The following is a 65,558-nucleotide window of genomic DNA, read 5'->3' on the forward strand; positions in this document are numbered from 1 at the left end:
TGAGCTTAATTTTCCAAGAGAACGTAGAGAATTACATTTTGCACAATTCTCCAATCTTAAAACAACCATGTTGGATAAAGATGAATCTCTAATCCAAGATGGAAATCTCTTCCCACAGTAGCCTTTGATGGTCAACTCTTTTATATTTTTATGTGGTCGAAGCATGTTAAGTACATTTTCCTCTTCAATCTCATTTCGTGAGTTATCAATTTGAGAGCTCCATTCTAATGACAATACTTCTAAGCCTTTTTGACCACTTAATAAAGCCTTTCTGATGTCTCTTAAATTAGCCACATTCTCTAATCCTGAAATGCTGAGCTTTCCGCGAAGAAACTTTAAATCTTTCAAATCTTTCAAACTAGATCCAACATTCTTGTCTATAATAAAATTTGATAAAGTTTGCAGACATCTCAATTCTCTCATTCCCTGTGGCATATTTTTTATTTGATTCGCACCTCCAATATAAAGAGGTGTAGATTGATCAGATACTTCTTGAGACGAGGACAATCTCTTAACATCAAACATTGCAAGTTGAACAGAGAACTTGTTGATTCAGGCAAAGTTTTGATCATTGTGCGGGAAAGATTGAGGTACCTCAAGTGTTTCATATCTCCAATTGAATTAGGAATCTCCACGATATAATATCTTCTTAGAGATAACACCCTTAATTTTTTGAGCTTTAACAGCAAATCAGAGAGCACCAGATTTGTTATATAATAATGATAGAAAAACTGATCATCATCGTATAACCGTATAGGTAGGAATGTTCTTAAGTGCCCAAGTCCGTGGAAAACCTCAAATTTGTTTTTACCATCAAGTCCTGTAGAAGTATAATTAAGAAGAATGACGTACACTTTCAAAGCTTTTCAGTTGCTTATTTGTCCTCGTTCCGGCTTCCAACGTTAAACTTGTTTCTCCGGAAACCCATTGAGCCAGATGGCTCACAAGGTCATGCATTTTAAATTTAGAATTATCACTATCTGATTGTTGGAAAAGTGATCTCGCAACTAGATCACGAAAATACTCCCTTCCTATGCTTCCAATTGTTTGTTATCTTTTGATTCTTGAACAAGACTTTCTGCCATCCACAAAAAGACAAGTTCTTCCTCTTCAAATTCATAATCTTCCGGTAGAACAGAGCAGTATGCAAAACATCTCTTTACATGTGAAGAAAGGTGGTGGTAGCTTAATTTCAACACCGGCGGGATCTCGCTGTTATTTGGTAAATCCCAAATTTTGCTGTTCAACACATTCTCCCACTCATCTTCTCTCTTTTTCAATTGTAGAAGGCTACCAAGAGTCCTTGCTGCCAAAGGCAAGCCTCCACACTTATCAACAACTTTCTCACGAAACGATTCCAACTTTTGACATGCATTAATATCTCTCCCCATAAATGCAAGCTTCACAAACACAGACCAGCAGTCATTGTCTGATAAAAGTTTTAAGCTATAATAAGCACCAGGTGTTGTTCTTGCCGCAACATTTTCATCACGTGTAGTAACAATGATCTTACTTCCAGATGCTCCGGCCATAAAGGGAGATTTTAAGGTTTCCCAAAACTGATAATCACTGCTCCAGACATCATCTAATACAAGCAAGAACTTTTTATCAGCTATTTCCCTTTTTAGTTGGAGTTGCACTTGATTCAAATCCTTCAAATTGCAGGGTGAGAGAGTGATAGAGTCGATAATCGCTTTTGAGATTCTCAAAATATCAGTCATTGGAGACACAAACCCATGCTTTTGCGTCGAACTTAAAATCTTCCATTGCCTTGTCATTGTACACAAGTCGAGCAAGAGTTGTTTTGCCGGCTCTCCCATGCCAACAATGGGTATTACAAGAAAATTATTGTCACCCGATTCACAAGTAGACATCATTTGGATTATTTTGGCTTTATCAGAGTTTATCTTCATCTCTACCATAAACAGCAGGTTCAGTTGGCAAACATGTGGTGGGTGGAAGTCTTTGCCATTCAGAAGTTGATGACCCTCCAGCAATCTTCTCCAATCCAAGATCAATTCTTTGCTTACATAGATCGTCCATCCGGCGAGTGATTTCTTTCATCTTGGACCCCATGCTAACATTGAACTTAATAGCACTTGGGCTCCAAGTATGGAAGTAAGCAGAGATGAGGCTCCGAACCTTACTAGTGCTAGCCTGATCTTCAGCCACCAACTTGCGCCCTAAAGCATCAGTTGCAAATTCATCCAATATATCCTCCACATCATAGGCCAAATCTCGGAGATCATCCAGCCACATCTTCACAGCCTCGTCTGTCAGTTGCTTCTCCTCTGTATCTTGGAGCACTGCTTCAATCATCTTCAACGTTTTTTTTCCACTTTTTTAGCTTTGAATCGACCCCCTCCCGACGTGCAAAATTCAGCAACTCCCTGGATGCCAGTCTGTCGAACAGCACCTGAAGGAACGCAGACAGAAAGAGCTCTCCCACAGGCATGGTTTCGTCTTCGAAGAAGAACAATAACTAAAGATTATCACACAGAGATTACTATAGAACAAGCAAGAGATCGAGATTTTTTCTCTGATTCTATGGAAGGCCGTGTGAGTGGTTCAAAAGAGAATAATAAAAAAGCTACAAAACGATGATAATTCTAGTATGTGTGGACTCCACCACTCCACAATAATGGAGTAGATATTCATATTTTGTCCTGGACCCTCTGTTGATCAAAGCTGGAAACTGCATGTAGGATGTCAACTTTTGGAATCTGATGCTGCAAGGTTGGCGGCAAAGTTTAAATTTCTGCTGTAGTGTTTTGGTTCTGCTGTAACTCTTTGGAACTGAATCTTTTAATCAATGTAATGTTAATTTAGGTGAATTCAGCTGTAATTTAGGTGAACTGGTTAGGTGTTTTGTAATGTGATGTGTCTGTAGTAGTTAGCAAAGTATGGCTGATTTATTTTGATTGTAAACCTGCTGCAGAGTAGGTGTAACAGCAATGCAAACCATGTATATTATTTGCATTTTTTATCAATGGAGTAAGAGAATTTCCCGTATTCAGTTTTTTCTATTGTGTGCCAACTTCTTTGCAGTGTTTTTTCCTTAGGATTCTCCAGCCTCTAAAACCTACACCCTCTTGTTTTACTGTTCATTGTCTACAAATCTAGCCAGCCATTACTGACTAGTTTTGCTTTTCTTGGGTCAACAAATTTAGCCTGGCATTTCTTTATTCTTATTATTATTTTTTTCATATTTTAAATTTCTTCCAGGATTTGCTGAAATGAAGCCTTAAATAGTGGAGATTGAATTTGGAGTAGACTTGCTACAGTTGGTCGTGCGTGAATAGTAATTTTGTTTGGTGAGATTTCTTCATTATCTTGAAAACAATTGTTAGTGTCAAATTCGTCAAAAAAAATTGTTCCTCAAATATATGCAAACTTTCTAAGTTAAGATAGACGAGATAAATACTAAAATTAAAAGTATTTCTCAGTTGATGAAGAGGTCAACAAGTATCAGCTCTAGTTTATGTATGGATGTCTCATTTGTAAGAGGATTTTCTAGGTTGCGGATAGATTAGCGCATGAAACAACTGGGTGGCCGTGGATTGACTGTTATTCTTCAGTTTCTCTGGCAAATGAGTTTTCATTCAAATAGTGGGATTCCAGGAAGACCACTTCAGTTAGAAAGAAAGTAATAAGTTGCATTAATGGCAGATTAGCAGTAAACGCAGATACCTGTTGTGCATATCAAATGAACTATTTCTATGCTGTATCTGCTTTATATTTATACTTGTTTCGTCTGTCTATATATTTGTTTTATTGGCGAAACGCATAGTTTTCAGTTTTCACACAGAAGTGCGTTGTGACCGTGAAACCAAGCCTAACTCCGAATATTTTGTAGACAAAATATATAGAGGAAGACACGGTGCCACCGACAAAAATCGTAGAGCAAGGGAAATATGAAGTAAATTTAGCCAAAAATATGAAGGCAAAAGAATATAACATAACTATATATATAGATTTAAGTTTTGTGAAGATTGAAGTGAATATATCCCCAGCAAGATACACAAGTAATTTATTGATAGAGTTGGAAGTGTCCAAAAGGGAAGGTGCAGAGTGAAAAGTGGGATTGTAAATGGTAGTAATAAATAGGAAGAAAATGCTGCATTTAATGGTGGGAATCTTTGTCTGAGTCGTAAAGTAATGGCAGCAGGGAGGTATCCCTTGTCTGCGGTTGATTCTCTTCTCTTAAATCACCTATCTACTTTGATCTTATTATTTAAGATTCGCCCAACGCTCCTATTTACTCTCTCAACCAACTCTTCTTTCTTCGCATCTCTCTATAAACAGAAACCAAATAAAACTCATTTAAAGAAGTCTCTACATATACACCAGATCAATATCTGCACCAGTCGTATCTACTAAAATTAATGCATAATAAATGTTTTAAAAAGAAAACTTATGATGTTTACCAATAGGGTTTTGCTCTAGGGCTTTCAGGTATTATATAGAAGCCAGCTTAAAGTAATTGATTGAATATTAATGTACGTATGTATTGAAGATTTTTCCCCTTGAATATTAATGGGTGGTAGCTATGAATTGATTATGATAACTCTCGCTTCTTGTTTGTACTGTACAGTGGACGGTTTTCGATATTCGTTCTTGCTGGCGAAGATAGTTCATACTTCAGCTTATATTTTGAAAAATCACTTCCCATTGAAGTATTCATTTTTGAACCTTTACGCCAATTATAAATTAACACAAGGCAAGGAAACAATTGATTTTATTAATATTCCTCAACTTGTTAAATTTGTCTGTCTGAACTATATATTATAACCTTATACAAATACAAACCTGGTTCAGTTTAAAGCATTTATTTCAGAGCGATTAATCCGCTAATCGATCTATAATTTAATGATGAATATCTACTGATATTAATTTCACCAAACTATATATATATATATAGATATACACATTAAAAGGATATATTAATGCGCTCAACCATATGTAAAGTGGAAAGGGTTGGTAAGAAAATAAGAAATTACTCACCTTGAGATGGATTTGTTTAATAATTAGAAGTAAGCACTGAGATATTGGCACGGCTCAATCAAAGTAAGAAACTGTGAAGATTTGCTTAATCTCTTTTGTTTGAGAACACACAGAGAGTTTCATCTGAGTGAACCGGGCCAATATCATAGTGACTATTTCTTATCTCCGTTTTGCAGCTCTAGCTTGAGCTGATGCAAGATGTACGTAAAAACATACCATGTAGTTATAGGAGTAAAGAAAGAGATGAAGATCGACCAAGAAGAAGAAGAAGAAGAGGAGAGAAACGTAAAAGAAACGAGTGAAGAGAATGGGAATGTCTTGGTAAATTTAAGGAGGTAAAAGAGAGAGAAAGAGGTAGGGATGCATTTAAAACTCTGGCCTGAAAAAACCCACACCAAGGACCAGAGGCCAGAGCATTCAATGGCAATCCAACACCCGTCTCTATAACATAAATATTCTCTCCATCTCTCCATCTCTCTCTCTCTCTCTCTCTCTATAAAAAAAACAAACTACTGTATTGATACAGGCCCTCTCATTAATATTGGAAGCGCGCTCTCTCTTTGCCTGACTAGCAAATCAGAGCACAGACTGCTATATTTAATAAGAGAATTACCCCATTAAGAACATAACGCTTTATAAATCTACCTTGCATTAATGTCAACTACGATATATTTATTTCTGCTGGAGTCTCTTCAGATTAACCACACCCTTTTGTCCCTTGGTTATTGACCTTTAATTTAGGTATCAGCATAAATGAACTTCACAGTTAAACATCTTCATTATTATAGCATCTGAGCTTGAGAAAGAGACATATACAGTATCTGACTATCTTCTCCACGGAGCTTAATTTGAGAGCAAATCCATTATTTGATTTCCCAGCTCTGAACTTCATGATCTTTTTACTCCTTATGAAAGACTGGTTAAGGATTTTCATCTACATAATTATTGATTTTCTGCTTTGACTTGTTTTCAAATTTTAATATGTGGCTATATATTTTCATTAATTACGTTATGCAGAGTTTTATGAACGAAGTTGGATGTGATTCACCGCATGCGCTGCAATATAGAAATCAAAATTTGTAAAAAAATATTGAACTTAACCTAATTTCTGACGGAAACCAAAAATATATGACAGGTTTTTCTATTATATAATATATAAAAGTAATACTACACATATATTTTTCATACAATATATTATGGCAATATATGATTGGCTAATTTAAAATTAAAATTAAACTTTCATCCAATCATATTTTGCCACAAAATGTTGTATAGAAAATGTTGTATGAAAATAATGTATAGTAGTATTATTATATATATATATATATATATATGCAATGTTAGACCATCTCTAATCACAAAAACCAAATTGCTGTGACTTTTACAACATTTCACTATTGTATCTTTAACCCATTCCATCAAATATTGCACCAAAGTATATTCTTAATGATATATTAATTTTCTCTTTCTTTTTTGTTCTATTAATTCTCGATAATTAATTTATTTCACTAATTAGTTTTGTATTTATTAATAAATATTAAGAATAATATATTTTATTAATTAGTAATAACTTTACAAATTATACTAATTTAATAAAGAAGAAAATAGTTGAAATTTTCAATCAGGGCAGCATAGATAGGGCACAAAATTACGAAATCCAAATGAAAAAATTGGTTTTGGCCAAATATCAGGAAGATAATGAAATTTTATTTAAGGATTTGAATTTCATAACCAATCTAAGCATACGTGAGTTTTTTTTAAAATCAGCAATCAAGAAATATGCAAAAAAGAGCTCAACAACAAGGTTGAAGAACTCAAAATAGCTCTAGTTCTTTCCAATATTTTAATGATCTTAGAGGATTCGAAACAAATCTATCATAACACTAAATTATTATTCTAGTTTACGTTATATTTTCTTTTAATTTTAGTATTTTTAAATTAGTGTTAATTTATTTTGAGTTATTGAATTTAATATTTGCATTGAATGAAGTTTTGTTTTTAATTTTTCATCATTTTTTTAATTATATAATTATTATAAATATTAATATAAATAATAATCAAATTAATATAAACAAAAATTAAATAACAAAAATAAGGAAATAAAATATGTTTTGTGGTGAATAAATAGTGTCACACCAAATTGGTGTGGCTTTTGGTATATGGTTGGAGCAAAATTTGGACACCATTTTGGTGTCTCATTGGATATGCCCTAAGACATGTTGGAAATTTTCTTGATTGGGGCTAACATGAATTATATTTGGATTTAATTAAACCGAGTAAATAGATAGTTTAATGAGATATATATTATGATAAGTTTGATGTGATTATTTCATGATTATCCAATACACTTTATTATTGAATAATATAAATTGACGACAAGTGTGAGTTTAGGTTCGTAGTGGGTTTTAGAGTTTGTTAGACTTTCAATAGAAAAACCTAATAGATTGATATAAATTGATTAGATACCTTTTTCAAAACGCAATGTCATAACTTATTCATTATGTCCCGATACTGTGATACTATCAATATCCAAAATTTACATGTAAATTTGATATCTATTTTTGGGTATTTAATTTAATGAGCTCTAGTTCATGTCATGCTTCTTGTATTTAAATATGTACATCATATTGTCCAAAAGTCCAATGAATGCATCAAAGTGCCAACGGCAACAGTTACTCACACCTCTCTTCCCTTATATTTTGAAGTATTCATTTTTGAACCTTTACGCCAATTATAAATTAACACAGGCAAGGACGCAATTGATTTTATTAATATTCCTCAACTTGTTAAATTTGTCTGTCTGAACTATATATTATAACCTTATACAAATACAAACCTGTTTAGTTTAAAGCATTTGTTATCAGAGCGATTAATCCGTAATCGATCTATAATTTAATGATGATATCTACTGATATTAATTTCACCAAACTGTATATATTATACACAAATTAAAAGGATATATTAATGCGCTCAACCATAGGTAAATGGAAAGGGTTGGTAAGAAATAAGATATTACTCACCTTGATGGATTTGTTTAATAATTAGAAGTAAGCACTGAGATATTGGCACGGCTCAATCAAAGTAAGAACTGTGAAGATTTGCTTAATCTCTTTTGTTTGGAAATTATGCTATAAATCTTTTATTATAAACTAAAAAGTATTACCTAACTACCCAGCGAGCCAGGATTATTTTGTTGACAAAAGACAAAAGAAGATTGTATTGGCATTGCCAAATAAGACTTCCCTTCCTTGAACGTCACTTTGAACCATGTGTTTAATGGTAAAAAAAGGTTCATTATGAACTTGCCCTATGTTTGAAATTGGCCAACAAGTAATTCAAACATAGAGCAATCTAAACGATGGGCGTATTGGATTTCTTTACGTAAGAAATGTATTGAAAATAAAAATAAGAGAAGGGAGTTGAACGCTGTATTCTTCGTAGTCCAAAATGGTGGCGTCGACGGCTGGGAAGGCTTTTATTGGGCCAATACCATATAGGCCTTGCTGTTGTAGACTAAATCCTTGTTTCAACAATTTTGACAAAATGGCCTGCAATGCGTTACATGTTTCAACTTTCAAGAATTGGTCTAAACCTGCTTTCTCTCATTCAATATTCAGAAATTTTAATTTGATGGTTGTCCAAGACGTTGAAAAAGTACAGAAAGTTAGAAAATTCCCTAGTTGCGGGCTAACATTAATTATTTTTTGGTTTGATAAAATTGGATAAATACATAGTCTAATGAGATATTCTGATGTGTTTATGTGATTATTTCAAAATTTTTACAAAATATTTCATTTTGAATAATATGAGTTGAGACAAGTGTGGGTTTGGACTTGTAATGATCTTTTAGAATTTATTAGACCTTAATGGGAGGGCCCAATACATTGACATAAATTGGTTAAATCTCTTTTCCAAAACACAATTGAATGCTGAACCCTATTTGAAAGTCATCATTCTGGAGCATTCCTGGAAAGAAAGATTGACCACTACTTGCAAGGAATTCAAGGAATTTGAAGTCATGACAGAATTAGGTTTTTCTAATCTTTAGTCTTTAAATACAATATTCTATATCAATATGTAGATATTGGGTTGATTGTTAGAATTGTATTAGAATTCCTATAGAGAATTGAACATGCAAATTTTTTCGTGGAACATGAAGTTTGCATACTCACACATATTTAGGTACCTCACTTATAATAAATGAAACTTTTAGTGTATATAGTATTGACTACTTAGTGAAGCACGGCGTTGTGACAATCCTACGGATCTGCACTTCCAAGTCCCATCATCTGCGTCAAATTCGTCAAAAAAATTTGTTCCTCAAATATATGCAAACTTTCTAAGTTAAGATAGAGGAGATAAATACTAAAATTAAAAGTATTTCTCAGTTGATGAAGAGGTCAACAAGTATCAGCTCTAGTTTATGTATGAATGTCTCATTTGTAGAAGGATTTTCTAGGTCGCGGATAGATTAGCGCATGAAACAACTGGGTGGCCGTGGATTGACTGTTGTTCTTCAATTTCTCTCGCAAATGAATTTTCATTCAAGTAGTGGGATTCCAGGAAGACCACTTCAGTTAGAAAGAAAGTAATAAGTTGCCTTAATGGCAGATTAGCAGTAAACGCAGATACCTGTTGTGCATATCAAATGAACTATTTCTATGCTGTATCTGCTTTATATTTATACTTGTTTCGTCTGTCTATATATTTGTTTTATTGGCGAAACGCATAGTTTTCAGTTTTCACACAGAAGTGCGTTGTGACCGTGAAACCAAGCCTAACTCCGAATATTTTGTAGACAAAATATATAGAGGAAGACACGGTGCCACCGACAAAAATCGTAGAGCGAGTGTAGCAAGGGAAATATGAAGTAAATTTAGCAAAAAATATGAAGGCAAAAGAATATAACATAACTATATACTGTATATAGATTTAAGTTTTGTGAAGATTGAAGTGAATATATCCCCAGCAAGATACACAAGTAATTTATTGATAGAGTTGGAAGTGTCCAAAAGGGCAGGTGCAGAGTGAAAAGTGGGATTGTAAATGGTAGTAATAAATAGGAAGAAAATGCTGCATTAAATGGTGGGAATCTTTGTCTGAGTGGTAAAGTGATGGCAGCAGGGAGGTATCCCTTGTCTGCAGTTGATTCTCTTCTCTTAAATCAATCACCTATCTACTTTGATCTTCTTATTTAAGATTCGCCCAACGCTCCTATTCACTCTCTCAACTAACTCTTCTTTCTTCGCATCTCTCTATAAACAGAAACCAAATAAAACTCATTTAAAGAAGAAGTCTCTACATATACACCAGATCAATATGTGCACCAGTCGTATCTACTAAAATTAATGCATAATAAATGTTTTAAAAAGAAAACTTATGATGTTTACCAACAGGGTTTTGCTGTAGGGCTTTCAGGTATTATATAGAAGCCAGCTTAAAGTAATTGATTGAATATTAATGTACGTCTGTATTGAAGACTTTTTCCCTTGAATATTAATGGGTGGTAGCTATGAATTGATTATGATAACTCTTGCTTCTTGTTTGTACTGTACAGTGGACGGTTTTCGATATTCATTCTTGCTGGCGAAGATAGTTCATACTTCAGCTTATATTTTGAAAAATCACTTCCCATTGAAGTATTCATTTTTGAACCTTTACGCCAATTATAAATTAACACAGGCAAGGACGCAATTGATTTTATTAATATTCCTCAACTTGTTAAATTTGTCTGTCTGAACTATATATTATAACCTTATACAAATACAAACCTGGTTCAGTTTAAAGCATTTGTTTCAGAGCGATTAATCCGGTAATCGATCTATAATTTAATGATGAGTATCTACTGATATTAATTTCACCAAACTATATATATATATATAGATATACACATTAAAAGGATATATTAATGCGCTCAACCATATGTAAAATGGAAAGGGTTGGTAAGAAAATAAGATATTACTCACCTTGAGATGGATTTGTTTAATAATTAGAAGTAAGCACTGAGATATTGGCACGGCTCAATCAAAGTAAGAAACTGTGAAGATTTGCTTAATCTCTTTTGTTTGAGAACACACAGAGAGTTTCATCTGAGTGAACCGGGCCAATATCATAGTGACTATTTCTTATCTCCGTTTTGCAGCTCTAGCTTGAGCTGATGCAAGATGTACGTAAAAACATACCATGCAGTTATAGGAGTAAAGAAAGAGATGAAGATCGATCAAGAAGAAGAAGAAGAAGAGGAGAGAAAAGTAAAAGAAACGAGTGAAGAGAATGGGAATGTCTTGGTAAATTTAAGGAGGTAAAAGAGAGAGAAAGAGGTAGGGATGCATTTAAAACTCTGGCCTGAAAAAACCCACACCAAGGACCAGAGGCCAGAGCATTCAATGGCAATCCAACACCCGTCTCTATAACATAAATATTCTCTCCATCTCTCCATCTCTCTCTCTCTCTCTCTCTCTATAAAAAAAACAAACTACTGTATTGATACAGGCCCTCTCATTAATATTGGAAGCGCGCTCTCTCTTTGCCTGACTAGCAAATCAGAGCACAGACTGCTATATTTAATAAGAGAATTACCCCATTAAGAACATAACGCTTTATAAATCTACCTTGCATTAATGTCAACTACGATATATTTATTTCTGCTGGAGTCTCTTCAGATTAACCACACCCTTTTGTCCCTTGGTTATTGACCTTTAATTTAGGTATCAGCATAAATGAACTTCACTGTTAAACATCTTCATTATTATAGCATTTGAGCTTGAGAAAGAGACATATACAGTATCTGACTATCTTCTCCACGGAGCTTAATTTGAGAGCAAATCCATTATTTGATTTCCCAGCTCTGAACTTCATGATCTTTTTACTCCTTATGAAAGACTGGTTAAGGATTTTCATCTATATAATTATTGATTTTCTGCTTTGACTTGTTTTCAAATTTTAATATGTGACTATATATTTTCATTAATTACGTTATGCAGAGTTTTATGAACGAAGTTGGATGTGATTCACCGCATGCGCTGCAATATAGAAATCAAAATTTGTAAAAAAATATTGAACTTAACCTAATTTCTGACGGAAACCAAAAATATATGACAGGTTTTAATTGTATATATGCAAGGTAAGACAATCTCCAATCACAAAAGCCAAATTGGTATAACTTTCCCATCATTAATTACTTTTATATATATCAATAAATATTGGGAATAATATAGTTTATTAATTAGTAATAACTTTGCAAATTATACTAATTTAATAAAAAAGAAAATCGATAACTCGTTGAAATTTTCAATCAGGGCAGCTTAAATAGGGCACAAAATTACGAAATCTAAATAAAAAAATTGGCTTTGGCCAAATATCAGGAATAATGAAATTTTATTTAAGGATTTGAATTTCATAACCGATCCGAGCCTACGTGAGTTTTTTTCAAAATGAACAATCAAGAATTATACAAAAAAAGAGCTCAACAGTAAGGTTGAAGAACTCAAAATAACTCTAATTCTTTCTAATATTTTGATGATCTTAAAGGATTCAGAACTAATCTACCATAACACTAAATTATTATTCTAGTTTATGTTGTATTTTCTTTTAATTTTAGTATTTTTAAATTAGTGTTAATTTATTTTGAGTTATTGAATTTTAATATTTGCATTGAATGAAGTTTTGTTCTTAATTTTTCATCATTTTTTGAATTATATAATTATTATAAATATTAATATAAATAATAATCAAATTAATATAAATTAAAATTAAATAAATTAAAATAAGAAAAATAAGAAAATAAAATATGTTTTGTGGTGGATAAATAGTGTCACACCAAATTAGTGTGACTTTTGGTGTATAGTTGGAACAAAATTTGGACACCATTTCAGTGTTTTACACCAATTTGGTGTCCCATTGGATATATCTTAAGACATGTTAGAAAATTTCCTGATTGGGGCTAACATGAATTATATTTTGATTTAATTAAACTGAGTAAATAGATAGTTTAATGAGATATATATTATGATGAGTTTGATGTAATTATTCCATGATTATCTAATGCACTTCCTTATTGAATAATATAAATTGACAACAAGTATGGGTTCAGGCTTGTAGTGGGTTTTAGAGTTTGTTGGACCTTCAATAGGAAGACCCAATAAATTGATATAAATGGGTTAGATGCCCTTTTCAAAACGCAATGTCATAACTTATTCATCGTGCCCCGATATTGTGACACTATCAATAGCCAAAATTTACCTGTAAATTTGATATCTATTTTTGGGTATTTAATTTAATGAGCTCTAGTTCATGTCATGCTTCTTGTATTTAAATATGTACATCATATTGTCCAACAATCCAATGAATGCTTCAAAGTGGCAACGACAATAATTACTCACACCTAGAGTTGGAACAAATGGGCCGAGTTAGGTGGCTCAACCCTAACCTGGCCCGTATTAAGGAGGGTTGAACTCGGCCTGCATGCACCTCGTTGGGCAAGGTGGGTTTTTATATAGCAACCCGGTGACCTAGGAGGTTGTTTTTTTTTCAACTCGCTGGGTTGGCCCAAAAAAATTAAAAAAAAAATATTAGATTAATGTTAAGACATCATCATAGGGATTGTACTTGAGTATTAATGATTAGAAGATTGCATATTATCTCAATTGGAAAGTAAAATAATAAAGGCTCTGTTTGGCACATTATTTCTACCTATATTCCCAAAATATTGTTTGTTTTGTTATTTGAGAAATATTAATATATTTTTAATTACTTTTATATCCCTTAAGTTTATTAATTTCATTAAATATCCCCAGAAAAAAAAAATTAAAAATTAACAAAAACACCCCCATCCATCCATACTTGCCAGATTTTGGTAACCACTGTTAGTGGTGGTCGGAATCTGTCACAACGGCCTACAAACGACCGGAACTGGCCGGTAATTCATCGATCTGACCGGAAAAAGCTAGATCTGGTCGTCGTTAATTGTCAACAACGGCCAAATCTTGGTCATCGTTAACCGACAACGATGACCATATCTTTGGCTGTCGTTGACGACTAGATTTGGACTTTTTCGGCCGTCGACGGCCAGATTTAGCCGTAGATCTAGCATCTTCCGGCCATATCCGTGGTGGATCTGGCCAGAAAAAGCCATATCGTCGCCCTACCCGCCAAATCCGACCAGTCTGCATTGTAACTCTATTTTTCGGCTAGATTCTGGCAGTGGTGACCGGAATCTGGCACTGTGGGTGGGTGGAGGTGTTTTTGTCATTTTACAAAATTTTTATATATTAGGGTGTTTAGTTAAATTAGCAAACCTAAGTGTTTTTTTGTAAATTTTTAAATTTTACCTCGTAATACTCCCTTATTCAACTACCCAATATTATTCCCAAAATCCTATCCAAAATAATAAAACAAACAGACCTAAAGACATTGATCTCGACCCCTATTAGGTCTATTCAAATAACAAGTCCGGCCATTTTGAGATTTTACAAATAATAAAAATCTCCTTATTGTTTGTTAGCATTAAAAAATTATGATGTGATGGGTTAGTGAATAGATACATAATTAACCCTTTATCGTTTATTTTAACACCAAAAAATTTAAGGGTAGGGAGATTTCTATTGTTTCTCTTATTATAAGGAGATTTTTGTTACTTAATTATACTTGAGGGGGATTTTTTTTATTAACCCTTTTTCAAATTGTTGAGTTTGATAGTTTAAGCAACCAACCTGAAAAATAATATTACCTTTAATGGGAAAATTTAGATTCAATTGTTAACTTTTGATATAAATATGAATTCGAAAAGGTATGTGAAAGAGATCCATGTTGTACATTGACTATGCTATTTTCAATTATGGAAGGAAATCATATTGCGTGCTTATATAATTTAAAATTAATGGTAAATTATACAAGTGTTGAGTAATAAAATGCTGTTCATCTCAATTTTTCTGAATATATCATGATTTAATATGGTTATTACCATATGAATAGTCAACATTCTAGAATTATTACCAAATCAATAATCAAAATCTAGAAAGAGAGACTTGATTTCGACACATGCACAATATGATATGCTACGGTTATCTTTATTAATGATAATAAATATGATATGCTAAATCAAAAGGTTAAGAAAAATATTTAAATTTTCCTTTTTTTCACTGCCAGTTACCAAAATTTGACTGAAAAAGGATAAAGTTAAATAAATTTTCATTATAAGTAGAAATACTATTGTTGGAAATTTACATTGAATTTCACAATGGCGTGTGATATGAATATTATTGACACATCCTTAAAGACAAAAACTAGGTATTGTTCATGACCTCTTTCTATCAGTCAAATTTTATTTTTTGATAAATAAATAAATCTAATTTTTCTTATATTACAATTTTGTTGTATTAAAATTGAATTAATATTTAAAACGTTAACAAAAAAAAAAAAAAAATTGAATTGAATTATTGATATCTGAAAAATTAACTAAAAACAATTTGAGACTCTTGACTGCATTTGTCTGCTTTTCAGACCATTCTAGAGGATTCTTCTTAAGCATCTGGGAAAGTGGAGTAGTGAAACGAGAAATGTTGGGGATAAACTCAGATCCTCTATCTCCTAAGCCTTATCGTCCTTTATCTAAGGATAAGGCTCAAATGCACATAATGATGATGGAAGACTACCAACCTTCTGCAAATCCTGACTCTTCAGAAAATCCCGTCTTTTCCAATTTTATGAGCTCTTTTTTGAGAGACCTGGCAGATCCAGATACATCTCCCCAACAAATCCCTGCTGACTAGATTCAATCAATGGGTTGTCTCGACTTCCAGGATGAAGACTCGTGGCACGTTACCAACTTGTCAGACGATTAAAGATCTGCGTGTCTTAAAATAAATGGTGGTGTCCTTTATGTAAAATAGGAATGGACTAAATGACAATTTGCCTTTTCATTGTAATATCTCCCGTAGCCATAGTAAAAAGTCAAGTATTGTAAGCTTTTGTTTTGTCAACAATTGTAGGCTATTTAATTAAAAAAAAAAAAAAAAAAAAGTTAGCCTTGTAATTAATGCCTCATTTATGAGTGCTTATCTCCCTTGTATCTATAAATAAAGGCTTTTCCCTTCTCGGGAGGAGGAGAAACTCGGTTGTAAACTTTGAAAACACTTTTGTTTATTTCTCTCACTCTTTATTTCCATATTTTCTCTACACTTCCATACTTTCTCTACACATCTTTACTATACTTCTTCCATGTTTCTTTCATATTTCTAAGTTTTCTTCAACCTCAAGGGTGATGTAATACTCTGAAAATGTTATAGATAGCAAAAGATCCCATATATGTTTTAATTTATGTTCTTTAACATGTTTAATATTTATGTTTTCCTTTATGTTCTTGTTCTTCATTTTTGTACATGTTCTTCATTTATATTTATGCTCTCCATTTATGTTGTTGTTTAATTTTCACTAGCCCTTTTAGATGATGTTAGAAGCTGCTTGGTGTAACGTGTGGTGGGATAAAAGGAGGGCTTACATTATTTAACCGACCCTAATCCAAACCTCTTCCATGTTTCATGTTTCAACCATTACCCCAGTCCAGTTCCTGTTCATCATCCTCTTCACCAAACCATATTCCAGTGACCTCCTGAATTCGATACCTTGTTCAAACACGTACCATTGATGAAAATGCTACCACCCTCATGTTTTCTTACCAACTTCAATCGTTGAAAAATGTGTCAATCCATGTATGATATGTTAGGGGCAAGTATGATCTCGCCTCATATTGCTAATGAATTGCAAAAATTCCCAGATGTTCTCACAACCAAGAAAGAAATATAGTCGACCTAACGAAACTAACAACAAACGCTCGTCTAAATAATGGTCAAGGCCCTTCTTTTATCCCACACACGTCCCACCCTAGCTTCTAACATCATCTAAAAGGGTTGGAAAATTAAACAACAACATAAATGGAGAGCATAAATATAAATGAAGAACATGTACAAAAATGAAGAACAAGAACATAAAGGAAAACATAAATATTAAATATGTTAAAGAACATAAATTAAAACATATATGAGATCTTTTGCTATCTATAACATTTTCAGAGTATTACATCACCATTGAGGTTGAAGAAAACTTAGAAATATGAAAGAAACATGGAAGAAATGTAGTAAAGATGTGTAGAGAAAGTATGGAAGTGTAGAGAAAATATGGAAATGAAGAGTGAGAGAAATAAACAAAAGTGTTTTCAAAGTTTACAACCAAGTTCCTCCTCCTCCCGAGAAGGGAAAAACCTTTATTTATAGATACAAGGGAGACAAACACTCATAAATGAGGCATTAATTACAAGGCTAACTTTTTTTTTTTTTTTTTAATTAAGTAGCCTAAAATTGTTGACAAAATAAAAGCTTACAATACTTGACTTTTTACAATGGCTACGGGAAATATTACAATGAAAAGGCAAATTGCCATTTAGTCCATTCCTATTTTACATAAAGGACACCATCATTTATTTCCACCGTAGAGACTGTTGATAACATGGTAAAGGCTGTTTGAAGTAAGGTGATTTGGCAGGTTTTGATAGTTTTAAAGGTGATTTGGGCTGAGGTTTCAGAGGGATGTCCCATGAGGGATTATTGGATGGTGAATCCTTTCTGGCTGGTGGAGAATATTTGACATAATAGTCAAATTTACCAGATGGTTGACCAAGAAGACCAACTTCAGGATCATATTCTTCAAATCGGGAATGAAGATCTGTTTGATTGCAGCGAGCTTTCTTCTTTTTTTGGTTGAAATAGTTTTGTCTTGGAAGATAATGCTCATCGATTTCCCAAATAGGATCATCACGGCATTCCGAGCATTGGCAGTCAAGATCAAATGGAGTGTGACCAGTGACTGGATCATATTGATGGTAGACAGGAGCACCAGATTGTTGAAAAGAATGAATGGAAAGTCCAGGTTCCCGTACTGTGGTAGTGGGTATGACCGGAGTAATCATGAATTGAGTTTGTCGAAAACTCAAAGGTGGAGTATCACATCTTTACTATACTTCTTCCATGTTTCTTTCATATTTCTAAGTTTTCTTCAACCTCAAGGGTGATGTAATACTCTGAAAATGTTATAGATAGCAAAAGATCTCATATATGTTTTAATTTATGTTCTTTAACATGTTTAATATTTATGTTTTCCTTTATGTTCTTGTTCTTCATTTTTGTACATGTTCTTCATTTATATTTATGCTCTCCATTTATGTTGTTGTTTAATTTTCACGCCCTTTAGATGATTTTAGAAGCTGCGTGAGTGTACGTGTGTGTGGGATAAAAAGAGGGTCTTGACCATTAGTTAGACCGATCGTTGTGTTGATTGGTTCCGCTTAGGTCGGCTATCATAGTTTCTTCAATGCATAAACTCATGAAAAAATTAAAAAAAAAGTGTGGGTTAACCCGGCCTGGCCTGTATCATGGCTGGTTGGGCCAGCTTTTCGACCAAGAGGTGGGCTCGGTAACCGCTGCGGGTCGGATCACACCTGCCGCTCAACAGCTGCAAAGTGCAAACAATCAACCCAATTGCAACACTCTCTTTATCACTGGACTCGGACAATCAGAGCCCACTTACCAGAATTATTCTATCACTAAAGCCATTACTGTCAAGGCCTATTAAAACCGGACTTGGACAGGAATTTATCATCGAAGAATCATTGCCGGTGACAATGATACAAAAAATGACTATGAATAGGTTTTGGTTTTGGCTTCTAGTTTCACCAAGTCAAAGATACAAAAAATGACACAAAGCAGGGAGGCCACAGTCACAGTGAATGATGACGTGGGTTGTTGAAGTTTGAAATTACAACGTGGAACATATGATCCAACCATTCATTCTAATTTCTACCTGGATGGTCCAGCTCTAGGTCCAACTCAAAACTCCAAGCGCGATTCCTTTGGAAAGTGGGGCATGTGCTGCAAGCTGAAACATCCTCAGAAACAAGCTACTGTCTCGTCTCCTAATAGGCTACCTTTCATAGTGGAAGAGCATCTTCCCCACCTTCATCATATCATATTATTATAATCAAATATAATATACAATACTAACCAAAATACTTTACCCAGCAAAGTACAATAAATGTCACTCCACCATCTCTATACAATCCCAGAATCCATTACCCTTGCTTTTTAGAATCATAAAACCCATTGCAACTCAGATAAATCATGGACAAAGATACTACTTTTACGTCTAGAATAATCAAACCTAAAGCTGTAAGTTGAGCCTACACCAGCCCTTTGTTTCGCCCTTACCATGGGCCAACCATCGGTGGGTATATAAGTTTTTAGGCACGTTCCTTAAGAAAATTGTACAAGGAGGTTGTGAAGTCAACATCCATCTTTATCCAGATCGGAGTTAGATAGATAAGGAATCTGTTATTGAAAATAGTTTAGTTAATTGATCTCTGTCCTGCATAAATAGTTTATAGAAACTTTACATCATTTTTCCCCGGCAAGTCCAAGGTGCCAGGATTTCCTGAGAAGGCAATTTTTGCTATATCTGTGATTAGTTGAACGATCATTTCCTTGGTGCGCCAGCTCAGGCTTCTATTTTCATTAATCCTATAATCTCTAGAAGGATTAATAGGGAATGGAATCATGATTCCAATGACGTTTAGAGGGTATCTCAACAACCCATAATTTAATGGTCAGATCAAAGCTGTTTTATAATATCCCTTTAGAATTTAGTGGGAGATGAAACAACGAAGGAAGCCTATTGGATTTGAGTAGAAGTGGGGGTGCGTGATGTAATCAGCGGATTATATTAAAGGATAAGATCCTTTCGTTAATTGATTGATTAATTGTATTTAATTACCGCTTTAATTAAATTAAAAAAGATTAGAGGGTGATACAAGCAAAGCAAGAAAGCATTGTTAGAATCCACGTAGATACGCGCTTATGGGTGCGCACTAGGCCATTATTTAACGTTCTAATTAACCTTCAAATTAATCACGTTTATAAGATAGCAGAGATGGAGGGAGAGAAAGATGGAGAGGGAAAATTAAAAAAATAATTAAAGTAAAGAAAGAGAAGATTCAAAGTAGCCATGGCCCATGAGATTGGGAGAAGAACCAGAAACATGATATTCTTCTTCTCTCTTACATGCAAATGACTCAGGAACCAGTGATCATCACTAGACTTTCTTATTAGGACCTTCAACGGATTGTTTTCCTTTCTGGCTGTTGATTTCATGCGGTTTTTATGGTGATGGGAGATGCAGAGAGTTGCAGTAGTAGAGCTGTGGATTTTGCACCGAGTCAGAGTAGAAAGCAGAGACAGAAAGTTGAAGTTTATCACGAGGTTCTTTGTAGACTAAAAGAAACGAATGAACAAGAGACAAGGCAACCTGGTTTTGAAGATGAACTATGGACTCATTTTTATCGACTCCCCAATAGGTACTCAAACCTAGCTTTACATTGATTTTTTTTTTTTTTTTCTTCTGTTTTTTTCCAACTGTGAGAAAATTAGAATTTATTTATATTTCTTTATTGTTATTTACATTATATTTGTGTTTGCTTCAAGACAACTTAGAGATTTCACAATTTTTGATGCTTGTTTATGAAACGAAGATTAAACGTAATTCAGTCAATTACTTTATCTTGATTTTCCAGTGAAGGAATGGACGGTGATTACGATGGCTCATTTGTAACAGTAGTGGTTTGGCTTGATCACCGACCATATTCTTTTGAATCTTGTATGGGGATAATACTAATTTTTGAAAGGAAAATGAATAAATAATAATAAATCGATTTTCTTTTATCTCTGAGTAGGTAAAATAAAAAGAAAAAAGAAATGTCGTTTGGACCATTTAAAAAATTTCTTAAAACTTATAAGTTTTGATCGCTATGTCATTATTTCATCGCTTTGTATAAGGAATAATTAAATTATTATTCTTGATTATGAAGGTATGCACTGGACNTTATGCTTGTTTATGAAACGAAGATTAAACGTAATTCAGTCAATTACTTTATCTTGATTTTCCAGTGAAGGAATGGACGGTGATTACGATGGCTCATTTGTAACAGTAGTGGTTTGGCTTGATCACCGACCATATTCTTTTGAATCTTGTATGGGGATAATACTAATTTTTGAAAGGAAAATAAATAAATAATAATAAATCGATTTTCTTTTATCTCTGAGTAGGTAAAATAAAAAGAAAAAAGAAATGTCGTTTGGACCATTTAAAAAATTTCTTAAAACTTAAAAGTTTTGATCGCTATGTCATTATTTCATCGCTTTGTATAAGGAATAATTAAATTATTATTCTTGATTATGAAGGTATGCACTGGACGTGAATGTGGAGAGGGCAGAAGATGTTCTGATGCACAAAAGATTACTGCATATGGCGCATGACCCTGCAACTAGACCTGCAATTAAAGTCCGGCTTGTGCAGGTATTTCTATGTTCCTTCCAAGTAAAGTTTTCTTTTCTTTCTTAAAATCATATGGATGCTTCGTTAGTCTTTGCTGCTTTGTGTTCATGTAAGTTATGTCAAATTTGTACAATTATTATCCTTGGAGATCATACAGTACTTTTTGTCACTCTTAGCTCACATTTTGACAATCTTTCTCTTGTGCAGGTGCATTCTGCTTCTTCAAGTCATTTTAGTGAGTCGCTTCATTCAAACTCTCCGAGAAAAATAGATACTGTATATTCTGGCTATCCCAACTACCAGAGGCATGTTTTGTTCTTTTATCTTTAGTTGTCAAATTTCAAGGCCTTTTAGATTTTAATCATATTATTTATCTACCTTTTGCTTCTCTCTTCTCTGTTTTCAGCATGCATCCACCTCCTGCCTTTGGTTCATCACCAGATCTAGAGCTTGTAAATGTAGCCAACAGATCTGATGTTCAAGATAACGATGTTACCATGAATTCCTATCAATTTAACTCTCGGTAGATTGTTCTTAAATGCCTTCCCTAATTTTGAGATGATCTTATCAATTGCTAGAAACTTCTAAATTTTTTGGGTAGAATAACATTTCAATGCTTTCACAATTTTGTAGGGTAATGCATGAAATTACAATTTCGACAAATGACAAGCCAAAACTTCTCAGTCAGGTAGCTAATGTCATTTGGTTATTTCTAGCCAGCTTTTCTTATCATCTATGCGCATAATCTTGTTGTATTTCTATCAAATTTGCTTGTTATAAAAAAATTAGCAACTATGACATCTTCGGATTTATCTGGTTTGCTGTCATCCCCACCCATCTCCTAAAAACATGTCTTTTTGCATCTTATCGTTCAAATTAATTATTTGGCAGGTGGGTTTGACGGTTTAGTCAACATGAAATAATGCTGCTTCTGTAAAGTAATGTTTCTCAATTTGCTGTTAAAATTTCTCTATTGAATTTTCAGCTGACTTCCTTACTGTCCGATATCGGGTTGAACATTCAAGAAGCACATGCATTTTCCACTGTAGATGGCTACTCCTTGGATGTGTTTGTTGTTGATGGTTGGTCACTTGAGGTATTTTATTTCTTTATTAGTTATAATAATATTGTAACAAATTATTAGTCCTAGGAGAATGTTCCTTTTGTTCAAATAAAATTTATAATAATCTAGCTAAAGTATTCATCTTCTTTGTATCGCATGAAGGTTGGTTTTTGATTCATGGTGAAATACTATTCTAGATGTAGTGTTTCAAGTTACTTGTTTTTCGGTTCTCTTGTATTATTTAACAATGCCATATTAAATTATGAATTTGTTCTCACCTCTTCAATTGACCTGTATGCTCATATATAGGATGCTGAGCAGTTGAGAAATGTGCTGGTAGAGGAAATAGCAAAGGTTGAGGTAGTCCCTTTACTTACTGCTTGTCTTTCCAATTATAATTGTAATTATATCCTTGGATTTATTTTGCTTGTGGTATGGGAAAGACTGTTTTTATTTTTGCTTAATTTAGTAATTTTTTTCAGTTCTAAGTTGTTTTTACTGGCGTGAATTTTATGTAAAATTCAGTTTCACTGGTTTATTATAGCCCAGAAATAATTCCTCTTAGTCATTTTATAGAAATTTCTGAAGTTTCTGAGTTGCTATCTCATTGTATTTTTCCAGTGATTGTGATTGTGACTGTTTTTAGTTATTTCCAATTTTTCTTAGTGATAACTTCTGAGAAAGTGGTAGAAGAAATTTCATGCTTCCCTGTAAATCTACATGAACTCTTTGATGCATATAGTTTTGTGTTTAACTTCTTCTTTCATTCTTTTAGCAGTTACGTAAATTTGACAACTTGAAGTGCTGTGCAGAAGCATCTGCATGGTGTGTATCATGCTGGGAAGCAAGAACAAACCAGAATCTACCATGTGAATTTACCTACTGATGGAATTGATGTTTGGGAAATTGATGCAAGCCTGTTGAAATATGAATATAAAATTGCATCTGGATCCTATGGTGATTTGTGAGTTTTTATCATCCGTTAGAGTTTTTCTGTTTGTGAGTAAGAGCTTAATAGAATGCTTTTGACTGATGCAGGTACAAAGGTACATTCTATAGCCAAGATGTGGCTATTAAAGTTCTTACAGTAGAGCATCTAAACGAAAACATGCAGAAGGAATTTGCTCAAGAAGTCTATATTATGAGGTTTGTTAAATCAAATTTTCTGTCATTGGTATTGGTCTCATATTTTTGCTTTTCCTGAGCTCGCTTTTGTTTCCACTTACAAGGGAACACACACATATATATTGATACTTTATCTGGACAAGTGCCGTTTGCTTGTGACTGTAATGAGCATGCTTTTATAATCAACTAATGCTCATATATATATTTTACTTGATAGGATCTTTAATCTTTTCATGGTTATGTAGATGTATCTTTATCTCATCAATTAGGTACTGGTTGTCAGGTGAAACCATTCTCCTATTGCTTGGAAATGTAAAAGTCTTACTAGTGTAATTATGTGTGCTATACCGTACTAGGAATTCCTTGTTTGTAAGCAAAGTTGTCCATATTGATATCCATTAAGATGGGGACGCGTTGAACTACTGGATGAGATATGATGTTTCCCCTTTATCATTTTATTTTTCTTTGTATGCAGCAATAATTGGATGTGGAAAATAAACAAGTTCTGTAATTTAGCTCAGGAGAAAAACTTTTTTGCTANAAAAGTTGTTTTTACTGGCGTGAATTTTATGTAAAATTCAGTTTCACTGGTTTATTATAGCCCAGAAATAATTCCTATTAGTCATTTTATAGAAATTTCTGAAGTTTCTGAGTTGCTATCTCATTGTATTTTCCCAGTGACTGTGACTGTGACTGTTTTAAGTTATTTCCAATTTTTCTTAGTGATAACTTCTGAGAAAGTGGTAGAAGAAAATTCATACTTCCCTGTAAATCTACACGAACTCTTTGATGCATATAGTTTTGTGTTTAACTTCTTCTTTCATTCTTTTAGCAGTTACGTAAATTTGACAACTTGAAGTGCTGTGCAGAAGCATCTGCATGGTGTGTATCATGCTGGGAAGCAAGAACAAACCAGAATCTACCATGTGAATTTACCTACTGATGGAATTGATGTTTGGGAAATTGATGCAAGCCTGTTGAAATATGAATATAAAATTGCATCTGGATCCTATGGTGATTTGTGAGTTTTTATCATCCGTTAGAGTTTTTCTGTTTGTGAGTAAGAGCTTAATAGAATGCTTTTGACTGATGCAGGTACAAAGGTACATTCTATAGCCAAGATGTGGCTATTAAAGTTCTTACAGTAGAGCATCTAAACGAAAACATGCAGAAGGAATTTGCTCAAGAAGTCTATATTATGAGGTTTGTTAAATCAAATTTTCTGTCATTGGTATTGGTCTCATATTTTTGCTTTTCCTGAGCTCGCTTTTGTTTCCACTTACAAGGGAACACACACATATATATTGATACTTTATCTGGACAAGTGCCGTTTGCTTGTGACTGTAATGAGCATATTTTTATAATCAACTAATGCTCATATATACATTTTACTTGATAGGATCTTTAATCTTTTCATGGTTATGTAGATGTATCTTTATCTAGTCAATTAGGTACTGGTTGTCAGGTGAAACCATTCTCCTACTGCTTGGAAATGTAAAAGTCTTACTAGTGTAATTATGTGTGCTATACCATACTAGGAATTCCTTGTTTGTAAGCATAGTTGTCCATGTTGATATCCATTAAGATGGGGACGTGTTGAACTACTGGATGAGATATGATGTTTCCTCTTTATCATTTTATTTTTCTTTGTATGCAGCAATAATTGGATGTGGATAATAAACAAGTTCTGTAATTTAGCTCAGGAGAAAAACTTTTTTGCTAAAAATTGTCAATCTAGAAAAACATATATTAAGATAAACGGTGAGTGAGCTTGAAATATTCAAAAGTTAAAAATGAAATCATTTTTTTTTCTAATTGTATAAACATTTTTTTTTTCCAATTGTAAAATTATAATTTGATATCTGTGAACTCTGTATGAAGCTTATGATCTCTTTGATTATCAAATTTGGATTTGTTTTTCTTACAGAGCATTGAAAATGTATGCTACTGTCTGCATCCTGCCATCAGAATATTTATGTTCCCTCTATAAACTCTTGCTTTGAAATATGTAGGAAAGTTCGGCACAAAAATGTTGTTCAATTCATTGGTGCATGTTCAAGACCTCCAAAGCTGTGCATTGTGACAGGTATATTTAGATGACTAACATGTATTTGAGCGCCATACTCATCATTAAAGTGCTTGAAACTTTTTATTCTGGATATATGACCAATTTTATTTTAAGTTCTTTTGTTTTTCTCTGTGGACATTCCCTTCTCAGAATTCATGTCTGGTGGAAGCATGTATGACTTTCTGCAAAAACAAAAGGGTGGTTTTAAGCTTCCATCCTTGCTCAGAATTGCAATTGATGTTTCCATGGGAATGAATTATTTGCACCAAAACAATATCATTCATAGGGATCTCAAAGCTGCCAATCTTCTAATGGATGAAAATGGAGTAAGAGATTCTCCTGCTTATGCTATTTACTTTGTAATTTTTGTCATATTTTTAAGAGTACTACGTTCATCTCCCCAAGGTGCATGAAGATGGGAACAAAATTACAGATTGATTCCTTTTGAAGGGAGAAATGCAATTTCAAGAGCTGGGCATTCTTGCACCTTGTTATAATTTAGTAGTTGTGGTTAGTTTTTTCTGGTCAATGGCCATGGACGGGTCTCAAATTTGAGCCAGAACTTCACACCGTGAGGTTTTGGTGAGTGATAGACAGATAAGTGTGCTGATTCTTGGTCCACTACCAAATTTTCTTTCATTGTGGAGTTCGTTGAGGGAATGAAGAGTTCCTGATTTACTTAAGAGAGGTGTGCAGAGTCTTGGCTCCCCGCCAATTATTTTCACTGTGGCCTTCATTGAGGGCTTCCTGATTTGCTTAAGAGATTGCATAAAAGTGCCATCTTATTTTGATAATATTCATGGCTTAGCATTGTGATTGTGTTTTACCCTTGGATTCATAATAATGTGAGCACTATTTTGATTATTTTGCTGGCATTGCTTATGAAATTCATCTTTATGTTTCATATTGCTTCTTGTTGATTAGAGCTATATCAGCTTCTTAGAAGACTATACTCAAATTTACCAGAGCTTTGTCTTTCTTAATATTTTAAAATATTTTCGTAGGTTGTTAAGATTGCTGATTTTGGTGTTGCTCGAGTTCAAGTTCAGTCTGGAGTGATGACTGCAGAAACTGGAACGTATCGCTGGATGGCACCGGAGGTTGGTATTCTGCAATTTTATGGACATTGACCATTTGATTTACTTTGCTGACAGTAGAAATTGTGGGTTTTTATATTTAAATCTCATGTAAAGTTATTATATTTGCGGGAAAATATCCTGGGTTTTTCAGAATTTTTCAGTACTAAGCACCATAAATTATGTGCTATAATTATTCGGATTAAACTGACAGATGGATGAATCACATGGACTTATTGAACCATCCCAAAAGTATTTGTTTATGTGCTTATTTGGTGTACTTGAAAGGTAATTGAACATAAACCATATGATCACAAAGCTGATGTTTTCAGCTTCGGGGTTGTGCTATGGGAGCTTCTCACAGGAAAGGTAACGCTGTATTGCAACTTTTTGTGTAGAAATACTGAGCATTTCATTAGGAAAATGCTAGCTTCAATGGATGTTATGTATTAATTATTATTATTATTATTTTTCATTTGACAGCTTCCATACGAGGACTTAACCCCCTTACAAGCAGCTGTTGGTGTGGTCCAGAAGGTATTCTTCACAAAACAACTTCTGCTTAGGATTACCACATTCAAAAGAAAATTTTAGTCTTCAAGACTATTTATTTGGTATTGCTTATGAACCACCAAAATGCCCTTTAACTTAACTTACTGCTACCTATTAAGCCAATTAAGATCGCTAAAGGTAGATTACAATACGTCTTTGAGTTCATTAAATTGATTACTACAGAATGTATAGCTTTTTATAAGCTTAGAACAAGCTTGAACTAATAAAACTCTCTTAATGGTGGCATTATTAGGGTCTAAGGCCTCAAATTCCTAGGCATACTCATCCAGAATTCATTGAATTACTTGAGGGATGCTGGCAGCAGGACCCGTCTTTGAGACCTGAATTCCCAGAAATCGTAGAATTTTTGCAGTACTTGGCAAGGAGGTATAGAAAATATTGACTCAAGTCTTTTTGTTTCCATAATGTGCTTTTAGAAACTTTCATAATGTTGAAGCAGGTTGGAAAAGAATAAAGGAATAGCCGAAGAATAAGTTACCGTGAAGAGTTGTAACAGTGCTTTACGTGAGGCAGCCATCGGACTGGGCATGGAAATATGGATATTTTGTTCATAATATGAGATGTTTTTAACTCTTTAGAAATATGATCTTCCGCACTAGACTTCTTTCTGTAGATATAAAATAATATATCAACTGGAATAGGGTGCTTATACAGTTCAGCCAGGTGTTTTGAGTATTTACAAGGAAAATTAAAGCTTGGGAATAGGGTATCAAATGATAACGAAAGGAGATAACAAACTTGATTATGAAGTTGCTAATATTGCGGAATATATGCAGACTTTTTATCCATAAAAATGTGAGGAAGTGAGGAGATTTCTAAAATCTGAAAATTCCCCCATTCAATAGAAAGTATCAGTATTAAATTCTTCTTGTTTTATGCCCATTTAATGGAGCAAATGAAAATGCCATTGAGACAATGTAGCAATTTTATTCCCAGAAAGCTCATTACCAAAACTTGAAAACCCTAGTCAGGTGGGGAGACTTAAAAGGAATTGATAATCCAAAGCAAATTCCAAATAATCTACACCTAGCATAGAGAATTTATCATACTAGAAGGAGCAACTTTTACTTTGCTAAAGTTATAGTGCAACTCGTTCTCAGCATCAGTTCTCTCCGCCAATGCATCCCTCTACAGTACTTTAGATGCCCACGTGTTATTTGCATTACCCATCTTGTAAGCATGTCCACTTTCTGAATATGATATAGAAAGAAAATTAATCCACTTTAACCTATGTTTTGAGTGATCAATAAAATATTGTATAAATATTCTCATTCCTTTATATTTTTAAGAGGTAATAGCCCTCAAAATAGTATATATAGTAAAAAACGAAAAAAAAAGATATTTTTTGTAATAGTAGTGTCCATTGCTACGGTAGTACATCTATTTATATTATTTCTAATTATTTGACTATTCAGATATATGTTTATGTCTATACCACTATGTTAATATGTTTTAACTATTAATAAATAAGTCAAATACTCAAATGTACTAAAATCTTATTTTATATTTGATTTTACATACAGTATTATTTGTTATATTTAACGAATATTACCCGCCCCTTTTTATCACAAACCTTGCAGTGAAAAAGGGTTTTAAATGGGCAGTAATTCTCTACGTAACGTCTAAATTTTCCTAATGGAACGTCCTTTCACTCCTTTGTTAAGTTCCTGGAAAGAAAAACGTTCTCATGCTACACATTCTCAAGGCCTGGAACAAGAGCAACAACCTCTCTTGTATCACTACAAAAACTTTCACATGTCGCAGTCTCTTGATTCTGGAGACCAAAGAGACGTAGTTGTCAAGATTGAGAATGAAAATGATACGGGAAAAGAAATTGAAAACGCTTCAAAATCCAGCTCTGAATCTCCAAGGAGTAGACCTCCAGGTCCAGTCAAGAAACCCAAAATTTCCTTTGAAGAAGTATTAACTGAAGCTGTTCGGCAGAGAAGCCAGGACTTGCCAGCCAATGAAACAAGTCAACAGTCTTCAGGTTCGCGTGTAGCAGAGGTGTTGAGAAGTCCAAATCTTTCTCAAAAAAACTCATGGAAATCTTTAGTGGACAAGACGAAGTCTAGATTATCAGACCCACCTGAGGAAGAATATGATAGGTCCGGGAGAAGTCACGAACATGAAGAAGATGATATTGGAGACATTCAAGATGATTTCAGAAAACCGAAATTCAATACGTTGACAATTCTTCAATGGCTAAGTCTATTTGTGCTTATAGGGGCCTTGATTTGTAACCTTTCAGTTCCTTTCATAAAAGGGCAAAAACTGTGGGATCTTCCACTATGGAAATGGGAGATTATGCTTTTGGCTGTAATCTGTGGACGTTTAGTCTCTGGTTGGGGAATTCGAGTTGCGGTGATCTTTCTTGAACGTAATTTTCTTTGGCGAAAACGTGTTCTGTACTTCGTTTATGGGCTGAGAAAGGCCGTTCAGAATTGCCTCTGGCTGGGTCTGGTTTTGTTTGGGTGGAACTGTATTTTTAATCGCAAGGTTGAGCAAGAGACTAAGAGTAAGATCTTGCCTTACGTGAGTAGAACACTGGTATGTTTTTTGGTGGGTACCTTAATATGGCTCTTAAAAACCTTGCTTGTTAAGGTTCTGGCTTCATCATTCCATGTGAATACCTACTTCGAACGAATCCAGGAGGCTTTGTTCAATCAGTATGTGATTGAAACGCTCTCCGGTCCACCGTGTTTTGATAGACGTATCACACAAGAAGAAGGGGCCGTTCCCGAGATTCAAGAAGTTCGAAACGCTGGTGCTACTATGCCTGGTGACCCCAGGACAACTCTGCTTCCAAGGATTGGGAATGGGAAACCAGATAGATGCTGTTCGGTTGGAAGAAAACCAAGATTCTCTAAGACAATGTCTGGAAAGCAAGATCATAAGATCCCAATTGATCACCTGCATAAGATGAACCGGAAGAATATATCTGCTTGGAACATGAAGAGGATGATAAATATCATCAGTCATGGGTCCTTGTCTACACTGGATGAGCAGATATTGAATTCTGATATGGAGGATGACTCTTTACTGGAAATTAAAAATGAATGTCAGGCTAAAGAGGCAGCTAAGAAGATATTTCAGAAGGTGGCTAAGCCATGGTCCTCGTAAGTGTAATCTATTTTCTCTCAAATTTTATCATTCCTTGGCCATTGAAATGGTAAATCCTAGTTTAAAGACTTTTCTTGCATTATTATCATATTTACTCGAATTACCTCTGTTTAGACGGGAGCTCAACTATTTTTGTTTTTTGTATATATTCTCTGGGATTTGTTGCAAGTGAAGGGTGAACAAGAAAAAAACCAGAGGAGACCACTGAGATAATTTCAAACTATAAATAAGAGGGCCAGATTATTTTTGTCTCAAAAGATAACTTTTTGCAATTACTGCTTATAGTATTGTAAACATAAAAAGAAAGTTTATCAGAGCTGTAAAAAAGTTGATGATGGACTTCTCAGTATTTCGTTTATTCCTGATATTTATTGTTTCAATCTCTGTATCAGATACATATACTTGGACGATTTGATGTGCTTTATGGGAGAAGGGGAAGCTTTAAAGACAAAGCGTCTCCTTGGAGCCCCATGTGAAAATGAGGGAATCAACAAAGAAGCTCTTAACATCTGGCTGGTAATTAAAATCTAACACTTGCTTATCCTGTTTTCAACCTTTAATGGAAAAGACGACTACAATTAATCTCTTTTCCTCCCGGGGAAAATGTCTTTGTTTTATATTCTTACTAAACTCATTCCTGAATCAAGAACTTTGCCCTTCTTTTTGTTTTAGGTTAATGCATTCAAAGAACGAAAAGCACTTGCATTGTCTCTCAATGACACAAAAACAGCTGTGGACGAACTTCATAACATGTTGAACATTATTGTATCTATCATAATTTTTGTAATCTGGCTTGCTATACTTGGAATTCCCATCTCCCATTTCCTAGTCTTTATAAGCTCCCAGGTTCTCTTGGTGGCATTTATCTTTGGGAATAGCTGCAGAACAGTTTTCGAAGCAATCATTTTCTTATTTATAATGCATCCATTCGACGTTGGTGATAGATGTGAAGTGGATGGAGTCCAGGTAAAATCTTTAAAATCTCTGTATAATTAGCATCTCTTTTTAAAAGGAGATTTTTGGTCCTAACTTGTGTTTCTTTTGTGGTTCAGATGATAGTGGAAGAGATGAATATATTAACAACAGTGTTTCTTCGGTATGATAACCAAAAGATTAAGTACCCCAACAGTGTTCTAGCCACCAAGCCTATTGGTAACTTTTATCGTAGTCCAGATATGTATGAGACCATTGAATTCTGTGTCCACATCTCCACTCAATTGGAGAAAATTTCCACCCTGAGAGAAAGAATAATAGGGTATACCTTGAGATGCTTCCTCTTTAGTCTTTACTAATAATTGTATTTCGTTGAGGCCTAATTGTAATGAGTCCAGTGGCTATAAATTTTATGTGCAGATACGTTGAAAGCAAAAGGGATCATTGGCACCCATCTCCACTGATGGTGGTGACGGAGGTTGAGGACATGAACAAAGTGAAGATATCAATGTGGGTGCAACACAGATTGAACTTTCAGAACCCAGGAGAGAGAGTAACAAGGAGAGCACAGCTGATTGAAGAAATGATCAGAGCCTTTAAAGATCTTGGTATTGAATATCGTATGCTACCACTTGATGTGAATGTCCGCAATATGCCAAATTTGACATCAAATAGGCTTCCTTCAAATTGGACTGCTTGTGCCAATGGTATTTAAATCTTTTTACATGGCCAATTATATAATCCTTACAGTGATGACGTGACATCAAAGAAGGCGGTGTCGTCATGGAGTCTGCAAACCCTTCAATTGTGGCCTTAATAAACAGCAAACTTGTTATCGTAGCTTCTTCAACCCAAAAAAAAAAGAGGTTTCTAATTTGTAGTTTCCTAGATCAAGAAGGTGATGGGGACAATGTCAAATATGTGAGCGTGTGTCCGTGTACCACAGTTTATGAAATAAAAATAAGCTACTCTGCATCTATATGAGCAATTTCTGAAACTATTGGCGCATAATTAATGCAACTTTGATATTTAGCTCTCAAACAAAACCATTCAGAGAATTGTTATGCTTAAAATATCAGGGATGATGTAAGCTTATATTAGTGAGTACTAATCAGAGTTCAAGAAGGCTTTGCGTTACCCAGAATTTGCCATATCGCCCCAAGACAGAGAGAATACGGCTATCACCAACTCAGCAGGCTCAAGTTTTGTCTGTGAATGATTGTGGTCTACACACATATCCAAGCCCCATATAATTTAAGGATATTTCCTAAGTTATTAGCCAAATGGACGCAAGGAATGACATGCACGATACCTACCCACTTATAGACTTGTAATCATTACCTTGAATTCAGTGGCTATAAATAGAGGACTCCCCCTCACAAAATCGAGATCGCTGACTTGAACAAAACAAATAGCCAAGACAAACATATGGGAAAGAGACTGACTTAATATTCTCTTCGAATATCAAACTTCTATAATTTTGTTCGTAGTTCGCAACCTCTTGTAATTTGGCTAATCACCAAGAACACTCATATAAAAGAAAACAGTAGTTGCAAGAATCGTTTTGAGCATCCAAACCATAATAAAAACTCTCACTGTCTCATTTATTATTTAGTCTTTGCATGCAACTGTGACCTTAACCCAAATCTTATATTAAACATGTGTAATTTTTAAGACCTACTTAATACTTTACATATATGAGATTATTGGTGTTAAAATCAAACATCAATAAAAATTAAAGGTTGTTGATATCAAAATCAAGCATCAATGAAAACCACAGCATTTTCATGGTAACACCTAACGAGAACATTCAAAACCGAGGGACAATTCGCATTCAGAAACGCCGAATTGATTTAGCAGCATTTTAGCTTGTTGAGGCTTGTCCACTTAATCATAACATCAAAACTGGATAGATAATAAAAGCCCATTTCCATTTGGGCTAACCAGTATTTGCACATACAGGTTACGTTGAAGCCTGAAGCCCCTGGTGATTTTGGTCCCAACAGTTGGGTTTGCTTTTACCCTTTTGTGTATGTGTAAGTGTAACTACTTGCTTCAAGTAAGGGATATAGTGGCAGGGACAAGTTCAAGGTTCTGTATGGTTGAAAACAAAACAACAAGACACATGGAAGCCATGTAAAAAGAAAGAAGCAGGACTCTCTCTAACTGAACTATCACAAATTCTAAATCCAATGGCAACTCCAGTAAAAGTATATGGTCCGCCACTTTCCACTGCCGTGTCTCGAGTCCTGGCCTGTCTCCTGGAGAAAGATGTGGATTTTCAGCTCATTTCAATTAACCTGGCCAAAGGCGAACACAAGAAGGCCGATTTTATCAAGATCCAGGTACGTACTCCCTCAAATGAATTTCCTTTTTTATTTTCAAATGCAGTATTTTTGTTTCTCACTTCGAATGTAACAGCCCTTTGGTCAAGTACCAGCTTTTCAAGATGAGAACATCTCACTCTTTGGTAACTTTTATCCATTTTTATTTATTTCAGTTAATCAGATTCCTTGTTTTCCTTGTTTTCCATTTGGTATTCATAATTTATGGAATTGTGTTCATTTATGTGAGACCAGAGTCTCGAGCAATATGTCGTTATATATGTGAGAAATACAAAGAAAAGGGTAATAAGGGATTGTACGGGACAAACCCATTGGCAAAAGCATCCATAGATCAGTGGTTGGAAGCTGAAGGGCAAAGCTTTAACCTACCTAGTTCTGCTCTAGTGTTTCAACTAGCATTTGCGCCTCGAATGAAGCTCAAGCAAGATGAGGGTCTGATCAAACAAAGCGAAGCGAAGTTGGCAAAAGTTCTTGATGTTTACGAAAAAAGGCTGGGCGAGACTCAGTTCTTGGCGGGTGATGAATTTTCTTTGGCCGATCTTTCACACTTGCCTAACACCCAGTACTTAGTGAATGCCACTGATCGAGGAGAGCTCTTCACTTCTAGAGAGAACGTGGGGAGATGGTGGGGTGAGATTTCCAGTAGAGAATCCTGGAAGAAGGTGGTTGAAATGCAGAAGAGTACTTGAATTTGGTTGTAGTTGATGATCTCTACTTGTTTATTTATTTTTTGTAATTTGTCTTGTATTATATGTTATTGTTTGTTTATGTGTTATTTGTTTTTTTTTTGTTCATATTTGTTTATATTCTTAATTGAATTGAATTTAGAGTAGTTGATTTAGGGGGTGTAAATGTAAAAAATTAAAACTGCAGGAATTTTGGGGGTGTAATTGTCACAATTGAAAACTGTTAGGGGTGAAACTGTCAAAACCAAAAGCTGGAGAGAGAAAAAACGGTCCACCCGCGGGTCCACCCGTACCCGTATAGGGTAGGGCACGGGTCCAAAATATTGGACCCGTATATATCCACCCGTATAAGACCCGTACCCGTTTTACCCGTACCCGTTTTACCCGGCCCGTACCCGGCCCACCCACCCGTTTTGCCAGGTCTACAAACTTATAGTGAGGCCTTGAGACGAGCAATGAGGGCGGAGATATTTGAGAACAAGATCACCCTAGTAGGTCCCTCAATAGAAGGATCGAGTGAACCTCATCCGCCCCACATAGAGAAAAAGTTGAGGGCGGAAAGAGCAAAGAAATGAAGAGTAATAAAAAGAAGTTTCAGCTTAGACAGAATAGAAGGGATTGGAGGAGTAAACGACCTCGGACAGAAGGGTTTCCCTCTTGTCCTAAATGTGGGAGGAACCACTCAGGAGAGTGTTTGAGAGACCAGAACGTGTGTTATCGGTGCCAGCAGCCAGGGCACTTGAGGAGGGATTGTAAAGCTCCTCTCCCATCAACAGTTCAGAGTTCTAGAGGTACTAGTGCCAGAGTGTTTATAGTGGCACAAGGTGAAGTAGAGGCCAATCCATCAACTGTAACTGATCAGTTATTATTCCATGCTATTCCTTTATATGCTTTAATTGATTCTAGAGCCACTCATTCTTTTATATCTTATGGGATGATAGAGAGATTAGGTTTGAAACCTACTAGAGTGAACCAACCCATTAAGATAGAGTTACCCAATGGGGTTAGTGTTGTGACCCATGAGATGTTATCAGGAGAGTCGATAGTGATCCATGGACGAGAATTAGCAGTGGATCTAATAGTGTTTGATATGCTCGACTTTGATGTCATATTGGGCATGGATTTCCTAGGGAAGAATGGAGTATAGATTGATTGTCGGAAAAAGAAAGCGAGATTTAATCTTGATAATGGAGACAAGTTTAGCTTTGGAGAGGGTCATCAGTTGAGCATGTTAATTAGTAGCATGAAAGCTAGAAAGATGTTAAGAAAGGGGTGTTCAGGGTATATTACACATGTAATGCAAAGTGGCGATGTTCCTCAGTCAGAGATTCAGAGGTGCCAGTAGTTTGAGAGTTTCTAGATGTGTTTCCGGAAGAGTTGCCGGGTTTGCCTCTAGAGAGAGAGGCTGAGTTTAGTATTGAACTAGCACCAGGAATAGCACCAATATCTAAAGCCCTTTATCGAATGGCCCCAGCAGAGCTTTAAGAATTAAAGAAGCAACTCCAAGAGCTTTTAGATAAAGGCTTTATCCGACTAAGTCATTCTCCCAAGGGAGCTCCAATTTTGTTTGTGAAGAAGAAAGATGGGTCACTGCGGATGTGTATAGACTATAGAGAGCTGAATAAAGTAACAGTGAAGAATAAGTACTCGTTACCTCGTATTGATGATCTGTTTTATCAGTTGAAAGGAGCAGCAGTGTTCTCCAAAATTAATTTGAGGTCAGGGTACCATCAAGTAAGAGTGGCCGATCAAGATGTAGCAAAGATTGTTTTCCGTACAAGGTATGGGCATTATGAATTTGTAGTGATGCCTTTTGGTTTGACAAATGCCCCAGCAGTATTTATGGACTTGATGAACCGGGTATTCCATGATTGTTTGGATCAGTTTATAGTGGTTTTCATAGATGATATCCTGGTTCATTCTAAGTCGAGAGAAGAGCATGAGGAACACTTGAGATTCGTGTCGTAACGATTGAGGGAAAAGAAGCTGTATGCTAAGTTTTCCAAGTGTGAGTTTTGGCTGGATCAAGTATTATTTTTGGGCCATACTGTGTCTAAGGAAGGGATTTCAGTAGATCCGAGTAAAGTCAAGGCAATTCTTGAGTGGCAAAGGCTGAAGACAGTAAAAGAGGTCAGAAGTTTCTTGGGCCTAGTAGGTTACTACCGGCGATTTGTAGTAGGGTTCGCCCAATTGGCTAAACCGTTGACAACTCTTACCAAACAGAGAACTCTTTTTACATGGTCAGAAGCATGTGAAGAGAGTTTTCAAGAGTTGAAGAAGAGGTTAACGACAACTCCCATGTTAGTGTTACCATAGGAAGGTGTAGACTATGATATTTATACAGATGCCTCTTTGCAAGGACTTGGTGCTGTGTTAATGCAGGTAGGTAGGGTGATAGCATATGCCTCTCGGCAATTAAAAGAGTATGAGACGAGATACCCTACGCATGACTTAGAGTTGGCAGCCGTGGTCTTCGGATTAAAGATTTGGAGGCATTATCTTTATGGTGCCAAGAGTAATATCTACACCGATCATAAGAGTTTAAAGTACTTCTTCACTCAGAAGGAGCTGAATATGAGATAGAGAAGGTGGTTAGAGCTAGTTAAAGATTATGAGTGTGAGATCAAGTATCAATCGGGGAAAGTCAATGTAGTAGCTGATGCCTTGAGTAGAAAAGCTTATTTGTCCCGGCTCACTAAGCAGAAAGAGTTATTAGCAGAGTTGTGTAGAGAGCAAATTGAAGTAATTCCGAGATGGATTGCCAGGTTAGAGATCCAGTCTACTTTACTGGAAGAAGTTAAAGAAAAGCAAGTGGCCAATGAGTGGTGTCAGAGAATAGTTCAGCAAGTGTATGAGGGCAAGACATCAAAGTTTTATTTAAAGGATGGTGTCCTCTATTTCAGAAATAGGTTGTGTATTCCTCCAAGTGATGAGTTGAAGAAGAAAATTCTTGTGGAGGCTCATGACACACCATACACTGCTCATCCTAGAGCAACCAAGATGTATCAAGATTTAAAGAAAGGCTATTGGTGGCCAGGTTTGAAGAAAGATATTGCGAAATTTGTAGCTAAGTGCCTAGTTTGCCAACAGGTGAAAGCAGAACATCAAAGGCCATCAGGGTTACTTCAGCCGCTTAGTATTCCAGAGTGGAAATGGGAGAGCATTTCGATGGATTTTATCACAGGTCTCCCTAGAGTACAGAAAGGATATAATGCTATATGGGTGATTGTAGATAGACTATCCAAGTCAGCCCATTTCCTTCTAGTAAAGGAAAGCACTAGTACGGATCAGTTGGCTCAGATTTATATGAAGGAGATAGTCAGGTTGCATGGAGTGCCCAAGACAATAGTGTCAGATAGAAATTCCAGGTTTGTTTCAGCTTTTTGGATGAGTTTACAGAAGGATTTGGGTACTCGTTTAGCATTTAGCACCGCCTACCATCCTTAGACAGATGGCCAAACGGAGAGAACGAATCAGATGCTTGAAGATATGTTGAGAGCTTGCTGTATGGATTATAAAGTATCCTGGCATGAGATGTTACCCTTAGTGGAGTTTGCCTACAATAACAATTACCAGTCTACAATTAAGATGGCGCCATACGAGGCTTTATATGGTAGATGATGTAGGTCTCCCCTACATTGGGATGAGATAGGTGAGAAGGATCAGTTGAGTATAGTTCTTGGACTAGAAATAACTCAGAAGATGATAGAGGATGTAAAGTTAATTAGAAACAGAATGAAGCAAGCCCAAGACAGACAGAAAATTTATCCTGATCTGAAGAGAAAAGATGTAGAGTTTAGAGTGGGTGACAAAGTGTTTCTAAGAGTTTCCCCCTATAAGCGGGTAATGCGCTTCGGAAGCAAAGGGAAGTTGGCACTGAGATATATAGGTCCATTTGAAGTATTGCAGCGAGTGGGCAAGGTAGCCTACAGATTGGCACTACCACCTAGCATGGACAAGGTGCATGATGTTTTTCATGTCTCAATGCTTTGGAAGTACATAAGTGATCCCTCCCATATCTTAAGTATAGAGGACATTGCTTTAGAAGAGAATTTTTTTGTATGAAGAGCGCCCAGTTCAGATTTTAGACCGAAGGATTAAAGAACTTCGCAATAAGAGTATTTCGTTAGTGAAAGTCCTTTAGAGAAACCATAAAGTAGAAGAGGCCACATGGGAGGTAGAACAAGACATGCAGGATCATTACCCGGAGTTGTTTGTGTGAATTTCGGGGACGAAATTCTTTTAAGGGGGGAGAATTATAACGCCCCACTTAAGGTACGTAGTTTAATTGTGTTGTATTACTTGAATGCTTATTGTTTTGTCCTCATTTGAGTTTGTTTGTTGTTGTTATAGTTTGGTTGATCCTTGCTTGAATTGATATTGTGAGTTGGTTGAGTGGTTGCCCTGAAATCTGTAAGGACTTTGGCAAATTTTTGTGTTACAAACTTCGCCGGGGCGAAGAATAAGCTTCGCCGCGGTGAGGAAGTCCTGCAATCTAAGGTGTAGGTTCTGTAAGTTTTCGCTGGGGCGAAGAAAGATTTTTCGCCGCGGCAAAGGGCCTGACAAAAATGTTTATTAAGTTTCTAGAGAATTCTTCCTTTAGGACACAATGACCATTCTACCCCTAATTAGCAAGAAAAGTGGGGAGTAAAATGTAAGGAAATTGCATGGAGAATAGTTTAAATGGGGGTACATTTGCAAAGAATTAAAAGGGCAAAGGTGGAATTCCTAAGAAATAGTAAGGGTAAATTGGGAATAAAGGTGTAAAATATGAGTAAATAAGGGTTAAGTCTTAGAAACCCTTTCATTCTTCTTCTTCCACCGCCATACTCATTCACCATTTTCTCTCTACTTTCCATCCAATCCTTCAAGGATTTTAAAGGGTTTTTGAGTAGTTTTTTGGTAGAGAGGTGATCTAAAGCATCCTAAGGTAAAGACCTTTATTCTAGATGCGAAATTTAGCTATAAAGGTGTTAAGGTCTTACTGTGTTATTGTTTAAAAGTGTAGAGAAAAGACATCTACCAAAGGAAAAGAGAAGTGCTAGTGGAATCACACCATCACAAGGTAAGTAAATCCAACTCAAGCTAAAGTTTAAGAAATCCTTGAGTAGAGATTTCTTTATGCATGTATAAATGACGCTTGTTGAGAAATTGAGTAGAGATATATGTTTGTTTGTTGAGGAATTGAGTTGAGATGAGTATTTAGGTTGTGGTGTTGGATATGCTCTCTTTATGGGAAGTGTTAATGTGTGATGAATTGAGATGAATTTGGAGGAGATTGAGTAAATATTTGGGAGTGTTCTTCTATGATAGGAGTTATGTCCATAGAAGGGAATTTCTTCCCATTTTGGACGATTACAAAGAGAAAGAGAATTGTAGTTAGAGAAGATTTTTTGTATGCACATGAGTTGTTTGATGAAATGCCTAAGAGAAGTATGAGAATGAGTTATGAACCTTAATTCTTGCAACATTGCATATTGGCATTTCCTAAGTGCATTAATGAGTATGAACCATCCATATGCATTAATTGTGCATTAAGAAGTAGCTTGAGAAAGAGTAGAGAATTTCTGCACTATGAGTATTAGCTTGAGAAAGAGTAAAGACCTTTGTGCTTAAACTACTCTAAGAGTTAAAGAAGAGAATAGAGTAGGTTGTGCGATGGGAAACCCGTGAGTGGTGAGTAAAGTCATGAGAGTGGGTGCTTTGTGATCCCCAGTCGTGCCTCCGGTAAGATGAGGCCATGACCGTCACGAAGAGTGGAACATGAGGTTCCAGTCGTGCCTCCGGTAAGAAGGGGCCGTGACATTCGAGAGATCAAGAGAAAGAATGTACACTCACATGGCCAAGGGTTCTGAGTCCATGCATAACCGAATCCGATCGGTACAGAAATGAGTAGAAGTCACTTAGAGTGGGAGAGTTCTTGGCTGTGCCTCTGGTAAGATGAGGCTGTGACATTCCCATGAGTAGAATGGGAAAACAGAGAAACAGAAAGAGAAAATGAGTAGAGTCACGAAGAGTGGGTTGAGTCTCCAGCCGTGCCTCCAGTAAGATGAGGCCGTGACTCCAGTAAGAGTATATAGAAAAGAGTATGAGAAACAGAAATAGGAAGAGAACAGAAATGAGAAGAGAAGAGCGTAAGGAAAGAATTAAGAGAAAGAATTACGGGGATAGACGAGTAGAGGATTTACTTACTGAGCATTATTTTGCTCACCCCGTTGTTTTTCTATGTTTTTGCAGGTTCTAGATGAGGACGCAGTCGAATGGATGTCGGCGGGCGAGGAGGAGTAGTTACACTATCCACCACACTTTTGAGAACTTTTGTAAAGGATAGTCACTTTTGTAAAAGAATATGTATATTAAATAAAAGAAAAATTTGGGCCCAACTATTTTTATTAATGTACTCGTATGTTATTATACGTATTTTTATAAGATAGTAGTATCAAGCAGTTATTACACGACAGTTGTTCAAATAGATCATAGATAAACTCAAATCCTGGATATTTAGGAAGGGATCAGATCGACAATAATGATAGTGCAATCTCAACGCTTAATCGCAAGAATTTCGGAGTTGCATTCCAATCTTGATTATAATCCCTTTATTTTTGCTTTTTCCTTTGCAAAAAACTTTTACATAAACCTCTTTCAACGATGGAAAAGGGGTTAACAGATTAGTCTAGGCATTATATTGAATTTCTTTTAAGCTCTCAAAGCAAAATAAGAAAACAGTGGATTTAGGCTCAAGATCATAACTTGCCGAACCACCTTAAAATCTTTTTGTCATTTACTTTACTGCTTTTGATTCATACTTTGCTAGTTATCATTAATCACGCACACACATTCCGATTCCATCACGACCAGTTAGATCACTCTAGTTGGTGCGAATCTCGTATCAACATTTTGGCGCTAGAAGGAGGGGCTCAACCAAATTTCACAATTTCTAGCAATCTTTTTCAGTGACTCGATCACTTGAAAATTCAAATGGCCTATACTAGATCAAAGACCAATACCAAAAACCACGACAACATGGAAACCACCAATTAAGAGGTACATTAGACTGTTCCTTCAGGTCGACCACCAGTGCCGCTAGTGCAGCAGATCGCTAACCAGTAGGGGGTAAGGATGCTGAATCCCGAGAATAGGCAACTTGTGGAAATGATCAAAACAATAGTTGTACAAGCAGTGCAACAGAACGTGGCTGAGTTAAGAAATCAACAATCGGCCCCCCAAGACCTGTACCAGCCATGCTTCACGAATGCTACCTTGACAAGTCGGAACTCAGCCGGTGACCAATCTAGTTCATTAGCACCAAGGAGCAATTGACACCCTTAACACCACAAGGTACATTCCACTCACGAATGTGAGTCCCGCAAAACCAATAGGGGGTAGGGACTTTGAATCCAGAGAATGGGCAACTTGTGAAAATGATCAAAATAATGGTTGCACAAGCGGTGCAATAGAATGTTGCTGAGTTAAGAAATCAACAATCAGCCCCCCAGGACCTAGACCAGCCATGCTTCATGAACGTTACCTTGACAAGTCAGAACTCAGCCGGTAACCAATCTAATTTGTTGGCACCAAGGAGCTATCGACACCCTCAACACCAAAAGGTACATTCTGCTCACGAACGTGAGTCCCGTGGGCAAACTAACCTGCAGAGGCAACTAGGGAAGCAGCCCATGGGGGAGAATGAAGGCAGTGGTTGTCCAAGGGATACTCGACCTACTCGACGATATCCCCAACGTCAGTGTGCCAATTTTAACCCACGCCAAAGGTGGGCTCAAACCTCGCAAGCTTACAAGATGAGTCACGCACGCCAATCTGGCAATGACCGACATTTCGATTTTAACCAACGTCACGAGTAGTGCACCGTCGAGTATGATAGCACCTACCAACCTAGCCATCATGACTCAACCTCGCGCATCAATGCATATGATAGAGAAGGCTCACAAGCAACTAATCTCCGAACTCACCTACTCGAGGTAAGGCTGAATAAAGCCCACAGCCAGAGTACTCCTTATAATGAAGATTTAGATCAGGTGCAAATAATGTTCGATGATCTAAGAGCTCGCTAGAACAATGTTGCGAAATAAATAGTGAGTTTTCCGTTCATAGAGGAAGTTCACCAAGCCTTGCTTCTTCAAGGATTCAGGGTGCCAAAAAGCAAGTTCAATGGAAAAGGGGATCCTAGAGACCACCTTAACTCTTTCAATGACTTAATGAAGCTGCATCAGGTCTATGACTTGGCAAAGTACTGTTGTTTTGCAGTCACATTAGTTGGGGATGCCAAGAGGTGGTATAAGAGGCTCCAGGCGAACTCAATTCAATCTTGGCAATAGTTCTCCTCGCTATACCTACAGTAATTCCAAGCGAGGAGACAGTTTGCAATGTCGCTCAACTATCTAAGTAATATTTGTTAAGAAAGGGATGAAACACTGACCTCATATTTAATGAGGTTCTAGAATGAACAAGTAAAGGTCACGGATGCGCCTGAAGAGTCGATCCAGACTTTGTTGATAGTGGGAATAAGGCCATAGGTGAAGTTGTGGAAAGAGCTCCAAAGCAAGGATCAAGTGAGCCTAGCCAAGTTTTATCAAATGGCCGCCAAACATCAGTGGGTGGAAAGCTCGCTGACAGCCTTAGCTAGAAGCTTGCCAAGAAGAGTCCCCGATAGGTGACAAGATTGCCCAATAGATAAATGAAAGGGCTAAGATTGCAATGACAAGGACCAGAACGGGTTCCAAAAGAGGCAAAAAACAAATAACCATAGGGATAGGCAACTTTCTCGTGATATGTAGAATACACCCTTTGACTCAAGATGTGGCTCATATCTATAAGGTCTCCCGCGAGGCTAAGAATTTGCTCATGTCAGAAAGAATGAGAGGGGCACCAGGCAGAAGAGATAGCCAAAAATACTGCCAGTACCACCAAGACATTGGGTACAACACTAATGAGTGTCGGGCTGTAAAAGACAGAATCGAAGATTTGATTAGAAGAGGTCACTTGAAAGAATTTGTCAAGAAGGCACCAGCTCACGAGAGTATAGGCAAGCAAAATAATTAGATCCAACAAGCCCGAACAAACAACGAAGTTCTGGTGGGCATAATATATGGGGGGCTCAACATCATAGGGGGCTCAAGGCGTTCTCACGAGCAATATGCTCGAGAGGCTAAGGCACATTCAGTCCCCCAGGTAATGAGCTGTAAACAAAAGCTGTTGAAGCGGCCTAAGCAAGAGAGCGAGGTGATAAGATTCACTAGGGAAGAATGCGAAGAATCCCCTCGTCATAATTATGATGCGATCGTAATCGCGGCAAGGATCGGTAATGCCCGAGTTTTCAGGGTAATGGTCGACAATAGCAATGTAGTGAACATCATCTTCTTGGGGGCATTTCAAGAAACGAGGTTCACTAAACGAGACTTGAAGGCAAGTCCGTCGCCATTTTACAGATTCACCGGGGAAAGCTTGGTCGCCAAGGGAATAATTGACTTACCCGTGACTCTTGGGGAAGAACCTAAGATCAGGATGGTGATGGTCACGTTATTAGTGGTTGACTACCCAACCACCTATAACATCATCTTAGGAAGGCCTACCCTAGACGACCTAAGTGCAGTCACTTCAGTGCGCTGCTAAGCAATGAGATTCCCAACTCCATGAGGGGTCGCAACAATCTAGAGTTGCAAGAAAGATTCTCGGGAACATTACAATCGGGCCATTCATGTTGCACAAATTTGGTTGCTCCTGAGAACCATGGTCATTGCTGAGTCTGACCCAAAACCTAGACCCCTAGAAGATACTAGGGATCCTCACATCCACAAATAAGAGCCCACTGTAAGGCTAACAGAAGAGCTGCGAGAGTTATCTGTCAGCGAGGAAGACCCAACTTGCATGTTGAAAATTGGTAGTAGTCTGAGCGACGAGCTGGCAAACAATCTTGTGGGGTTCTTAAAGAAAAACCTTGATGTGTGCGCTTGGGTACATGTGGACATGGTGGGGATCAACCTTAAGGTAATGTGCCATAGGTTGAACATCGACTCAAGGGCTCGACCAATTAGATAGAATAGAAGATTTATAGATGTTGAATGGTCCAAAACGCTTAAGGATGAAGTTGATAAGCTCATAAACATCAACTTCATCAAGGAAGTAAAGTACCCATACTGACTCGCCAACCCGATCTTGGTGAAGAAGTCAAATGGCAAGTGGCAAACTTGTATCAACTTCACTGATCTGAACAAGGCTTGTCCCAAAGACAGCTTTCCACTACCCTAGATTGATCAACTAGTAGATGAGAAAGCCAAGAATGCACTACTAAGCTTCATGGATGCATACTCGAGATACAACCAAATCCTGATATATCAGCCCAATAAAGAACACACTTCCTTTATTACTGACTGAGGTATTTATTGTTCTAGGTAGCTCGCCTAGTTTCAGCAATGAGCAAAGAAGTGATTGATTCTTTATTCTGGTTAGATTTCTTCCAAGTCCCAGCATCCTCGCATCTTTGGAATCAGTTTTGGTAATAGGGTAGAGGTGCAGCTAGATGGATGCAACAATCATGTACCTAACAGATGGGATAAGGTCGGAGGGAAGAAATGAAGCCAAGACCCTTCGAGCAAAGTCAGCTCAGTACATGCTTATCAATGACAAATTGTATAAGTGTGGGTATAACTCGTTGCTCTTGCGGTGTATTAATCATGAAGACGCAGAGTACGTCTTGAAGGAAATCCACGAAGGCATTTGTGGGAACTATGTATGAGACAGATCTCTAGCATACAAAGTACTTCGCCAAGGGTATTATTGGTCGACAGTCTTTAACGATGTGGCAGACTTTGTACGTAAGTGCGACAAATGTCAGAGATTTACAGATGTTCCATGAGCTCCACCCCAAGAATTGACAACTTTGACAAGTCTTGGCCTTTTGTAATATGGGGGATCGATCTAATAGGCCATTTGCCTCAAGGAAAAGGGGGTGTTAAGTTCATAATGGTCGCTGTAGGTTACTTTACCAAGTGGATAGAATTCAAGCCTTTGGCTACCATCACTTCAAACAAGCTAAAGGATTTTATCTACAGGAACATCATTTGTAGATTCGAAATGCCTTATACCATAATAACTGACAATGGGAAACAATTCAATTACAAAGACTTCCAATCATTCTACGAAAGGCTCGGGATAAAGAAAAGGTTTGCCACTGTTTACCGGCCTCAAGCCAATGGTCAAGTAGAAGCTGTAAATAAAGTGATCAAGCACACCATCAAAAAGAAGCTCGATGCCCTTGAAGGAAGATGGGCTGATGAAGATAGGCTAATGAACTGCTTGAGGCCTTATGGTCTTACAAAACAACCACTAAAAGCTCGACAGGAGAAACCCCATTCTTGCTTTCATATGGATGAGAAGCAATGACCCCAGTTGAAGTGGGGATTAGTTCATTTTGGAGATAGGTATTTAATGAAGAAACAAACGAAGATCTTCTTCACCTAAGGCTAGATCTAATCGAAGAACATCGAGCCAAGTTTTAGCTAAGGCTCGTTTCCTATCAATAGCAAGCCAAAAGATACTTCAACTCCAAAGTCAGAATTAGAGACTTTGGGGTGGGCAACCTAGTTCTCAGAAAGGTTGTCCTAGGTACACAAAACCCAAACCTGGGCCCCAATGGGAAGGTCCTTTCAGGATCCCCAAAAAGTTCACACCAGGAACTTTCCACTTGGAACACCTCAATGGTGAAGCTATACTACAAGCATGGAATGCCAAGCATTTATGAAGGTACTACCAATAAGCAGCTCGGGTTTCAATTATGTTTTGTCTTTTTACTATTTGATGTAAGGTCTCTTACGACCAAATTTCATTCATTAATAAAGAGGTATTATTCTTAAACTTTGTTTGTTTGTTATTTTTTATCTATTGTTTCATGATCGCAACCTAAATGACCACATCCAAAAACTCAGAGTCAAGAGTTCGAAAAAAAGGCAGCTTAGCTCTATAAGCCATGCCAAAATTCAACTTATTGAGGGAGAAATTCCCTAAATCGACAAAGTTAAAACTTGGGGAAAACTTGAGTAAAACAAGTCGAAAGAAAATCAGTCCCAAATCGACGACCAACCAAAATTTGAGATAGACAACTAGTCCAAACTCAATGTTATCGCACGAAAGGTTTTCTTTTTGTTCGAAAAGTTCCTAAAGAGAAGCAAGCCACGCATAACTTAGAACTGTTTTGTTCCTAAAGAAGCAGGTCATGCATAACTTGCAGCAAATTCGAATTTTTCAAGTTAAGTTCGATCAGAACAATTGAAATGACTCTGCTTAAATGAAAATGTTACTTGACAAAAAAATGAGAAAACCAAATTTTCATTGATCAATGTAATTTAGTTACAAGCTAAAAAAAAAAAAAAAAAAAATCAATCTCTAAACATTAGGAGCAGAGTAGGGGTATCATGGCCTATGGGGGCATAAGCATCGTCGGTAGCAAAACTCTTGGTAGCTTCTTCAAGGGTAGGAGCTGGGACATCTCTCGAAGGCTCGACCGGGGGAAGGTCAAAGGTGATAGCTTGGAGCGAGGCTAGAGGAGTTAGGTCTTCAACTTCTTGTTTGACCACGGCTTCTTCATCCTCTTCTTCGATCACCTCCTTATCCTCGTCATTGGATTTGGAGCTTCCTGAATAGACGTACTCAATGCCTTGTGCCTCGGTCTTTATCCTGTCGACCTCCTTCTAATAAGCCCTTGGAAGGAAGGAGAAGTCGAGCGAGGGATGAGCTTCCCACAACTTCTACACTAGGAAGACCGAGGTATCCCAAGCATGGCTCTTGACCATCGACCTCAACTCCTTGACGTCAAGCTTCAGCCGCTCAGCCTCTGACTTAGCCTCTTTGCAGTCTTCCACCTTCATGGAAAGGTCGCACGAAGCCTTCTCATATTTGGCCTCCTAGTCCGAGGCATTCTCCTGAGCCATGGCAAGCTCGAAAATCAGATTATTATTGGCACCTCGTTGCTATGCCAAACTCTTCTCGACCTTGGCTAAGTCCGCCTCAGCCTTCGCGCTAGTAGCCTCACTCGCCTTAAGTTTGTTAAGGAATTCCCCTTCCTTGACCTCGAAGGCCTCAACCTCATTTCTCAACCGCTTGAGTGTTAGAGTAGGTGCCCCAGAGCCAATCAATTATTTTAGAATTGACTCTTTGTAATAATATTTATTAATCAATAAAAGACATTTTATTCTATATCGTGTAAATCATATATGTATGTATTGGTATATGTCCTTAGGATGGTAGAACTGTGACGAGGTTATCAAGTGTTTCATCTTGATAGTGAGAACCCTATGATCACATATGGTGGCCATTCTAGAAATGTTGGTAGCCCTAGTATTATTTTGACCGAGGACACAAATAACATGGTAAGGCTATCATAACGTTGAATGACCCTGTCAAAAGACAATGACTAATCTCACTTGTCAAGGTTATTTGCTGACAACCTGGTGTAAAGCATGAGTGCTTGCTATAGGCAAGTTCACTAGACAAACCCACCAGAAGATTCCATATGGATGGTAACCCTAGTGTCTATAGAATAAATCCTCTAACGAATGGCAGTGCATGTGATCCTTAGACTTGAGATCACCAGAGCGCCTTGTGCACCGATTGGTGTAGTTTGACACTAGCCTAACGTAGTTCTATTCAAAGCTATCAATACGTTAGTGATTGGCTGCATCGAGGAGTGTATCAAGACTATGGTGGATTGACAAAGGATTCATCACTCTCAGGTTCGGGAGAAGTTATCTCACTGCGCAATTCAGTAAATGGCAATGACACTAAATCTATGGCCACAGTGGGATTGAGTTGTTGTTCAATCCAATTTATTTATCCGGTCATTGGTCTAGTACCTCAATACAAAGATATCGAGAATAATTGAGGTTGACACTATTTCTGTACCTCAGCCTTAATGAGATAATGGATGATGAAAGGATTTGATTTCAGGGTAACCATGTCATTGATAGGTAGCTATTTTGCTGAATTTGAATCTATTAGGTAGCCATGATGCCTTGCTAAGGGCCAATCTTGGTCTGTGTGTAGTGAAACGATTAATTGGTGTTAATCGCAATACTACTCACTGCCGATATGATAAGGAGCCTACGAGTCACACATTTGGAGGATAATTTAAGAATCAGTTTGTGAAAAGGGTATTTTTGTCTTTTAGGACGAAAGGGTATTTTTGTAATCTCACAGTGCAATTAAATTTGCTGAGGTTGTTGCCTGTATTTAATTTAATATTAAAATTAAATTAGTGAGATTATATATAAATATATGTGCGCATATATTTAAACGGATTATTATTATTAATTAAATGTTAATATATTTTATAAATATGTTAATTAATTATAATAATAATTAATTAAAAATTAAAATACCAATTAAAGGGTGTTTGGTTGCAAGGGTGAATTAGGGTTGGAGCCCATGACTATTTCTTATTGGAATAAGGTTTTAACTATTGCACTATATAAGTGCAACATAAATTAAAACAAAACAACAATTTCATTCAATAAAGAAAAGGATCCAGCCACCTTTTTACTCCCTCTCACATTCTTCTTCATTGAGTGGAAAAGATTATTTTTCTTCTTGATTCTTGAAGCCATCAAATGGATCTAGCAAATCCTTTTTTGGTTCTTCGGATTGTCTTCGTGTGGATCAACGTTCGTGCGGTTCTACATTGAATCGGAAGCGAAATAAAATCAAAGACACTTGAAGGAGCCTCAAAACGTGCGTAAGATTTCTAATCCTTGAATGGATTAATATTGTTTTGTCTAGAATTTTGTTTTAACATGTAAACTATATAATTGATTCCCGGATCTTGGCATAAAGGCGAATTAATTTATCCTTTAATTTTTGTTTTTCCGTTGCGTTGGGTAGATCGATTCCTAACATCAAGATCGGCCTGCAGCGAGTCCCCTCTTTCTTTGCCACGTTGGCCCTAACCAGGGCATCCTCTTTCATATTCTTCGCTTCTTGCCACCCCACCCACATGGGTACCTTCCAATGTGAGGTAGCTTTCATCAAGGAGGAGCTTGGACGCCATGCAAGCCTAAAAAGGAAGAGATGATTAGCAAGACATAAAAGGGGAAAACTTTGAATAAAAAGAGAAAGGCAGGCTATCAATACCTTGGTGATGTAGCTGCAGGCGTGAGCAAGCTACTTGTGGGGAAAGACGTCTCTGAGCGTCTCATGAGTCCACAGTGAGATAGCCTCCCTGGCCTCAAAAGCTCTGATGTCAATGTGCTTTAGGAGCCAACCGATCATTGCTTCGAGTGTAGCCCAAGTTGTCTCGTTCACCTTCCCTCTGCCTCATCGTAGAGGCAAGCTTTACCTGCTTCTCAGGGGGATGGCAGTTTCACCCACGAGAGTAGAATTCTTTTTGGCCAAGTCCTTGGCTGCAACTTTCTTTGGGCCACTAGCTTGCTTATCAACCTTTTTGCCTGAGCCTTCCTACTGCTCAACAACCTTTTGCTTTCTCGAGCCTCCCTACTACTTGGTCAAATTTTTCTTACTTGAGACTTCCTCTTGCTCAGGCATCTTGTGGCTCGGACACTTTCTTCTTCCTCAAGCCTCCAACTGGCTGGGGGCTTTTCTTTGCCAAGCCCTTTGGGAGCTCGAGGGCATCTTTCTCCTCGATTGCCTTGGTAGGCTTCTTGGCACTTGGGCCTTCCCCAAGTTCACTACCATTGCGTTTGAGGATTGGGCATGAGGTACCTTGCCCAGCTGCCCCAGTAGTTTCCATAGGCTATTTCTTCGTCAGAGAAATCAACAGCTTCTTGGTAGCCTCGAGAGAAATCCCACATATCTGCAAAGGAAAAGCAAGTTGTTGGTGACCCAACATGACAATAGAATAAGTAGAGAGCTATAAGTACTTACCTTTCTCAAAAATGGTATTGAACTTGGCGTCGTCAATGTAGAAGTGATATGCTTTCAGCTAAGAAAGCGTAATGAGCTCGGTAACATCACGCTCACTATTGGGGAGATCGCTAAATCACTGAAGCCGCTCTAAGCTCGCCTCATGAAGGAAGTTCTGCTTGACATTCACTACAAAACATAGAGAATTGATTAACTTGCCTGTCGAGGTTGGAAATACTCTTTGTACGTACAAGGGTCAAAATCTTACTAGCTACTAAAGCAAAAATGCTGGTCTCCCTGGCCTTGTAGAAAAAGTATAAAGAGTCCCAATACGAAATTTTCTTTGGGACCTCAACCAAACCGTTGAATTGTATTTTCCTTGCCTTTGAGAGGTAGTACGTTTGGTCTTGGCTCTTTTTTAACCTATATAAATGGACGAGCTCGTCTATAGATAACTCACCTAATTCAACTAATGTACATGCCTATAATAAATATATACTAGTTCCCCGACAACTGAAGGGGAACAATGCCAAACCATTCTAAAATGTTGGCAATGAAGTAGTGAGGTGGAATGGACATTCCACACCTTAAGAGGGTATTAGAAATCACCACGCGACCCCAACACAATGATTGATGGGCTTAACCTCCGCACAATGAGGTCCTCAGAAACCTATTAGACTACTTCCCCCCGAATAGCCAAGGTCGTTGGGGAATCAAACAGTCGGTCTATGTTGTGGCTACTAGATGAAGACATTCTGAAAGCTCGCCTCTCTAAACCTAAAATAGAAGTGACCAAGTGACAGAGCTCAAACATTCAACAACCTATCCACACTTTGCTTTCAGTTCAGGCACCTAGGGTAGCCAAGCTTCGATTAACAAATATGAGCGACCTACCATAATTCTGGCAGCTACCTCCTTAAACCCTTCTAAAACCCAAAACTGATAATGTGGCCACGGAAATGGCCACAGAAATGGCCACCCTCAATAGTAAAAGACGTTAAAACAAGTTTAAAGTGAGTAAAAGAAGAGAAGGAAGCCTTATCAAAGTGTAAAAGTGGAGACTCGTCGAAAAAATGTCATGAAGTCAAGAGAATAGCGACGAAGCTAAAACAAAGAAGGTTTGAGTATTTTTGCAAAGTGTGTGAGTTTTTGATAAAGGTTCCTAGCTTTTATAATGGTGTACATTGGAGACGAAGAGGTAAGATTCGATTGTAACCGTCGATCTATAGTAAATCTCAGCCTTCCATTCATCAAGCAATTTTGACCATTTGACGTGGCCACGTATCAATCATCCACGAAGGTCGATCAAGCATCAGACCTCTGCAATCATAACCGTCGCTACACATCGCCGTGACTTCGTGTGTGGACAGCTGTAGTTGCCCACATGCGACAAAAAGTAACTGCAAAAGCCGACTATATTTAATGCGACAAGACCACGCGGAAATTACTCACATACCCTTCATTTCAAATTCTGAGTTTATTGAGAATGTCATAGTAGAAAAGAGCCAAGTATTGTTAATGTCGATTGAGATCAAACCCGATTCAGGAAGCTCGACAAATTTTTATTCAGCGCACAACTTACGAAGTCCAAGCTTGACATCAAATCAAGCAATTAATCTTCGAAGCTCGAAACGAGCACCGAACACTTAGGGGCATATGTTGTGTGTGATTTTTCCATCAAGCTTGGAGAAATCAGATTTCTGCNTCTTTCATCTTCTTCACTTCCTGCCACCCCACATTGGTACCTTCCAATGTGAGGTAGCTTTCATCAAGGAGGAGCTTGGACGCCATGCAAGCCTGAAAAGGAAGAGATGATTAGCAAGACATATAAGGGGAAAACTTTGAATAAAAAGAGAAAAGCAGGCTATCAATACCTTGGTGATGTAGCTGCAGGCGTGAGCAACCTACTTGTGGGGAAAGCCGCCTCTGAGTGTCTCATGAGTCCGCAGCGAGATACCCTCCCTAGCCTCAAAAGCTCTGATGTCAATGTGTTTTAGGAGCCCATCGATCATTGCTTCGAGTGTAGCCCAAGCTGCCTCGTTCACCTTCCCTCTGTCTCATCGTAGAGGCAAGCTTTACCTGCTTCTCAAGGGGACGGCAGTTTCACCCACGAGAGTAGAATTCTTTTTGGCCAAGTCCTTGGCCGCAGCTTTCTTTGGGCCACTAGCTTGCTCATCAACCTTTTTGCCTGAGCCTTCCTGCTGCTCAGCAACCTTTTGCTTTCTCGGGCCTCCCTACAACTCAATCGTATTTTTCTTACTTGAGCCTTCCTCTTGCTCAGGCATCTTGTTCTTGCCCAAGTCATCTTGTGGCTCGGATACTTTCTTCTTCCCCAAGCCTCCAACTGGCTTGGGGCTTTTCTTTGCCAAGCCCTTTGGGAGCTCAGGGGGCACCTTTCTCCTCGATTGCCTTGGCAGGCTTCTTGGCGCTTAGGCCTTCCCCAAGTTCACCACCGTTGCGTTTGAGGATTGGGCATGAGGTACCTTGCCCAACTGCCCTAGTAGTTTCCATAGGCTATTTCTTCATCGGAGAAATCAACAGCTTCTTGGCAGCCTCGAGAGAAATCCCACATATCTGTAAAGGAAAAGCAAGTTGTTGGTGACCCAACATGACAATAGAATAAGTAGCGAGCTATAAGTACTTACCTTTCTCAAAAATGGTATTGAACTTGGCATCGTCGACGTAGAAACGATATGCTTTCAGCTAAGAAAGCGTAATGAGCTCGGTAACGTCGCGCTCACTATTGGGGAGATCGCTAAATCACTGAAGTCACTCTAAGCTCGCCTCATGAAGGAAGTTTTGCTTGACGTTCACTACAAAACATAGAGAATTGATTACTTTGCCTGTCGAGGTTGGAAATACTCTTTGTACGTACAAGGGTCAAAATCTTACTAGCTACTAAAGCAAAAATGCTGGTCTCCCTGGCCTTGTAGAAAAAGTATTGAGAGTCCCAATACGAAATTTTCTTTGGGACCTCAACCAAACCGTTGAATTGTATTTTCCTTGCCTTGTAAAGGTAGTACGTTTGGTCTTGGCTTTTTTTTAACCTATATAAATGGACGAGCTTGTCAATAGATTACTCACCTAATTCAGCTAATGTACATGCCTATAATAAATATATACTAGTTCCCCGACAACTGAAGGGGAACAATGCCAAACAGTTCTAAAATGTTGGCAATGAAGTAGTGAGGTGGAATGGACATCCCACACCTTAAGAGGGTATTAGAAATTACCACGCGACCCCAACACAATGATTGATGGGCTTAAGCTCCGCACAATGAGGTCCTCAGAAACCTATAGGACTACTTCCCCCCGAATAGCCAAGGTCGTTGGGGAATCAAACAGTCGGTCTATGTTGTGGCTGCTAGATGAAGACATTCTAAAAGCTCGCCTCTGTAAACCTAAAATAGAAGTGACCAAGTGACAGAGCTCAAACATTCAACAACCTATCCACACTTTGCTTTCAGTTCAGGCACCTAGGGTAGCCAAGCTTCGATTAACAAATATCAGCGAGCTACCAGAATTCTGGCAACCACCTCCTTAAACCCTTCTAAAACCTAAAACCGATAGGAACACTAAAAAAACCCTAGAAAAAGCTAATGTGGCCACGAAAATGGCCACGAAAATGGCCACCCTCAATAGCAAAAGACGTTAAAATAGGTTTAAAGTGAGTAAAAGAGGAGAAGGAAGCCTTATCGAAGTGTAAAAGTGGAGACTCGTCAAAAAAATGTCATGAAGTCAAGAGAATAGCGGCAAAGCTAAAACAAAGAAGGTTTGAGTATTTTTGCAAAGTGTGTGAGTTTCTGATGAAGGTTGCCAACTTTTATAGTGGTGTACATGGGAGACGAAGAGGTGGGATTCGATTGTAACCGTCGATCTATAGTAAATCTCAGTCTTCCATTCATCAAGCAATTTTGACCATTTGACGTGGCCACGTATCAATCATCCACGAAGGTCGATCAACCATCAGACCTCTACAATCATAACCGTCGCTACACATCGCCTTGACTTCGCGCATGGATAGCTGTAGTTGCCCATATGCGACAAAAAGTAACTACAAAATCCGACAGTATTTAATGCGACAAGACCACGTGGAAATTACTCACATGCCCTTCATTTCACATTCTAAGTTTATTGAGAATGTCATAGTAGAAAAGAGCCAAGTGTTGTTAATGTCGACTGAGATCAAACCTGATTTAGGAAGCTCGACAAATTTTTATTCAGCGCACAACTTGCGAAGTCCAAGCTTGACATCAAATCGAGCAATTAATCTTCGAAGCTCGAAACGAGCACCGAACACTTAGGGGCATATGTTGTGTGTGATTTTTCCATCAAGCTTGGAGAAATCAGATTTCTGTGAGGTCATAGCTCAACCCATAACCAGTTCGGCTCAAGCAATTGTCTGACCCAACATAAGCTCATCGAGATATAGCTCGACCCAGCATAAGCTAGTCCCAACCAAACTTGATAGTTGTTCAATCAGATCACAGATAAACTCAAATCCTAGATATTTCAGATGGGATCAGATTGACAATAATGATGGTGCAATCTCAACGCTCAATCACGAGAATTTCAAAGTTGCATTCCAATCTTAATTGTAATCCTTTTATTTTCGCTCTTTCCTTTGTACAAAACTTGTACATAAACCCCTTCCAACGATGGAAAAGGGGTTAGCAAATTATTCTAGGCATTATATTGAATATCTTGTAAGCTCTCAAAGCAAAATAAGAAAATAGTGGATGTAGGCTCAAGATTATAACTTTCCGAACCACTTTAAAAATCTTTTTGTCATTTACTATACTGCTTTTGATTCATACTTTGTTGGTTATCAGTAATCATGCACACACCCATTATGATTCCATCACGGTCAATCAGATCACTCTAGTTTGTGCGAATCTCGTATCAACAATGTTACCTCTCATTTCATTTTCCATTCTATATCTTCTGGCTTGAAGTAAAACACTGAAATTGTTTTCTTATTTCATTAAGATAATTTTAAAATAAATTATCTGATTTAGCACAACATTCAATTCTTGCCTTGAAGAAATCCTCATTGTTTATTTTGTTGTTTCTTAGTCATGACTAAATAAAAGAGAAATAAAAAGGATTAGGAAAGNGGGAGTGATGAATCCTCTGTCAATCCACCATAGTCTTGATACACTCCTTGATGCAGCCAATCACCACCGTATTGACAGCTCTGAAAAGAACTGCGTTAGGCTAGTGTCAAACTACACCAATAAGTGCACAAGGCGCTCTGGTGATCTCAAGTCTAAGGATCACATGCACCACCATTCGTTAGAGGATTTATTCCATAGACACTGGGGTTACCATCCATATGGAATCCTCTGGTGGGTCAGTCCAGTGAACTTGCTGCGGTATATCCACCTACAGCAAGCAGGTTGTCACCAAACAACCCTAACAAGTGAGATCAGTCATTGCCTTTTGACAGGGTCGTTCAACACTATGATAGCCTTACCGTATTATCTGTGCCCTTGCTTCAGAATAATATTGGGGCTACGGACATTTCTAGAATGGCCACCATATGTGCTCATAGGGTTCTCACTATCAAGATTTAAAACACTTGATACCCTTGGCACGATTCTACCATTCTAAGGACATATATCAATACATATTGCAATAATAATGATTTACGTGATATAGAATAAAATGCCTTTTATTGATTAATGAACATTATTACAAATAGTCAATTCTACAATAATTGATTGGCTCTAGGGCATCTACTCTAACAGTAATTTATTAGTATATGATGGAAGTGAATTAGTAGTATGTGATGAAAAATTGATTTATTAGTATGTGTAGAGAATTGATTTATTAGTATGGGATGAGAATTGATTTATTGATATGTGATGAGAATTGATGTATTTGTATGTGTTGAGTTGATGGAAATTTGGATGAAAAATGAAAGTATGGATGTGGAAAGGTGGAGGATGAATTTCAGCGAGGTTGATTGTTGGCTTTAGGGAGTTCTTACTCCTATTTTGGTGACTTGAGATAGATGTGGAAGTGTAGCCAACTTAGTATTTGCATGTGCATATGAATTGTTGGATGAAAATCCTAAGAGAAAATAGGTTACCAAGGTTGCCCTATCAAATCCGTGGCCTTCTAAGTGATTTTTCAGTATCTTACATATCGAAGTGGGTTAAGACCTAAACATAAATTGTAGCCCTTTCTCTAAGCTTTAAAATGAGACCAAGATCATAGCAATCCGATGTGTATAACTCAGGATATGCCTTTTTGAATATGACATGTGCAGTATGACTACCTCAAGAATGCTTCCAATTTATTAGTTTATTTTTAGTCTAATAATCTATGATTGATTTCAAGTATGGGAATATTGTTAGTAGAGAATACTAGTTCCCCAATGATATCTTTATATGCCATAATGCATTCTCACATTCTCACATTTGCATTTAGAAAGAATAGCAAAGAATGAGCATAGAAAGAATAGCAAAGAATGAGCATATTTCCATGCACATACACATGTATAAGAACATTAAAGAATAAAGAGAAAGAAAGAAAAGAAATAAATTGTAGAATCATCCTCTAAAGAATATAATTAAGGAAGTTCAAATCTGAAATTTTATTTAAAGAAATGTAAAAGGATAAGAGAAGAGAAGGTTGTTGCGATGGGGAACCCCGTGAGTGACCGAGAAGAAGAATAGCCCACATGCATGCCGCCTTTAGTGAGCGGCCTCAGAATAAGAAAGAAGAATTTGTACAGTCCGTTAGAAGTGCATGTGGATGAGGACTGTACCAGCAGAGCATACCTACATGCACGCCCCCTTTAGTGAGCGGCCTCAGAATAAGAGAGAAGAATTTGTATAGTCCGTTAGAAGTGTATGTAGATGAGGACTATACCCACTCACACGGCCAGGGTTCTAAATCCATGCCTCAACGAAGTCCGATCGGCAAAGAAAGAATAGAAAAGAAAAGAAAGAAAGAAAAGAAAAGAAAAGAAAAGAAAAGAAAGAAAGGAAAAGAAAGAAAAGAATAGAAAAGAAAAGAAAAGAAAGAAAAGAATAGAAAAGAAAGAAAGAATAGAAAAGAAAGAAGAGAAACAGAAAAGAAGAGAAGAAACAGAAAAATAAAGAAACGTGGAAAAAAGAAAGAAAACAGAAAAACAGAAAAGAAAATGCAATGCATAGAAAAAGTTTATGCATTTGTGCATATGCATCATGCCATTTCTACTATCCAGAGTTAGTTTCCCTAGTTGTGCTTACATATCAGTAAGTGAGAAACTAGAATCTTAGAAAAAATAGAGAAGAATAGGAGAGCTTGGTGTAAGGAAATAAAATTCAGAATCGAGGTAACGGAGAAAGAATAGAAGTGTTGTGGGTTTACTTACTGAGAAATTAGTGCTCACCGCGTTGATTTCACTGTTTTTGCAAGTAGTAGATGAGAAGTGGCCGAATCAGACATCAAGTAGCGGAAGAGAAAGGCAACACTGTCTGACTGTATTTTGAGTTTATTTTTGTGACTATGGTACTTGATGTAGAGATTTGTATATAAAAGTTATGCTATTTTTGGGCCCACTATCTTATAATTATGTACATATATGTTTTCTATTACATATTTAGTGATTTCATAATATATTTCCCAAAGTACACTAGCTAGAGAGAGTTATTAAATAACTCTTCCCGATCAAAACTTATGGTTGTCTCAATAGAGCATGCTCATTTAAGCCCTTTGTACTTTACGCATGGATTTCTAATGTTTAGCCCATTTCATGAATTCATCTACCAGATGTTCTACAATAGTCTACATTGACGAGCTCTGAATCAGCTTTCCAACGGTATCTTATAAGCCCTGTAACTCTTCCCGGATTAAAAGTTATGGTTGTCTGAATGGTACATGCTCATTTAAGGCCTTTGTGCTTTATGCACGGACTTCTGATGTTCAGCCCGCTCCATGAATTCATCTGCCAGACGTTCTACATTAGACTTCATTGATAGATTTCTGACAGTCTTTGAATGAGCTTTCCAATGGTATCTTACAGGCTCCGCAACTCTTCCTAGATAAAAAATTATGGCCGTCTGATTAGGGCATGCTCATTTAAGCCCTTTGGGCTTTATGCATGGACTTCTGACGTTCATCCCACTCCATGAATTCATCCACTAGATGTTTTATTCACTCCACATCGACGGGCTCTAAATGAGCTTTCCAACGGTATCATACAGGCCCCGTAACTCTTCCTGGATCAAAAGTTATGGCCGTCTGAATGGGGCATGCTCATTTAGGCCCTTCGGGCATTACGCATGGATTTCTATCATTCAGCCCACTCCATGAATTCATCCACTATATCTTCTACATTAGTTCACATTGGCAGGCTCTGATTGAGCTTTCCAATGGTATCTTACAGGCCCCGTAACTCTTTCTGGACCAAAAGATATGGTCGTCTAAATAGGGCATGCTCATTTAAGCCCTTTGGGGTTTACACGGACTTCTAACATTCAGCCTGCTCCATGAATTCATCCTTCAGACCTTCTACATTAGTCCATGTCGACAGGCTCTGAATGAGCTTTCCAACGGTATCTTAGAGGCCCTGTAACCCTTGCTAGATCAAAAGTTATGGCCGTCTGAATGGATATGCTCATTTAAGCCCTTTAGGCATTACGTACGGACTTCTGACGCTCAGCCCACTCCATGAATTCATCTGCCAGACATTTTACATTTTCCCACATTAATGGATTATTGACGGGCTCTGAATGAGCTTTCCAATGGTATCTTATAGGCCCCGTAACTCGTCTCGTATCAAAAGTTATGGTTGTCTGAATAGGATATGCTCATTTAAGGCCTTTGTGCTTTACGCACGGACTTCTGACGTTCAGCCTACTCCATGAATTCATTTGCCAAACATTCTACATTAGTCCATGTTGATAGATTTCTGATGGGCTTTGAATGAGCTTTCTAACGGTATCTTACATCCCTCGTAACTCTTCCCAGATCAAAAGTTACGGTCGTTTAAATGGGGCATTCTCATTTAAGCTCTTTAGGCTTTATGCATGGAATTCTGATGTTTAGCCTAATCCATGAATTCATCCACCAGATCTTCTATGTTAGTCCATATCGACTAGCTCTAAATGACTTTCCAATAGTATCTTACAAACCCCGTAACTCTTTCCGGATCAAAAGTTATGGCCGTCTGAATGAGGCTCAGTTAAGCCCTTTGGGCTTTACGCATAGAATTCTGACATTCAGCCTGCTCCATGAATTCAGCTGCCAGATGTTCTACATCATTCCATGTTGATGGGCTTTGAATAAGCTTTCCAACGGTATCTTACAAGCCCCATAACTCTTCCCGGATCAAAAGTTATGGCCGTTTGAATGGGGCATGCTCATTTAAGGCATTTGGGCTTTACGCATAGAATTCTGACATTCAGCTCGCTCCATGAATTCATCCACTAGATGTTCTACATTAGTCTATGTTGACAAGCTCTGAATGCACTTTCCAACGGTATCTTACAGGCCCCGTAACTTTTCTCGGATCAATAGTTATGGTCGTCTGAATAGGGCATGCTCATTTAAGCCCTTTGGGCTTTATGCATGGACTTCTAAAGTTTGGCCCCCTCCATGAACTCATCTAGCAGACATTCTACATTAGTCCACATCAACGGGCTCTAAATGAGCTTTCCAACTGTATCTTACAGGCCCGGTAACTCTTTCCGGATCAAACGTTATGGCCGTCAAAATGGGACATGCTCATTTAAGCCTTTTGGGCTTTACGCACGGACTTCCGATGTTTAGCCCGCTCTATGAATTCATATGCTAGACATTCTACATTAATCCACGTCAATGGATTTTTGACAGGCTCTAAATGAGATTTCCAACAGTATTTTATAGGCCCCGTAACTCTTCCTGGATCAAAAGTTATGGCCGTCTGAATGGGACATGCTCATTCATGCCCTTTGGGCTTTACACACGGATATTTGATGTTCAGCCCACTCCATGAATTCATTTGCTAGATAGTCTACGTTAGTCTACATTTCTAGGCTTTGAATGAGCTTTCCAACAGCATCTTACAAGCCTTGTAACTCTTCCCAGATCAAAAGTTATGGCAATCGCAATGGGGCATGCTCTTTTACGACCTTTTGGCTTTACACACGGACTTAAGACGTTCAGCCCACTCCATGAGCTCATCCGTTAGACATTGTACATCAATCCACGTCGACAGGCTCTGAATGAGCTTTCCAACGGCATCTTACAGCCCCACAACTCTTGCCAAATCAAAAGTTATGGCCGTCTGAATAGGACATGCTCATTTAAGCCCTTTGGGCCTTACTCTAGGACTTCTGACATTTAAACCACTCCATGAATTCATCTACCAGACGATCTACATTAGTCCATGTTGATATATTTCTAACAAGCTCTGAATAAGCTTTCCAATGGTATCTTACAAGCCCCGTAACTCTTCCCCGATCAAAAGTTATGGGTGTCTGAATGGGACATGCTCATTCAAGCACTTTGGGCTTTACGCAAGGACCTCTGACGTTCAGCCCGCTTCATGAATTCATCCACCAGACGTTTATGTATTTCTAACGGGCTCTGAATGTGCTTTCCAATAGTATCTTACAAGCCCCGTAACTCTTCTCGGATCAAAAGTTACTGTCGTCTGAATAGGGCATGCTGATTTAAGCCCTTTGGGCTTTACGCACAGACTTCTGACGTTCAGCCCACTTCATGAGTTCATGCACCAGATGCTCTACGTTAGTCCACATCGACGGGCTCTGAATCAGCATTCCAACGGTATCTTACAGGCCCCGTAACTCTTCTTGGATCAAAAGTTATGGCCGTCTGAATGGGACATGCTCATTTAAGCCCTTTAGGCTTTATGCATAGACTTCTAACGTTTAGTCTGCTCCATGAATTCATCCACCAAATGTTCTACGTTAGTCCATGTTGATAGATTTCTAACGAACGCTGAATGATCTTTCCAACAGTATCTTACAGGCCCCGTAACTCTTCCCCGATCTAAAGTTATAGCCGTCTGAACGGGACAATCATTTAAGCCCTTTAGGCTTTATGCACGAAATTCTGACATTCAGCCTGCTTCATGAATTCATCTGCTAGACATTCTATGTTAGTCCACGTCATTGGATTTTTGATGGGCTCTGAATGAGTTTTCCAATGGTATCTTACAGATCCTGTAACTCTTCTCGGATAAAAACTTATGACTGTCTGAATGGGGCATGCTCATTTAAGCCCTTTGGGGTTTACACATGAACTTCTGACGTTTGGCCTGCTCCATGAATTCATCCGCTAGATTTTCTACTCACTCCGCGTTGACGGGCTCTGAAAGAGCTTTCCAACGGTATCTTACAGGCCATGTAACTCTTCTTGGATGAAAAGTTATGGCCGTGTTAATGGGGCATGCTCATTATGCTTTACGCCTGGAATTCTGACGTTCAACCCACTCCATGAATTCATCCGTCAGATGTTCTATGTGAGTTAACATCGACGGGCTCTGAATGAGCTTTCCAACGGTATCTTATAGATCCTGTAACTCCTATCGAATCAAAAGTTATGGCTGTCTGAATGGGGCATGCACATTTAAGCCCTTTGGGCTTTACGCATGGATTACTGATGTTCAGCCCACTTCATGAATTCAGTCGCTAAACATTCCACATTAGTCTATGTCGATGGGCTTTGAATGAGCTTTCCAACGGTATCTTACAAGACCCTAAACTCTTCCCGGATCAAAAGTTATGGCCGTCTGAATGGATCATGCTCATTTAAGCCCTTTGGGCTTTACGCATGGACTTTTAACGTTTAGCCCACTCCATGAATTCATTCACCAGACATTCTATGTTTGTCCACGTCATCAGATTTCTGAGGGGCTCTGAATGAGCTTTCTAATGGCATCTTATTGGCCCCGTAACTCTTCCCGGATCAAAAGTTATGACCGTCTGAATGGGGCATGCTTATTTTATCCCTTTGGGCTTTACGCACGAATTTCTAACGTTCAGCCAAATCCATGAATTCATCTACTAGACATTCTACAATAGTCCAAGTTGATGGATTTCTGACGGGCCTTGAATGAGCTTTCCAACGGTATCTTTCAGGCCTAGTAACTCTTCCCGAATTAAAAGTTATTGCCGTCTGAATGGGGCATGCTCATTTAAGCCCTTTAGGTTTTATGCATAGACTTTTGATGTTCAGCCCACTCCATGATTTCATACGCTAGACCTTTTATATTAGTCCACATCGATAGGCTCTGGATGAGCTTTCCAAAGGTATCTTACAGGCCTCGCAACTCCTTCCAGATCAAAAGTTATGGCCGTCTGAAAGAGACATGCTTAATTAAGCTCTTTGGGCTTTATGCACAAACTCTTGATGTTGAGCCAGCGCCATGAATTCATCCGCCAAACGGTCTACATTAGTCTGCGTCGATGGATTTCTAACGGGCTTTGAATGAGCTTTTCAATGGTAACTTACAAGTTCCGTAACTCTTCTCGGATCAAAGGTTATGACCATCTGAATGGGGCATGCTCATTTAAGCCCTTTGGGCTTTATGCATAGAGTTCTAACGTTCACCCACTCCATGAATTCATCTACCAGACCTTTTACATTAGACCACGTTGATGGATTTTTGACGGGCCCTGAATGAGCTTTCCAACAGGATTTTACAAGCCCGTAACTGATCCTGGTTATGGCAGTCTGAATGGGGCACACTCATTTAAGCGTTTTGGGCCTTACGCATGAACTTCTGACATTTAGCCCACTCCATGAATTCATCCGCCAGACGTTCTACTTAATTCCACACTGATGGGCTCCTAATGATCTTTCCAACAGTATCTTACAGGCCCCATAACTCTTCTCGGATCAAAAGTTATAGTCATCTGAATAGGACACGCTCATTTTAGCCTTTTGGGCTTTTTGCACAGACTTCTGACGTTCAGCCCACTCCATGACTTCATCTGTTAGTGTATATTAGTGTATGCCCTGGAAACCATACGTGTTGTTGGTTTCAGAGCATTTTGTCTTGTATCTATATATCATAAATAAGAGAAGAAAGAGTTCTTCAATTCATATATATAAATTGCTTCCTTTATTCAGTCATGCATTTAAACTAAAGTATGTATATGAATTGTCTAGATGATTCATTTAATCGGTAAATGAATTATCGAAAAGGGTTCCCTACGAAAACAATATAATTTGGGCAACTATATTGCATAGTAGGCATACTGGATGCTTCCGAAAGATATCATGAGTTGATATAAGTACGGATGACGATGATAGTCATGTCACTGGGGCATTGGTATGGATTAGTGGTTGGTGAACTGTTTTTCGAATGTGACCAAATAATGACAAATCACTTGGAAAAGCATGTAGTCAATGATTTATTGTTTGGTTATATCAGTGCACGATGTAAATCTTTGACTTGAGACATTATCGTCGGATCCGATAAGGATGCTTATGGTTCATACGGTGTATAAGTACGAGACTAGTCATGTTTCGTATGATAAAGCCTATTTGGTCATGCGTTGTTCATATGCGGAAACAAACGATGGTCAAGAAGGGATCCATTGACTCAAAAATATAGGATTAGGAGTACTACTAACTCCATCCGGATTCAAGTTCCTGGTCGAACGTGGATAAGTGTTGGAAATCAGAATCTCTGGCCAGAGTCTATTATTAGTCATACAAAAGCAAGTTTGTGATGACGAGCTCCGGACATATTGATTGACGATTCGATAGAAGATCGAGTTTAGGATTTTGACGTTCCATGAATCCGTGCTCGATCAGGATATATTAATGGAGGGACTTTACCTGCATGGTACATATGATCTGAAACGGGTTCGATGAAGTATTTCTTCATCGTGGTTTAAGGACTATTACACATTGCTAGATGTTTACCATAGTCGTTGGGCCTCCGGACAGGTTTCCGGATTTATCCAGAACTAGCTCATGGCTAATCCACGGTGGACCTACATGGTCACACCAATAGCCTTGAGAAGTTAGAGAAGGATGAGAGGGAGAAATGATTATTCAAAGAGGGCTAGCACCTTCCGAGGGTAATGGCGGGATTTGTACGGTAATAGTTACATAGAAAATTGTTTGTGACATTTTAAGGGTTAAAATGGTCAAGCAATAATTAGTTATATTTAATTATTATATCTTAAAGCGTTAAGATAAATGAGATGAATGAAAATTACCTTTTAATAGTTAAAGGGTAAAAGTGTAAATTTATGGGTTGTTAATGTAAACTAGTTTAGTTTACATGGGCCCTTGAATAATATTGATTATTCAAAGGGTAGCATAATAAATTCGTGGGGTCCCTTTTAAAATAAGATTTTATTGGGGCTTGGAAGTGAAAAACAAATAATTGCAAAATTGCCCAAGTATATATAAATGCAGAAGGTTGCATTTTAATTAATTATTCACTTTGTTCACTCAAAAGCAAACTAAAATCTCTCTCTCTAAGCCAAGGCCACTCTCTAACTCTCTCAAGGTGGTGTTAAAGTGTGGAGGTCTCATCATTTTGAGTCTTATCTTCATCAATCCAAAGCAAAGGAGTAGGTACAATGTTCTTTTCCAAGCTTTGTTTGAAAACGTTTTTTATTAATCCAACCTTTCATGCTTTCAATCTTCATTTCCACCACTCTTCATGCATGTTGTTGTTTCTTACATCATCCGCCAGGTGTTCTATGACAATCCACATTGACGGGCTCTAAATGAGCTTTCAAACGGTATCTTACAAGCCCCAAAATTCTTCTCGGATCAAAAGTTATGGCCGTCTGAATGGGGTATGCTCATTAAAGCCCTTTGGGCTTTACGCACGGACTTCTGATGTTTAGCTGGTGTGCTGTCGTAGGCAAACAAGATTAATAACCTTTTTAACCTAACTACTAAACTGTAAATAGGATAAGCAAGGGTCGATCCCACGAAGAGCGTCTAGTCGAATTTTTCGATGATGTGAACAAAGCTGGGGGGTTTTGAGTAAAATAGAAAACAATCTTGGAAAAAAAATAAAAACAAAAACAATTTGAATCGAAATCAATTAATATAACGAAACTTGGTCTCCGTCAACATCCACCATCGGAATCTTACAACTGATCATTGATGCAAAATAAATCAATTCTTACTTTAAATATTCACCGTTGGAACTATTTTCCTATCTCTCCTTAATTGTAATTAATTAGGAAACAAGCGATCTTAATTAATCTTACCATTAAACAACCCTAAACAAGCGCTGGAGATTTAATCTAATGGTAGCCTTAAGAATTAGAGAAATCGATGAAGCTAAACAACACAAACACAAGCGGTTGTATTTAATTTAGTTGAATGTTCCTCTTAAGATTA

The 65,558-nt window shown here is 37.4% G+C and overlaps 3 protein-coding genes and 1 pseudogene across 3 annotated transcripts; 3 read left to right on the forward strand and 1 right to left on the reverse strand.

Annotated features, from left to right (window-relative positions):
• Positions 1 to 923: 923 nt before the first annotated feature.
• LOC116123895 lies at positions 924 to 2,319 on the reverse strand (annotated as a pseudogene).
• A 17,656-nt stretch (positions 2,320 to 19,975) lies between these two features.
• Positions 19,976 to 28,258, forward strand: LOC116123855 (serine/threonine-protein kinase STY46-like). The gene is made up of 18 exons (XM_031409590.1): positions 19,976 to 20,401; positions 21,285 to 21,399; positions 21,586 to 21,683; positions 21,785 to 21,901; positions 22,012 to 22,066; positions 22,364 to 22,474; positions 22,751 to 22,801; positions 23,220 to 23,223; positions 23,533 to 23,573; positions 24,469 to 24,587; positions 24,662 to 24,769; positions 25,579 to 25,652; positions 25,785 to 25,960; positions 26,639 to 26,734; positions 26,999 to 27,079; positions 27,194 to 27,247; positions 27,516 to 27,649; positions 27,723 to 28,258. The coding sequence occupies exons 1-18, from the start codon at positions 20,208 to 20,210 to the stop codon at positions 27,754 to 27,756; spliced, it is 1,662 nt and encodes a 553-aa protein (XP_031265450.1). The 5' UTR covers positions 19,976 to 20,207; the 3' UTR covers positions 27,757 to 28,258.
• Positions 28,259 to 28,918: 660 nt separating this feature from the next.
• LOC116123896 (mechanosensitive ion channel protein 8-like) lies at positions 28,919 to 32,202 on the forward strand. Its single transcript, XM_031409636.1, has 5 exons — positions 28,919 to 30,402; positions 30,799 to 30,922; positions 31,079 to 31,372; positions 31,459 to 31,661; positions 31,760 to 32,202. The coding sequence occupies exons 1-5, from the start codon at positions 28,919 to 28,921 to the stop codon at positions 32,052 to 32,054; spliced, it is 2,400 nt and encodes a 799-aa protein (XP_031265496.1). The 3' UTR covers positions 32,055 to 32,202.
• A 1,325-nt stretch (positions 32,203 to 33,527) lies between these two features.
• Positions 33,528 to 34,384, forward strand: LOC116123934 (glutathione S-transferase PARB-like). Its single transcript, XM_031409677.1, has 3 exons — positions 33,528 to 33,684; positions 33,761 to 33,809; positions 33,919 to 34,384. Exons 1-3 carry the CDS (start codon positions 33,532 to 33,534, stop codon positions 34,371 to 34,373), a joined length of 657 nt encoding a protein of 218 aa, XP_031265537.1. The 5' UTR covers positions 33,528 to 33,531; the 3' UTR covers positions 34,374 to 34,384.
• The last annotated feature ends 31,174 nt before the right edge of the window (positions 34,385 to 65,558 follow it).

The sequence above is a fragment of the Pistacia vera genome, unplaced genomic scaffold (genome assembly GCF_008641045.1).
Source record: "Pistacia vera cultivar Batoury unplaced genomic scaffold, PisVer_v2 Contig146, whole genome shotgun sequence".
Classification (NCBI taxonomy): Eukaryota; Viridiplantae; Streptophyta; class Magnoliopsida; order Sapindales; family Anacardiaceae; genus Pistacia; species Pistacia vera.

Excerpts from the sequence above, each read along its gene's own strand:
- LOC116123855 (XM_031409590.1), top strand. The coding sequence starts at position 20,208 with ATGGTGATGGGAGATGCAGAGAGTTGCAGTAGTAGAGCTGTGGATTTT. Across the intron at positions 22,067-22,363 it reads AGCCAAAACTTCTCAGTCAG|CTGACTTCCTTACTGTCCGA; the intron begins GTAGCTAATGTC and ends TTGAATTTTCAG. Across the intron at positions 23,574-24,468 it reads AGAAGGAATTTGCTCAAGAA|CAAGAACAAACCAGAATCTA; the intron begins GTCTATATTATG and ends CATGCTGGGAAG.
- LOC116123896 (XM_031409636.1), top strand. The coding sequence starts at position 28,919 with ATGGAACGTCCTTTCACTCCTTTGTTAAGTTCCTGGAAAGAAAAACGT. Across the intron at positions 30,923-31,078 it reads AAGCTCTTAACATCTGGCTG|GTTAATGCATTCAAAGAACG; the intron begins GTAATTAAAATC and ends TTTTTGTTTTAG. Across the intron at positions 31,662-31,759 it reads CTGAGAGAAAGAATAATAGG|ATACGTTGAAAGCAAAAGGG; the intron begins GTATACCTTGAG and ends TTTTATGTGCAG.
- LOC116123934 (XM_031409677.1), top strand. The coding sequence starts at position 33,532 with ATGGCAACTCCAGTAAAAGTATATGGTCCGCCACTTTCCACTGCCGTG. Across the intron at positions 33,685-33,760 it reads CCGATTTTATCAAGATCCAG|CCCTTTGGTCAAGTACCAGC; the intron begins GTACGTACTCCC and ends CGAATGTAACAG. Across the intron at positions 33,810-33,918 it reads TGAGAACATCTCACTCTTTG|AGTCTCGAGCAATATGTCGT; the intron begins GTAACTTTTATC and ends ATGTGAGACCAG.